At 38.6% G+C, this 72089-nt stretch overlaps 2 protein-coding genes, 1 long non-coding RNA gene and 1 pseudogene across 9 annotated transcripts; 2 read left to right on the top strand and 2 right to left on the bottom strand.

The window, feature by feature from the left end:
- Positions 1 to 4751: 4751 nt before the first annotated feature.
- LOC112203647 lies at positions 4752 to 5874 on the bottom strand (annotated as a pseudogene).
- Positions 5875 to 18153: 12279 nt separating this feature from the next.
- Positions 18154 to 19033, top strand: LOC112166463. Its single transcript, XM_024303311.2, has one exon. It carries the CDS (start codon positions 18196 to 18198, stop codon positions 18847 to 18849), a length of 654 nt encoding a protein of 217 aa, XP_024159079.1. The 5' UTR covers positions 18154 to 18195; the 3' UTR covers positions 18850 to 19033.
- Positions 19034 to 19275: 242 nt separating this feature from the next.
- Positions 19276 to 35976, bottom strand: LOC112203646 (pentatricopeptide repeat-containing protein At4g21880, mitochondrial). The gene is made up of 16 exons (XM_024344577.2): positions 35847 to 35976; positions 35577 to 35624; positions 34761 to 35378; positions 33781 to 33960; positions 33530 to 33594; positions 31765 to 31872; positions 31478 to 31591; positions 29312 to 29407; positions 29100 to 29198; positions 22613 to 22732; positions 22357 to 22461; positions 21119 to 21283; positions 20914 to 21044; positions 20538 to 20616; positions 19617 to 19834; positions 19276 to 19517 (listed from the first exon to the last, which is right to left on the bottom strand). Exons 1-16 carry the CDS (start codon positions 35974 to 35976, stop codon positions 19355 to 19357), a joined length of 2439 nt encoding a protein of 812 aa, XP_024200345.1. The 3' UTR covers positions 19276 to 19354.
- Positions 35977 to 58182: 22206 nt separating this feature from the next.
- LOC112167887 lies at positions 58183 to 62135 on the top strand. 7 transcript variants are annotated; one of them, XR_005799275.1, is made up of 7 exons: positions 58183 to 58487; positions 58826 to 58886; positions 59743 to 59819; positions 60409 to 60649; positions 60764 to 60901; positions 61589 to 61645; positions 61928 to 62135. It is a non-coding gene; the product is annotated as an uncharacterized LOC112167887 (long non-coding RNA). The 7 variants fall into 7 exon arrangements; XR_005799274.1 differs by having other exon boundaries at positions 58184 to 58487; positions 61613 to 61645; XR_005799273.1 differs by having other exon boundaries at positions 58184 to 58487; positions 61592 to 61645.
- Positions 62136 to 72089: the final 9954 nt, after the last annotated feature.

The raw sequence follows: 72089 nt of genomic DNA, 5'->3' as shown, positions 1-72089 counted from the left end.
CTGGACTCTGACTCATTGTTCTTTGATCCTTGACCCTTGTTCTTTGTACTTGGATTTGTTCCTTGTCCTTTGATCCTTTCATCACCGTTGCCTTCTTATATTTCCAAGTACTTTGTTGTTTTTCCTTCCGCTGTGTATTCACCATGGTGAAAGATCAAGACGTTTCTCCCAAGTTCTCCTCAAATCTGACTTGTAACTACTGCAAGAATCCAGGCCACATCAAAGTAAATTGTTACAGGTTGGTTGGTTTTCCAGCATGCTACTTTGATAGGCCCCGACCTCAGGACAACAAACCCAAGGGAAAGGTTGTTGTTCATCTTGTTCAAGACCAAGATTACTATGCAGTGACAAAACCATATCACACCAACTTTGCTGGTAAGGATACCGCATCCGTAAGTTGCGGTGGTAATGGTAAGGTTGGAGTTGCTTTAAAAATTTCTAGATTTACTGGTGGCAATACTTGGATAATTGATTCTGGAGCATCTGACCATATGACCTATGATCGTAGTCTCTTTCTTTTTCTCAATCCACCCTCTATTTCCTCTGTTGTCAATGTCAATGGTGATTCTTTTCCTATTTTAGGAATAAGGTCTGTTTGTCTCACCCCTTCTTTGACACTACATGATGTTCTTTATGTCCCTGATCTCTCTCATCATCTTATATCTGTGCTTCAGCTTAATACTCAATCTCTGTGTTCTGTAACATTTTTTCCGTTGTATGTGATTTTTCAAGACCTCCTCACTAGGGAAATAATCGGCAGGGGTTATCTGAGGGGTCCAAGCAGACTATTTCATCTGGATTGCATGTTAGCCGGATTGAAGCCGGAGAAGGCAGTCCAAGCAGCTTTGATTTCGACTGGGGTTACTAATCAAGTTGAAGAATTATGGCTATGGCATCGGAGATTGGGGCATCCTTCCTTTAGTGTCATGAAGAAATCTATGCCATCCTTGTTTCTGAGCATTGATGAGTCTAAGTTGCATTGTGAGTCATGTGTCTTAGCTAAAAGTCATCGTACTAGTTATCCTTTGAGTGCTACTAGGAGTTCTTTTCCTTTTGAGGTTATTCATTCTGATATATGGGGACCTTCCCGTGAGTCAACCTTGTCTGGCAAACATTGGTTTGTTTTGTTTATTGATGATTATACCCGTCTTACTTCGGTCACTTTATTGAAACACAAATATGAAGTATTCTCTGCTTTCCAAGATTTTTTTCTCTTGTTCAAAATCAATTTGGAGCCAATATTAAAGTCTTTCATTCTAATTAATGGGGGGGGGGGGGGGAGAGGAGTTTGTCAATTCTCAGTTTGACCAATTCTTTCATTCTCATGGGATCATTCATCAAACTACTTGCCCTCAAACCCCTGAACAAAATGGGATGTCAGAAAGAAAGAATCGTCATGTTCTTGACATAGCCCGGTCTCTTCTATTTAGTGCTCATATGCCTAAGTATCTTTGGGGAGATGCAATTCTCACTGCTTGTCATCTCATCAATAGGCTACCTTCCTCTGTTCTCAATGGTCAAACCCCCTATGCTGCCTTTTCAAATCATGTGTCTGTCCCTTCGTTTTCTAATCTCCCTGCTCGTGTCTTTGGGTGTGTTGTGTTCGTCCATGTTCCTAAGAATCAAATGTCCAAACTCGATGCCAGGGCATTAAAGTGTGTTTTTGTGGGCTATGGTGTTAATCAAAAGGGCTACAAGTGTTTTCATCCTCCTACACAAAAAGTTTTGGTTACCATGGACGTCACCTTTTATGAGGATGCATGTTATTTTTCTCCCATCAATCCTTCACTTCAGGGGGAGAAACACACTTTTTTGGAAGAGAAGTCTTGTGGGATTAAAATTCAGCCCATTGAAGCCAATGACACTCCTGCAGAAACAGAAAAAGCAATTGCCGAACAGAGCATTGCGAGTTCCGAAACAGAAAATGCAATTGCTGAATGGTTTACCCTTCGCCATGCAACTGCCGAACAGAGCATTGCGAGTTCCGAAACAGAAGAGACAATTACCGAATCGTCTACCCTCCAAGAAGGCCAAGCTCCTCCACCCCTCTTAGATACAGATAACCCTTGTTAACCAATCCCTGAGGAGCATCCCAATCTTGAGGTTAGTGGTGTTTCTTCTAACTCTGATATTGGTGATAGTGTGTATGTTTTGCCTCCTACATCCACCCGTGGTAAACCACCTCGTCAATATGAACCAAGTTTAGATGTTAAGTCTAAGTATGTTATAGCTAACTTTGTATCCACCCACCGATTATCCAAATCCCATGCTTCTTTTGTGAATCAAATATCCTCTGTATGTGTACCCAGTAAAGTGCAGGATGCTCTCAAGGATCTCAAATGGTCTCAAGTGATGAATGAATAGATGGAGGCATTGGAGAAGAATAGTACTTGGGAGTTGGTGCCACCTCCACAAGGAAAGAGAGTTGTTGGATGTAGATGGGTGTACACTATCAAGCACAATGTAGATGGTTCAGTAAACAGGTATAAAGCAAGACTTTTTGCAAAGGGATATACTCAAACATATGGCGTGGATTATGAGGAGACCTTTGCTCCAGTAGCAAAGATTAATACTGTTCGAGTGTTGATATCTCTAGCAGCTAATCTAGATTGGCCTTTGCAACAGTTTGATGTGAAGAATGCCTTTTTACATGGAGAGCTATTTGAAGAAGTCTATATGGATCTACCACCAGGATATGAGGCAAGCACAAGAGGTAGATTTGTGTGTAAGTTAAATAAGTCCTTGTATGGACTCAAACAATCACCACGAACTTGGTTTGGAAGATTCTCTCAATTTATGCGTCGTTTTGGGTACAAGCAGAGCAACTCTGACCATACATTGTTTCTGAAACGCTGTGAAGGTAAATTAACTGCCTTGATTATTTATGTTGATGATATGATAATTACTGGTGATAATTCAGAGGAGATTGAAAGATTAAAAGATCTGCTTGCATTAGAGTTTGAGATGAAAGATCTTGGTTCTCTTAAATATTTTTGGGGATTGAGGCCGCCAGGGGGAGTTCAGGAATTTTCTTGTGCCAGAGAAAATATGTGCTTGATTTGTTGACAGAGACAGGGATGCTAGGATGTAGACCTGCTGATACTCCTATTGAGCAGAATCATAAACTGGCTAAGTACCCTAATCAAACTCCTACAGAGAAGGCTCGTTATCAGAGGTTAGTTGGCAGATTAATCTATCTCTCACATACTCGGCCAGACATTGCATATGCAGTTAGTGTTGTCAATTCATGCATAATCCAAGTGAAGCTCATATGGAAGCTGTGATCCGTATTCTGAGGTATTTAAAGTCTGCACCTGGAAAAGGCTTGATGTTTTCAAAGCATAATCATCTGCATATTAGTGGTTATACAGATGCAGACTGGGCAGGTTGTGTTACGGATAGAAAATCTACTTCTGGTTACTTCACTTTTGTAGGTGGTAATCTTGTTACTTGGAGAAGTAAGAAACAAAAGGTTGTGGCTAGGTCAAGTGCTGAAGCAAAGTATAGAGGTATGGCTCATGGAGTTTGTGAATTACTTTGGTTGAGAAATTTACTTCGTGATTTGGGATTTAAACCCAAACGAGCCATGGATTTGTATTGTGATAATAAGGCAGCGATGGATATTGCTCACAATCCAGTTCAACATGACAGAATTAAGCACGTTGAGGTTGACAGACATTTCATTAAAAAGAAGCTCGATGCTAAGCTTATCTCTTTTCCTTTTGTCCACTCAGAAGAACAGTTAGCTGATGTTCTCACGAAGGCAGTATCGAGTAAGGCATTTCATGACTCACTTGACAAGTTGGGCATTCGAGATCTGTATGCGCCAACTTGAGGGGGAGTGTTGGCGTGAGTCATACTTACCTTATTTATGTAGATATTCTGTAATATTCCATTATCTGTAATATCTGTAGTATTATTAGGTTTACTACTTGCCTTAGGAGTAGTACTTTTCTTATTAGGCACAATTGTAATTTGTATATAATTCCTTCTTGTAAGGTGAATGAGATATCTGAGTTATTGAGTCAAAATTATCTCTTGTTTTTCTTTATATTTTACCCCAAAAAAATGTAATGTGAGTTCTCTTTGATTAAAGAGCATCAAAGAATTTCACTCCTACCCCCATGGTGACTCGAACCCATGACCTCCATCTTAGGTAGTGGGTGCTCTAACCAATAAAATGTAGGGGAAATGATCATTTATCCAATTTCAACAACAAAATTGTCCACTTGCTCCACTGACAGTTTTTTAACCCCATTTACCCAAAACACTCTAAGGGATTATTTCCCTACTACCCAATTAATTCTTTTTTTATTCTTTTTATTTATTTTTGGGACTTTTTTGCCCTCTCCTTCTTTCTCACTTAGAGAGAAAAGTCATCCTCCACCTTGCTGTGCTCCGGTGACCAATGGCCGGCCGCGGACTCCGGCGATTGGTGACCTGACTCCGGCGACCGGTGACCGGAATCCTGTGACCGTTCACAGGAATCCAACGACCATTCACTGGAATCCGGCTACAAGACTGGTGACCAGGATTCCGGCGTCTGAATTTATTGCCTCCTAATAATATCCAGTAACCATATTATTGCCCCCCAATACTCATATTATTGCCTCTCAATAATCATATTATTGCCGACCAGTGAATTGAATAAACTCCCAAAACCAAAATGAATACACTACAGGCACAATTGATCAATTTATAATCATATTATTGCCCCCCAATAATCATATTATTGCCTCCCAATAATCTTATTAACGAATCGTCTTTTCGAACTTTCGGTTCTTTCTCTTCTCTCTATACCTCAACACCCTAGCTTCCCGTTCCGCTGATGAAATCTGAACCGTCGGATGCGTTAACTGATCGACTTGGGGTAGGGATCTAACAACTCCGTCAGCATGTTGCCATCTGGCACGACGCTAACATCCATAGAGGATGATGATACCTGACAAAGAGAGACACTGTTAGATCATATCGATAATAAGTAGTAACCAATTCACAAAGATTGAGGAAGGTGGCTTAAACACTGGCCATGGTAGCCATAGATGAAAGGCTTGGCAGTTGGCAACTCCATTTCAAAGCTTTGAGGCTGGACAGTCTTGCTTTGCACAGGGACCACTTCGTCAGTACCGCTACTGTTCTGCTCCTCCTGAGCTGGAGCTTTCAGATCCACTGCCCCGTAATCCAGATCCAAATACGGATCCATGTCGGAGAACATGTACTGCCCCAAGTTCAGATCCGTAGGATCTGGGAGCAGCCATGAAGCAGCCTCAGCTTCCTCTTTGCTGACCTCAGTCGTCTCTCTGTCTCCGTCTGCGTCGGACAAGTAGCGGTCATCGAGGAAGTTGACCGCAGCATCAGATTTGACGGCGGTTGAGTCGTCCGAGTTCAGCGAGTCTAGAAAGGAGCCACCAGAACTCTCGTGTCGGCGGCTGAGGGGGGTTAGCAGAGTGGATTTCTTGGTCGCAGGTGACGTAGAGCATTGCATCGTCGACCTTGCACGTGACGTGGGCGGGATCTTGCTCGCACACCTCCCACCTTCGGTCGGAGGTAGGGAGAGAGAGAGAGAGGATTGACGGCGGCCGGAGGTGGAGAGAGAGAGAGAGAGACGCGCGGAGGGGGAGGGAGAGAGAGATCGGTCTGCAGAGAGAGAGTGAAGCTATAATTTTATAATTAATTGTTAATACTGAATTGGATAAATGGGGTTAAAAAACTCTTAGTGGAGTAAGTGGGCAATTTTGAAACTGAAATTGGGTAAGTGGTCAAGGCCCCTAAAATGTAATGTGAGTTTACTTTATATACTATCAATAAAAATAAGTAAGGATATTATATATCTTACATGCAATAAGTAATTTTGTAGAAACTAGTTTTCTTCATGAGGTTTCGAGGTTAGGGTCCATCTTTTTCTTTAGCAAAAATATTTATTTTAACAATGAAGTAAAATTACACATAATAATCTATCTTCTAGGGCACAAGAGAAAAAGCTACTAGCATAAATATTTCATATATTCTTTTTGGTTACCTCCCAATAAACAAAAAGTACATGGTTTCGAGCAGCTGGAAAATAAAATAAAAGGTGAACTCAGAGTTTGCTATGTGATGATTAAACTAATATGCATGCAAGGGCAGTACCTGAAGCCAATTTTGTTGCTGACAAATTGGCTTATTTTGATCTCCAGAATAGGTTCTTTGCTGTGTGGAAAAATTGCATTTCCCTTACTGCATCACATGCATTACATTTGAATCAGCTAGTTAGGGGAGTAGCTAGAGGCTTCTCTTTGTAGTTTTTATTTTCTTAATTTTTTTTTTTTGTTCATCAACAAAAAATAACTACCTCCTGCCCAGTACCATTTAGTCTAGTGGCATAAGTCTCTTCTTTATAAGTAAGAGGTCCTGAGTTCGACTAACAATAGACTAGTTGTTGTATATGAGTTGTTTATTTTGATCATAAAAAAAAAAAAAAATACCATTGTGACAAAATTTTCAGAAATTTCCCAAAATAGTAAAAACTTCCACATACCATAACTTCTCTATACAATCTCTGATTTAGGCGTGCTGCATATCCACGAACTCGAATAGACGTGCTCTACAAAACTTCCTTTAAAGAAAGTTTTCCTAAAATCGTAACGAATAAAAGGTCAGCCATTGAGCTCCTGAAAACAAAGCATTTTCAAGCATTTATTTGTCCCAAATAATTCTATTTCGATTTCTGTCTCCACCAAAATCCATCTCCTTTGCAAATAACAGGTACCAAAATCTGAAGGAGTGAGCACCTCCATTAGGCTAGGCCCACTCCCTTTGATTTGGAATGGGATTTGCTCGGCCCATTAGGGAAACTAAAGACACCCAATCCTTGAAGTGCAGACCTAACCAAGCATTACATGTGAAATGAAGCCTTGACCCAATGCCCAAATTTGGGCTAATGCGCTCTTCTCCTTGTTCATTGCTCTGTGCTTCACTGCGATCCAAATTCTCTAACACTGTCAGCAAGCACGACTGTCACAGCTCGGTGTTTTAATTTCCTCTATTCTGTTTGATTTGAATCGGTGTTGATTGCTCTGGTTTTGGTTATTTGTGTTTTCGCGTCTGTGGATCTGGAATTTGATTTGAAGGTGGACCGAGGACATTTTGGTCATACTTGCTCGGCTAAGGGAAAGAAGGGAGAGCTTAATGGGTCAGCCTGTGGTTTGGATTCTATTGTGTTTTCCAAGGTTGAATCAGTATGGGCTTACTAGGATATTGATATATGAGCTTGTAAGTATTTGAACTTAGCGTACCTCATGTTTCGGAGTTGAAGAAATTACACTAGAATATAATCAAATTTGGATTATATTTAGAAGTTGAAGGAGACTGAATTATAGAAGCTAGTTATCGAAGCAAGGGTGTACGGTAATGGTGGTGACTTGGTGATTTTGTTAATGCATTATCAAGTGAGAGAAAAGAATATAGGTGTTGTCAATATTAGGCATTCTTTGCAACTAAGTTTGCTGTACTCTTTCAAGTTAGGGCCATTAAGTTTTGTGGGAGTTTGTTTCTGTACTCTTTCAAGTTAGTACTTTACTATGGACGGAATTAAAGGGTTACTGGAGTTTATTTGTCAATGTGCTGTTATGTTGTTGTGGTAGCTTTTTCGGTTATGGATCACACACTACTGTTGTGTCCTTATTATTTCAATCTGTATTGCCTTATTATTCCATATGTAAGCGTTTATGTGTGCTGAAGAAAGGAGAGCTTCATATTATTTTTAGTTGTGAATTGATATATTTTTGTACTTTACAACAATGTTAGAGTAATTATATCGTGAAGTGTGGGTCAATAAAATTTTTATTTGGGGGCAATAAACCTCCTAAAGCTTTCAAAATCAAGAACATCTTTATTTCTTACTAATTATTGACCCTTAATAAAACTTTTATTGGGTGCAATAAACTTATATTGAGGAGTAATAACCTTTATTAAGGGGCAATAAAACTTTTATTGGAGGTGGCAAACTTTCCAGTGACATTTGAGATCTCCGATGACCTCTTTGAGGAGCTCCGGCGATGGTTTCAAAGAAGTCTGGGGGCAGGTGATGGGGTTCTGGCCAAGTCTCTCTCTAAGTGACAAAGAGAGGGAGGGCAAAATTGTCAAAAAAAAAAGTAAAAATAAAAAACAATAAAAAAAAAATCTTAATTTGGTACTAGGGCAAAAAAATATAATTCATTAGGTAAGTCAGCTCATTATAAATTCGCAGCTGCTGTTGCTAGTTTTTACTTTTTCAACGTTTTCTTTTTAAATAAATATTATACAAATGAGAAGACATGTGCCAAAACTGTATGCATGGGACAGAACAGGGATATCTCCTCCCATCTTGGACACCAGAACAGATTGAGTGTGCAACTATTGATGCATATGTCAATTACATAAGTGCTAAGGACTTGCAGTGTCTCTATTGAAGTTATAATTCACAAATCCAAGGAACCTTGAGTTGCCTAATAAATATCTAGTAAATTCAAAATTAGCTGGACTGAATAATCTATTTATCTATCTCTCATTATCAGTTACTATCTTTTGGATGGTATAGCTGTGTTGAACAAAATATCGGGTTTTTGAAGCTTTAAGCATTACAGATTGTCTATGTTTTTCTTCTTTCTTTTTCCATAAACATTGGGTTCACTTTTTCTGAATAGTATTTTGAAATATATATACTGTTAACCAAATAGCCACTCTCAAATATAAGACGTACAAGTTATAGTATAGGGATTTAAGAAAAGTTGTCGAACCCACGAGGATTTGATTCATTTCACTAGCTAGGGTGTGAACCTAAATAGAACTAGAATATACAAATGTACAATCACAAACCTAAATTCACAAGGAAATCTAGGCTTATGGTGAGTATGTGCAAGATGAAGTAGTGCTTTGATTTTGGTTTTTGAAGATAGTTTTGAATTGAAAACTAGATGCTTAAATGTAAACTAAATTACTCAAACTAAACTCGTGATCAAATGGATGAAAGTTAGGATTTAGATTGTCTACCACTAACCTCCCTTGCAAGTATTGATGCATTTCAATATGAATGATACTAAATAAATTAAACAATTTCTCTCCTTGTATCCCTCTCAGGTATAACAAGGGACATACTCCTTTTGTGATATCAAGCAGCCCTCTCAGGTACAGTACTTAACTACTTAAGTCATGCATTTCTCAATCCAGTTAAATATCTAGTGCATTACCCTAAGTGCATAAAGTTTGGAGATGAAGAAATAAGTGATTGTAATTCACAACCCCTACATGCACACCTAGTGTGCTTTCATGTTTTAACATTCAAAGGTTACCAAGCTCTGAACATTATATCATGACATAGCAACACACATACTCAAAGTGGTAAAGTCTAAGCATATGCATTCAACTCTCGAACTAGCATGTAGGCATATTAAAGAAAATTGCATCACATAATATTATAACATCAATCAATAAAATATTGGCTAGGGCTTTCAAGCCTAGCCCCAACAAAGTACTACTCACTCATAATTACATATATTAACTTCATAATCAAATTAGACACCAAATTAAAATATAATCTAGAATAAAAGGGATAGAGTTGGCTTAGTGGTGAGTTGGATGGTCCCCAAGCTCATGTCTTGGTGGTGATGGTGCTGGTGGTGATTCCCTTTCCTTCTTGCTCTTGAAGATTTGATGCTAAAAGATAATGAAGCTCGTATTATGTATTGTGTGAATAGATGGAGTAGATGGAGAAAATGATGATAGAAAAGAGAGTGGAGAAATGATGTAGTAGTGGACATGTTAATGGAGGTAGAGGATAAGAAATGGTGGGTGTGATGGATGAGATAGAGTAGTATGGATAATATAGGTTTGGATCTTAGAATGTGAAAATGAAGGTTTTGTGGTGGAGATAGAGAGAAAGAAGATGTAATGGGGTGGTATAATTGATTCTTCTCTTCCTTGTGAGAAGATGTGCTTAAATAGATGGAGAGAGAGGTGTGAAATTGTGATTAGAAGGCAAAGAAAACAACCAAGGGAAAAGAGTATGAGAGTGGTAATAGATCCTAAAATTAAGAGAAAATGTATGGGAGTGATGGTATAGGTTAGAATAGGTAATGATGGATGGTGATTACACCCTAAAACATGAAAGATTTTTGAGTGATGATGATGGTGGACTGTTGGATAATATGGAGAGTTGAGATGGTGTGGAAAAATGGATAGAGTTGATTTTGAACCAAAAGGTTTGGGATTTGGTTGTGATAGAATGATGATGAGTGAATGTAACGGAATAGATACAATGTTACTCCTCCTTGCTCCTCTATGAATATAGTAGGAAAATACATGGTACCATCATGAGTGGTGGTGGGCCGCCATTTGTGGTGGTTCACCGGAATTTGAAATTTAATATTTTACTCCACATTTGACCGTCATTCTTCCTAGCTCCAATTCTTCACTTCAAAGCCCAAAATTAATGTTTCCTTTACTCTTGCAATATTCCTAGATAAATAAGATAATGATTTAGTGAAAGCTAAAATAGACTAAAAAATAAGTTAAATTCAATATTTAGGGAAATGCATATCTATGTAAATTATGGTCTAACATATACGAATCAAACTAGTTACAACATCCCATGTTGCTGTGACTACTGTCTTTGTATTTTGAAGATAATAATATAGATCATTTTAATATAGGGAAAATTGTCCGTACCATACCTGATGTTTGGCTCATTCTACACTTTCGTGCCTCACGTTCAGAAAATATCATAACGGTATGATACTCCGACCAAAGATTGGTACCTAGAGCCGTAAACTCCGTTACGGAAGCTGACAGCTGAAGGACATTTTCGTCTTTTCATGTCTTAATCTCTTATTGTTTTTATCTAAACATTTTTTTCTTCTCTCTCTCTCGTCCCCTCACCTGGATTGTAGATTCATCAAAGGAACCTCAACAACAGAATGTACAAGGAAAGTAAAACAGTGAACCAGCAATGACCATAAAACCTCAAAATTTCAATTTCTGCAAATCTCCTCCAAACTGAAATTCAGGTATATAGCGAGGTAGAGCTCGATTAGGGAAACAAGTTTGATACCTGAGTCAAAACCAAATGTCGCCGGAAAAGATGAAAACTCGCTGGAAATCCCAGAATTCTTCTCCCCTTCGATTCTCTCTCTTGACTATTCATCTGAATTAACAAATACCATGAATAAGTCGGCCACATCTATAGGAAGCTTATGATATAGGTGTGAGACCACGACGTGGCCGGCATCGGAAAAACCTACCAAAGAAGCCACCACCTTCACTCATTTGATTCTTTGTCATCAAACGTCATTTGATGAAACCAAAAGCATAGGGATGACAGCGACACCAAGATGAAGAAAACTAGGTTGGTCCGACGTCGGGAAGTGGCCGAAAAACGGAGAAAAGGGCGGGTCACCATCGTGACTATTCGGGTCGGCACTAACCTGGTCTGGGTCTCGATCTAGAGGTTCCTTGAATGGTCAAGATCTTCTGCCATTTGAAATCAATGGTCCAGATGTAGCCGACTTGAAAAATTCTATTTTTAAATTATATTTCTGAATATTACTAACTTCCAAACATCATTAAAAATAGCTCGGGAGTCCGAAAAATCCTCCACAAATTCCTACGAACTCATAATGATGTCTAGTTCAATCCTACGAACTCAAAAATTTAAATAATTTTTTTAAACTAAAAAAAGTTTAAAACTAATAGAATTTTTAGCCAATTATAAAAGAGGTCATTTTGAAGTGCCTTATTATAATCCAGGTAACACAAATGTCCCTATGATAATCAAGGTCACCTCTTAATAACCTGCCACTAAAGTTAAGCTTAATTACTAAAGTTGCCAGTGCGCTCACCCCCCCCCCCCTCACATCGTCGCTTTTACCTCTTAAAATCTTAGCTCAGGGCTCCGACCTCTCAAACCCTAATCGAAGCTCGTCTCGACATCTGCAATACTGCCTCGTCATCAAACCTAAGCTTCGATCTCGCTGGAACAACACTGATGGAGAACCGGAGGTGATGCAGAGGCGTTTGAGGAGAGAAGCGGAGAGCCTAACTAGAGCATAGTCGTCTTGAGAAGCCAATTTCGGATTCCGACCAATGGAGAATTGGATAATTCTCGACAGCAACAGCTGCAAACTAGTGGACTCGTCATCGGCTGCGGGGGCTGAGAGTGGGTGATCGTCGTCGGAAGTGAGTCCTCCCGAGTGGCGAAGTCAGTACAGATTTGATGAGAGTTTTGTTGAAAGTGAGTATCAGAGGCTTCCTCCTCCCCACAATTAGAAATAGTTGAGCTCTCTCTCTCTCTCTCTCTCTCTCTCTCTCAAGTTGGCTTCAACATCCTCTTTGACCATCTCAAAGTAAATTTCATCACTTTCTGGAATTTAGTATTTGATTAACTGATTCAATCTAAGTATGTATTTGAGCTCTGGTAGGTATTAATGGAGTATTGACAATTCAGATACTTGAATTAGAGGAGCCAATTGCACATATGAAGATCATTCACAGTATTGATCATTCTTGTTGCGCATATATGATTAACAATTTAAGATAGACATATATATATATATATATATATATCAACACACAAACATATATACATACACTATGACTTGCACATGGCCAAATGAGAGCATCTTTGAGAATACCATAGCTAAAGGGGGTTCATTTTTGTGTTTTCGATTGATCTTGATTGTTTATGATCTGCATGTGATTGCTGATCACATGAAAATTAAAATGTTTTTTTTTTGGAACAATTTGTGAATTTTGTTTATGTATATATATTTTGCCGGACGCTAAGTGGAGCATTGGAAAAGCTATGATCTTTGCTATTGTTTTTGTTTATTTATTATGCTTATTCAATTAGTCCACTTGATCTATTTATTGTGATAGGTTGTATTGTAAGTAAGTCTGTACAAAAGTGTCTGCTATAGTCCCATCTTTTCTAATCAAGAAGTTGTCTTTCGATTTTGTGCTCTTTGATCTCTCTCTCTCTCTCTCTCTCTCTCTCTCTCTCTCTCTCTCTCTCTCTCTCTCTACCATTGAATTTGTCTAATAACGTTGGTTTGGATTGTTAGTTCATGAGATGTTTATCATGTAAATGTACACTGCAACCCAAATTATCCTTTTTTGATCAATTGTTTGGTGGACTAAATAGACTCTGATGTGATTATTAGCATTTTGGAACATGTTTCTCAAAGGTATGTACCGATATGTTAAATGCATAACTAACTCTTCATAAAGTGGTCTACCATGGCATGAAGCTTACTATTATAAATGCTTGTGTGCATCACCAGTGTCCAATTTGCTTGCAAAATTTAGAACCAATTAGCTATTGTAATTGCTCTTTGTTTGTTATGGTGCAATTTAGTATTTGCCAACTCAATTTAGTATTTGCCAACTCAACTAAACTCGGTCTCCAATGGTAATTTCCGAACTTATTCTCTAATTACGATGCCATTTTTGAATCTGATATTGGTTTTGGGTGTTAAATGATTTGAATTATTTAATAGTTACATGTCACTGACAATGTCACTAATTAAGTCATTGATCAAGTCACTGGTCATGTCACTGGCCAGTGAAGTCATTGGCCAGGCCAAATCCCTAGTTAGTGAGATCACTGACCAGATCAGTGTTAACCTCAAGTCACTGGCCATGTCACTAGTTATGTCACAGTCATGAACATGTCATTGATGATATTCTCATTTTCAAAATTTTGTACAGGATACACAAACAGGACACATGAGCAGGGGTAAAAGAAAACAGAGGGGAAAAAAGTAAAGAAGAAGCAAAAGTTCTAGCTAAGAAGAAAAAGAAGAGTAGCAAGGACAAAAGAAATTTTAGAAATTTGTTTATGGCTTAGGATGCAAGTCACTGACTTGGCCAATTGTAAACTCTAGCTTACCAAATCAAATAACTTTTTCATTTTTTTTATGGTGTCATTGGTATGTTTAGTTTTTCTTAATGAAACATTATTTTTATACATTTCATAGCAGTTCAACTTGTCAAGTCACTATTATATCCGTGTCACTGGCCAAGTTACATTACATGTCATTGATCAAGCTACTGGTCAACATTGCATGTCACTAATCAAGCTACTGGTTAAGTCACATTGCATATCACTGTAATACACGTCATTGACCAAGTCACTGTTATATTTATGTGACTGGCTAGGTCATATTGCATGTCACCGTAACACACGTCACTGGCCAGGCCAGGTCCTTAGTTTGTGAGGTTGTTAAGTCACTGGCTTTGTCATTAGCCAAGTTACAGTATGAATATGTCACTGTCAATTCCTGATCAAGTTACTGTTAAGCTCAAGTCACAGGCAACGTCACTAACCATGTCACTAGTTATGTCATTGGCTAAGTTACTGGCCAGGTTACAATTATGAACATATCACTGTCAATCCATGATCAAGTCACTGTTAAGCTCAAGTCATAGGCAAAGTCCATAACCATGTCATTGTCAATCTCTAGCTAAGTTACTGTTAACCTCAAGTCATGGACAAAGTCAATGGTCAGGCCACTATTAACCTTGACTCACTAGCTATATCACAAAACAAGTTACTGGCCATGTCACAGTTACGAATACAATGGCGGAACTAGGAATTTTACTTTGGAGGGTCCAAGTCTAACAATAGAGGACTAGATTTATAATTTAATTATTTATTTTAGTTAACTATACATTAAATGTATCATTTTTGTAGATTATATTTCAACATGATACTCATAAACAAAGAATTGAATACTTTAGAGGGCTAAATCTACAAAATCTTATAAAACCATATCTGTTTAATCAAGAATGAATTTCTGAAAATTGAGTTCCACACCATTGTAGTCGCAGACTCGAAATAAAAGTAGAGGCACAAAATTAACAGAAAACTTCTCATTCAAAACCATTAATGAATACAAAATATAGACAATGAATTGAAAAACCAAAGTGGGGGTAATGAATGAGTAGTAGATAGTACCAATTGTGCAAGTTTGAGCTTTTAGAGGATGGTAGTTTTACCAGCAGCATCAAGACCCACCATTAGTGTTCTCATTTCTTTCCTTGCAAACAGCATCTTCACTGTCCTAGATATTTCCATACCTATTTTCTCAACTGCTTCAACCACAGAAAATAGCACAACATGAGAGACTAGAAAAATATGTACACAAAACCATTACATATTGCTAAAGGAAGATTTGTAATACCAGGATCAAAAATTAGGTGAATCAATGAGATTAAGGTGATGTCTTTAGGGGTTGAGAAGCATAAGGATTTTCAAGAAATACATTGGCCTGCATTATATAACAAATGAAAATCTTAGAATGTGGCAGCAAAAGAGAATACAGGAAAGAGAATTGGATTTTGATCATGAAGAATAAAGAAAAATAGCTTTAGCTTGGTTTTACTTTCGGCGGAACAGTGGTCATATGCTTGCTCCTTCGATAGGAATTTTTGTGCTACAACTATGTTGGGATTCAGATGGGAATGACTGTGATATAGACATTGTACGACTGATCAACCATCCTTGAGATGGCAAGGTCATTAGAAAATTAAGGTCCTTAATTTGCTTTTTTAATTTATAAATCGAAACTATACTCCTAATTTCTGTAAAATGCTATGACAACATTTTGCAATTCGATCAGAGGATAAGCATCTAAAAATCTCGTGCATATATGTATTGTATTAAACAGGGGGAATGTTTATAAATTCTTGCTCTGACATTGGCCGAGACATGGCCTTCACCTAATTCTCCACGGATAGACAATAAGGTCAGGAAAGTTTTACCATCTTCATTTTCTATGTGATTACTGAGATAGACAAAGCTTAGTGATCTCTCTTTTTGAAGTTTGATCAGTGAAACTTTATACAGAGAGAGACAGTACAATGTAATTGATCAAGATAATTAAGACACACACACACACACACGGAGGAAATAAGGATGTAGATCATTTACCTTTGCAGCCGTCAGATATACTGAAGGATCCAGCTTTTACTCTGTCACACCATCACCTGCAAACAAAAATGGAAGGAAATAGTGAACTCAAGTGTGAACCAGGTATGTAAATGGAAGATCTACACGAAGTCATGGATTAAACTATAAGTGTGTAGTTTTATTTTGGAGACGTATTCTTATGAAGTGTGAATAACGAAGCTTATAGTTTAAATTTCTAGCATACTTGAACCCCTACTCATTGATGTCAAAGCCTTTAACAGATTTTTAAATACCAACTCTCAACATCGCTCAATCCACGCTGAACAGTATTAAGCGAACTATGTTAATATTCCAGAAAGAATTACCTATTGCAACCATTAATAGAAACTTTACCCTGTCCTAGTAAAGAAGGCTAAAGGAATCATGATCGAGTTCCCAACCATTAATAGTCATGCTGCAAGAATTAAACCCAATTATCAAATACGGTAGAGGAAAGACTGCAGAAGTTTTAGATAGACTTATACTTAGAAATTAATCACATACCAAACTGATAAGGCATCCACAGCAACAGTTGCATCACTCAAGTACCCAGTCATCAATGTTAGGACTCTGTAATACCAATACCCCAAACAGATCGAGTTGCAATTCTGGAAAAAAATAAAAAATAAAAAATTTGTGTTGTGCAATCAAAACGAAACCTTAAGAGCTTCCTGTCCCCCTCTTCCTTCTTTCCCTCTATGTTGAGCAAACAACCTGACAGTGTCATCCAGGCAAAAGACAGCTAATCCAGAATTGCCTCTGAGGAAAACACGTGAGAAACCGAGAATGACGTGTCAGCTTGAGATCAACAGGTGGCAGGGGCAATAGAGTAAAATGTCTGACAGAAGGAGGGGCAAAATGGGAACGACACTATTTATAAGGAAGTTGGAGTTTTTTTTTTTTTTTTTTTTTTTAAAGAAAGGCGGTGTAGCTCCCCTTAATCCTTGATTAATGAAATAGAAGGATACATGGGGGACGCGGTGCCTTAACCCCAACTTACAATTTGCGTTAAGAGAATGTCAATAATATATAGCAGGAACTTCTAAAAAAATAATGCATCCTAACATGCACCTAATAGCAATGATTACACCTTTGGAAACTGCATTTGCTTTATGGTGACAGACTGGCAAGATCACTCTCACAAAGAGAATCATTAGTTGACAAATAAAAACAGTTGTCTTACTATGTTGCCAATCAGAAACAAGACCAACGGCACTCTGTTTCATTCTGTCACTAGAACGTTGCGCCCAGTCAACAACGACACGCCTCTCACCAGAACAGACAAGGCACACCTAACGTGCAAGTTGGGACAAAGCCCACCTAATTCTACCGGAGAATGGCATAAATTTATTTGAAAAACAAACCTATAAGGACTGAAAATAGCAACAATACTTATAATACCTAATAAAAGAGCACAAGCCCACCAGGAAAAGCCCATGAACAGAGCAAAGGCCCACAACCCAACTTCCCTTTCATTCTTCCACACGTGCTGTCAGACGCATACCACCATCACCGTCAAAAGACTCTGTCGGCGATCCATGGTTCGCACCAGTAGCCGGACCACGCAAGCATTGGAACCGTCCGCTGCCAAACCACAGAAACGTCGAGCCAAGTCCGGCAAAACAAGCCACCGTGGGTAGAAGCCCGACAATAGTGGCCGGATCATCGTCACCCTAAAAATTCCAGTCAGATCCGGATTGCAACCTGAGTCGCCCTTGCCCTCGACGAGGCTTCCACGACATCGGCCACAGGAGGATCCAATCGTCTAAAGCCCAATTCGGTGGTTGTAGCTTGCTCCGCATAAAACCAGAAGTCTGCCATCGTTCCTCACCATCCCAGCCTTTACCCTACCTCAGACCGTCATCGGTGGACTCAGAATCCAGGACTACCCGTCCGACGACGACATCTCGAAGACGTGCTGCCGGATAGAACAGTTTACTTTCTTCGAAAACGATACTAAGGAAGTTGGAGCTTTTGATAAGAGAGAATATTTTTTTTTCCAATAAGAGAGAATTTCTTCTTCTTTTTTTTGAAAAAGAGAGAATTTCAATCCAAAACAAAACAAATTTTTATCACATCACTAATTAATTAATTATATAAACTTGAATGAAGTTGGAGGGCTTAATGGGGCGTGAATTGAAGTGACGTATTATTATTGGCTGTGACTGTAGGACATATATATAGGCTTATCTTCATTCCCTCAGGAGTTTGGTTCCCACTTCTCTGGTTCAGGCATGGCTTCATTATTCCCACAATTCCTCTCCCATCCTAACCCTCACCTACGAAACAATCTCCTCTCCTCCCAAACCACCAAAAACCCATCACAGCATTACATCCGTATACCACCCAGAAAACACTACTTGTTCATCACCAAATGCACTGCACCAAACTCTACTCAACCTGATTTCCCAAGTCCAAACTCTGAAACCACCACCAGTGCAGAGAAATTCCCAATCGAAAAGCGAAGAAAATCGGAAATCACCCGAGACAGGAAGTCCTCAACTGGCCTGGAAAAGCCCGAGCCACCCAACTTTGAGATTGGCTGGAAGAGAACCAAAGAGATTCCACTGGAGAAGCCAGTAGGGTATGTCATAGCTGACTTCCTGGAGAAGTTGGAAGGCTTAATGGGGCGAGAATTCGGGTCCAGAGAGTTGCTGGTGAAGGCTGCAGAGATTGTGGCTGAGAGAGCAAGAGAGGAAGCAGAAGTGTTGAGAGATGATGGTAAGGTGGAAGATAGAATGGTGACCGAATTGTTCAGGGTGCTGAAGCTGATGGAGATGGACATGGTTATGGTAAAGGCTGCAGTGAAGGACGAGACTTTGAGTGAGAGGCTTGAGCAGGCTAAAGCAAGGTGCAGGCAAGCTATACCTGTTGCTTTATCGTTTTGAAGCCTAAATTAGCAACAGCCCGGTTCATAATTTTTGTTCGGTTCAATGATAAAAAGAGAGAAAGGCTTCGAATTGTACATTACATTTTGGCAAATGGGTCCTCCGACTTCGTAAAATTTTGCAAATGAGAAATATATTCACTCACTTGGAGTTGGGTAACTTCAACTGTTGAGTAAAGTGAAATGAGATGGTTAAGTTTACAGGAAAAGGTTGCAGCTTCAAATCTTCTGTCTTAAAAGTAAAAACTAATCTGCATTGTTCATGTTAGTGAAACAGACAGCCATAGGAAGTATTCTTATAGAATAAGAAGAGGTGAAGTAAACAACTTGCTCTGAGACAATGGGCACTGATAATATAGATAATAGAACCAGCATTCGTACAATTAAGTTAGATGTGTGGGACTTTTCCCACATGAAGGGGTCCTCATCTGACTTATTTCTCGAGGTTTGATACAAAAACTTGCATCTCTAATCCTAATCATTGTGTTGATTTAAATATTCCTAAATCATTTCTTTTTCTTTTTCTTTTTCTTTTCTTCCTTCTTCTCTAAATAAGTCAGTGTACATGATTCAATGATAGACCGAACATGAGGATCATCTTTAGGAATTTTACGTCCCAAAACTTTTGCAGCCTTTCGGTCCCCTGCAGCCAAAAGGGCTTGATACATCCTGCAACATTCCAAGATTGAAACCGAAAGGTAAATGAAATTATATTTCCTCCATGGAACAAAATTCTCAAGCCAGAGTGAAAGCAAAACTGGAAATTACCTTAAAAAGCTTAAGGTATTGTAAGGCAAGCCAGCGGCTTGATATTCTTGCCATATAAATAGGGAACTTTGCAGATCTTTGGCAGTGACACAAGCATGGAGAAGAAAATCGAGACATTTTCGTGAAGGGGTGAGGCCAAGCTCACTCTTCATAGCATGAAGCAAATCTAGGCCAAACTCTAAAGATGTAGACTCCGATTCTGCTATGAAGGAAAACACCTACAAATTGGTCACAGCAAACCCCACGTATGGTCTTGTCAGTTTGAAACATACAGACTTTCATAAAATGGACATGTGAATGTACAAATATGATAACATACAGTTAGTATCAATATGGAAAAAGAAAAGCCTCGAAGGTCTGTAGAGCTAGTAATTTCCACAAAGAAAAAGATGGGGAAGTTCAATATGAACCTTCAAATTTGGTATTTAGACCTCATTTAAACTTCACAAATAATTTTCAATTTGCTACTGAAAATAATGCAAAAGTTGGACTCAGTGACTACCGCCAAATCCTGATCATCATCATTGAAAATTAACAACTACACTCTAATGGCATCATAATGCCTGTTGACGGCTGGTGATGCTGACCAAGGTGGTTGGCCACAATGCGTAGCTGAGGTTGGAATTGGACGACCATGGATGGACTGTGATAAATCTTGGGCTTTTGGGGTAAAGGTAAACTAAGAACATTTTTTTCAAATAAAAGATAATAAGAAGAAAAAATTGGAGGTCTAAATACCAAATTGGAAGGTTCAAATAGAATTCATAGATCAGAAAGCAAAACAGATTCTCAAAGAGTTGGCCAAAATTTAAAACTCTGATCACCCAAAGGTAGAGAATGATTTAACCAAATCATGGTGGATTACTGCTTCCAAAATAAGATGTTCATTCACACATCATGTCTGAGAGAATAGAAACAAACCTTATCAAAAATTACTTCTAGAGCTAATTCGTCAGTACAGACCTGATCCCTGAGTTGCTCAAGCAAATTGACGGCAGGTCTAAATCAAATAACAGAGAGAAAGACAGAGGCATTAAAACTATGTGAAGCCAAAAACAATCAAATGAATGGAAGATACTGAACTTGGAGTATCCAACACAAAACCAACTGGTAATGGGTGGAGGCCCATGATTTCAGATATTGAAAGAAAATATCTATTCCAACTTTTCCTCAGCTTTTCTTCCCAAATTACATGGCACATGAAAAGGCCCATCACTTAGGAAAAAAAGTTGAGAAAATAGAAAGTTAATACCCGATGTGAAATGTTATATTCTCAACAACTGCTGTATGAACTGACCTTAAATGCTTGTAACGAACACAATATAAGATAGTTCTCAAGCAACCATCAAGCCAATAGTTTGGATCAGTTAGTGTCTCAAGTAGGAGGAGTAATCTGCTTAATGCTTCTTCATCAGATTGAAGGTGCTCCTAAGAGATAATTGACAAATAATTAAAATTGCTTTCACACAACAAAAATCTCAAGCATTAGTATAAGAACTTACGATAAGACTTATAACAGCTTTCGGTTCCAAACTGCATCCAGCTTGCTTGATCTCTTCATATGTATTAAATGCATCAGACAATTGCCCATGTGATGCAAGGGCTTGGACAAGCACACTTTTAATCTCATTGAAGCTCTTTACTGGAATTCCCTTGTCTAAGAGTACCTACATACGAAAGAATCAGTAACAATATGTATTTTGTACAGACATAATAATCTCGTTAGCTATAGTTGAAAATTTATACACAATTAATTAGTAAGGACTGAGGAGAACACTAAAACCTAGAATCCAGGCAAATATAAAATCATATGATTACCCAACTAAGAACAATGCACTGATAACACAATATACAGGTAACAATGCCAAAGCACATGAATTAAAGAATTATTAACAAAAAGGAAAAGAGACTAGATAGTGAAGAAAATTCTCAAATAATATTCTTTACTCTCCTGCCCTCTTTATGAAAAGCTCCTTTTTGAATGTTATGGAGAAGAAATCAATTTACTTCACTGGAAAAAAAATTAAAAAGAAGTAAAGTAAGGAGGCAGACTATTTTATCTTGTTATACTCTGGCAGGAAATGAGAATTATCTCAAATTATAGAAGTTTTGATTAATCGCTGCAGGCTGCAAAAAGAAAAAGAAAACAAAAGGGTTCAAGGCATTTATACAACAAGAAAAAAAGAAAAAGAAAACAAAAGAACAAATGGAGAGCCTGCTGGTTTAAACAGTAATCACATAGTAGACAGGCAGACAACACTGTTTGGGATTGCTTCTCTAGAAGTGCTTTTGTTACGAAGCTTCCACTCAAAGCGGTGTTGTTAGAAGCACATAGAGGTTTTCTATACAAATTTCAAGTCTTTCATGTAGAAGCACTTTTAGTGCTTTTTCTACAAAGCACACACCAACTGCTTCATAAAAATCCACCAAAAAGCGCTTCTCTATCACCAAAAGCACTTCCAGTTTCTAGTTTTTTTTTTTTTTTTCCAACCACTGTCAGAAACGCTTTTGATAGTCCAAAAGCACTTTTACCCATTTGAGAAGCAATCCAAAATGAAGCCAGCAAAAAACATGAACACGAACTAATCTAGAAGTCAATATTCAATGATAAGCTAGAACATAATCCGCAGGCATATGCTGTTACTGATCAAAGGTCCACCCTTAATTACACTTACATAGAGTTACCTGCTCTTGGATAATACAGAAGTTAGTACAACAAAGTTGCCAGAAGCAGAGATACCTGTTTTGCCTTTTCAAACTGTCCACAAGCTGCATATGCATTTACAAGTGCCATGAAAACTTGCTTTGTAACTTGAATTCCAGATCGCTTCATTTCTTCATAATACTACAATCAGATGAGTAAATTCTCTTATCACACTCATAAAGTGAATTGGACCAATCACTTGTGTCAACCGCAATATTCTAGGTTGAACCTTGTATGATACAACAGCAAGTCCAGATATGGAACTTTTGCCTGAATAAAAATTTCAGATTACCATGTTTATGTCCTCTTCAGAGTTGCAGTTGGTTATTAGATGGCTGAAAGTGTGGGAATCTGGTTTTACATCTGCTTCTTTCATTTGTTTGAGAACCTTTAACCCACCGGACAAGTTCTTCTGCAGAGTATATAGGAAAAAAGTAAAGAAAAAAGGAAGTGTCAAACACAAAAATCATGGAAACTAGAAACAGCATAATAAAACATGTTAAATAATAACTAAATTGTTGAAGGATATCGACATAATGTGTGCCTCTACAAACTAGGGGTTAGAGTTGTAATAGGAATGTGTTCTAGGTATTCAATTGTAATCAGATTCTATTACCTTTTTGGGTACCATATAACTCCCTATTTAAAGGACTCCTATTATCAATGATAACAGACAATTCTATTCTTCTACAACACGTTATCAGCACGAGTTCTAACCCTAGCTTCAGAAAAAGAAAAAAAAATACCCCTAAAAACCCTAAACATCAAAATCTGCCGCAGCCTCCCTGCCTCAGCTTTCCTGCCGAGCTTTCCTGCCAACCCTCCCCTGCAGCCTCCTGCTGCTCCCTGCACACCTGCGCATCAGTCCAAGCACGCACTCGCTAGCCGAGCCCCTGCTGCCGCACCTTTTGCCTCGCAGTCCATCAGCCTCGCAGACCTGCAGCCGAGCAGCACCGCAAGCCTCGCACACTCGCAGCCCAGCAGCCGCCTGCAGCACCGACCCAACCTCGACCCAGATTGCCTGCAGCACCGCCCGATCTCGACCCGCCTGTAGCAGCCCACTTCAGCAACCTACACTTCCGCGCCCCCCGTCTGCCAGCGCCCCGCGACCACATCTGCAAACCTCCCATCGCTGCAGACCAGAAGAAGAAGACGCAACAGATAACAGAGGAAAGGAAGTAAGAAAGAAGAAGAAGACCGAAAAAAAAGGAAAGAAAGAAGAAAAAAGAGAAGAGCTGGGCCCGGGAAAAAAAAAAAAAAAAAAAGAGAAAAAAAAGAGAAGAGCTGGGCCCGAAAAAAAAAAGGGAGAAAGAAGAAAAAAAAAGAAGAAAAAAGGGAAGGGAGAAGGGCAGCCCACCAACTGCCAATTTCCGATCAGATTCCAGCAATCTTAATTTAGCTACACGCCTGCATCAACACGCGTGTGTCTTCAAGCCAAGAACAATCACGTAAATTTTTATAATTAATGTTGCTGCTTTCTTGTATTTAAATTCCTTTTATTTTCTGCAAATATTAGAATATATGTTGCCAAATGAGTTTGATATTTAACAAAGCGGAATTGTGGGGATTCACGCTTAACGAACTAAGAGTGTTCGTATGAACTAAGAGTGTTCATAATTAAACGAACTAAGAGTGTTCGTGTGAACTAAGAGCGTTCACAATACTTGGACTAAGAGCGTCCGTAAGCATCAAATTGTGACCATATTAAAACATCATTGTTTGGTCTAATCCAAAAGAGATTCTTGGAAATTGATTTCTTGGTAGCATAGCTCGGAAATCTTATTGTTTTAGTTTTCGTGGAAGTTTAACTCCGAAACTAATATATCTTCTCCTCTTATTTTCAGGATGTCGAATGAACCTAGACTCGACTTTCCCATGCTTGACTCAACAGGCTCGGATTACCACAGTTGGGTAACCGACGTTGAGAACCATCTCACTTCAAAGGGAATATTACCCATAATCCAGGCACCTAACCCGGATCTTCTGTTCATACGAACACCTACAAAGCATGCTCAAGCAGTTATCTTGATGCGACGCCATATGGACAAGGCACTCAGATTGGAGTATATGTCGATCAAGGATGCAAGAGAGCTATGGGTAGCGCTAGAAGAGCGTTTTGGCAATGTCCAAGATTCTCTCCTCCTTGACTTGAAGGTTCAATGGAACAATCTGCGCTTTGCTGACTTCAAGTCTATTGCTGAATATAATTCAGAGGCTCTTCGCTTACAATCCATGTTGAGATTCTGTGGACAACCTGTCACAGAGCAAGAGCTAATTGAGAAAACTCTCTCCACCTTCCCCGTTTCAGCCATTGTGGTATCAAAGCAATACCGTACTGAAATCAATGCTGGACGGATCACGAGATTTCATCAGCTTATCAATATCATATCTGTAGCTGAGAAACATGATAACATACTCGTGAGGAATTATAATTCAAGACCCATTGGAACTAAGAGCGTTCATGAGGCAAATTATAATGCACCCAAAGGAGGGCGCAAGGAGCGGTACCCTAAGAATGGGGGACATGAGGGACGTATGGGCCCATATAACCGCCCTAACCAGGAAGGAAACCGCAAGTTTGGTGCGGATACACGTGGTGGTAATGCCACACGTGGGAGAGGGGGTCGTGGTATCCCTAACCGTAATGGTGGCTCAATGGGTCGTGGTGGTAGCACCAACCCTCCTAGGGAACACCCGCAATGTGCACAACGTGCACCTCAATTAAAGGGAGGCAACCGCAATGATGAGTGTCATCGATGTGGATCAATTGAGCATTGGTTCAAGCAATGCAAGGCAAGTGAGGAACTAGCTGCAAGATACAGGGCATATAGGGACCTGAGAGAGCAAGAAGTGTACCTTGCAGAAGAAGAAGAAGATGGTGGAGATGTCAATCTCACCATAGAGGACTTCAAAGCTGAAGATGAAGTGCACATGGATGCAGCAGACTTTGATTAGATTAGTCCTTTTTATTTTCCAAGAACTTTTGTAATGGCAATTTGCCTTAGTCAATAAATGACAATTGTATTAACTCTTTCTTATGTGGCGGACCCAATAAAATGTGATGTCTAGGAAAGTCATTGAGATTATTGGTACTTAAGAGAGCATTGCTCCACCAACATCTCTCTCTACTTTCCTGGTCATATTTGATTGGAGTTACCAAACGGATAGAGTGACTACAATGTGTCTTACTTTGATTTTATTTTGGATTAGATTTTGGAAACTTTGATGTAATCATTGGCTATTAATAAAGTGTCAATTCTTTTACTTAATGTCTTGGACATACCTTAATTCGAACTTTATTATATAAGAGCCAATGGTTTTCATGTGGAAACACATTATGAGAATGGACAGAGTTCCTTTGCATCACCTCTAATGACTATGGACATAAACGAGTATTAGAGAAACTTATGTGTCGCTCTAGTGGGTTGTATGCAACCACTATTTGAGTTATTGAATCCAACCATGTCATGAGAGACGACTTATGGGATTCTGACACATATAGGCTTTGACATGATGATCCGTGTATTAAAGACTTTACACAGACATCCATTTTCAGAACGAAGAAAAGTAAGAACCAAGAATTGGTTCGAGGAGCTGCACATGCGCCTCATGGCGCCATGATTGTGCAAAGACAGGCCATACATGGCTGGCGCCGCCTACCCCATGCGGCAAATACATGGCATTGACGCTATAAACTCCTCTCTCTACTCCTAAAGTCTATTGTGACATTATGGCCTAACCAAAACCTTCATTGGTTGATTATAAAGCCCATGTTTCGTTCTGTAAAGCCTGTTATTTAGGATTGAGACCATCCTATGCAAAGGAGATTGAGGAAATAATTCCATTCTTACAAAGAATCTAAGGGAATTCTATGGATTTGATCAACCAACTTGCGGACAGTATAGATGTTTTATGGTGTTGGTTGATACGCAAACACACTGGTCACGTGTTGTGCCATTATCCACTCGTAATGCTGCTTATACTACACTCCTAGTACATAACATATGGCTATGGGCTCACTACCCAGATCATCCCATTCAGTCAATTTGACTTGATAATACTAGAGAGTTTACATCGCCAATTTTCGATGACTATTGCATATCATTGGGTATTGATATTAAGTATCATATCCCCATGTACACACCCAATTGGTCTCGCGGAAAAGCCACCATTAAACTACTACGATGGTAGCCCGGACATTGGTAATGCGCACCAATATTTCCGCTTGGGTTATGTAATATCGCATGCAGCTATGCTAATTCGTCTACGACTCATAGCAGCCACTCAACTTTTATTTGCGTTACAGCTAGTGACTGGGTTCGAGTATAAATATCTCGTATTTATGCATATTTGAGTGTGCGGTTCATGTGCCAATTGCGCCGCCACAGCGCATCAACATGAGTCATTGCAACGAAAGCATATATATATATATATTTGTTGGACATGAGTCTCCAACTATAAGTCCGCTATGTAGAATCCTTACCAGGCGATCTCTATTTCGCTAGATTTGCGAATTGTCACTTTGATGAGACAGTCTTCCCGTCGTTAGGGGGAGATTAGAACGTCAATGTTCAACAGGAATGACAGGAATTGTCGTGGTCTGTCCCCACTATGTCTCATCTTGATCCCCTAAAGTGACGAGATCACATATACCTGTTGCAAACATGCCTGCAAGGATTGATGTCCCCACAAGAGGACATGGTGCCACCCAGAGAAGATGGGTACTGCACCATTACCATGGATGGTAGTATGGTGACGCCACAAAGGTGGCATAATGGCGTCATAGGCCATGGATTCCGCTAGAGAGAGTAGGAGACCCATAGGTTCGATGGATTCTCACCCTAAGAAGAGAGCGAGTTTGGCACAACTTGATCCATTGATCATTGATACTCAAAATCCGTCTCATGAGAATATTTTGGATTGTGGTTATGTCCAAGAGACATCGTTGGGGGACGCCTTAATGTTAGAACCAATTCCTAAGAATATAGAGATCTCTACGAACTACACTAGTGTACATGAGGACGTGGAATTATTGAGACCAATGACATCGAACCTTACTCCGTTGAAGAATGCCAACGTAGAGAAAATTGGCCTAAATGGAAAGATGTGATCCAGGTTAAATTGGATTCACTAACGAAGAGGAATGAGTTCGGGCCTGAGATGCCAACACCTCCTAAACATAAAACCTATTGACATTAATAGGTCTTCGTTAGATAGCGTGATGAGAAAAAGAGATGGCAATCTCACCTTATGGCGCAAGGTTTCTCACAACGCCCTGGAATCGACTACGAGAAGACATATTCTCTCGTAATGGATGTCATTGCACTCCACTACCTTGTCAGTTTGGTAGTTTCCAAATAACTGAATATGCAGCTTACGAATGTGGTCACTACGTATCTTTATGGGGATCTAGATACGGAATATAATGAAGGTTCTTGTGGACTTTATTTACCCAAGTCAAGTGGCTCTAGACCACGGAGCGCATTTGCAACGAGGTTGAAATGCTCACTAAAATGACTACTTGAATGGGAAGGGATATGATGAACTATGCCCACGCGTTTGCATGACAAGTTCCGGATTTGCAATGGTCGCGGTTTATGTTGACAAACATAATTGGAACCCTTGAGAGTTAAGGGAAACCGTTGAACACCTGAAATCCGAGTTTGAGAGGAATGACCTTGGGAGAACACGGTTTTGTCTAAATTCAGAATTTGTATACCGTGTCAAGAGACATTTTTGATAAAGTCAAAGATGCACCATGGTCGTCCGTAGTCTTGGCCCTAAAAGGGATCCGTTTCATCCCAAGGATGATGACGAAGACGTGTTAATAGCAGAAGTGCTTACTTATGTACAATAGGCGCATTATTGTACTTAGCACAATACAAGACCGGACACCTCAATTATTATGAACTTGTTGGCTAGACATAGCCCCGCGCCAACGCAACGCCATTAGATTGGTATAAAGACAATCTTTCGATATTTGAGAGGTACGATTGATATGGGCTTGTTCTATCCCTACAGAGAAAAGAGACAACGGAAGTGTGGGATCAGACCCCACAAGGCAGAATGCCACCTTCCGTGCTCCTCCTCCCCTCCATCAAAATGACAACAAGCACTTCTAAATACTGAAGTGAACCAAATCCGATAAGAGGATAATGTAGCGGATTTATTTACTAAGTCATTACCAAAATCCACCTTCGAGAAACATGTGAAGAGCATCGGATTGAAAAAGTTATCCGAACTCCCATGATTGTAACAATCAGGGGGAGATATTGACATCAGGAGGAGGCATGATGTCTACATGTTCGATCTCGAAGAGTGAAGGACGTGTTGTGCTCTTTTTGTCCTTCGACCAGGGTTATTTTTGTCCGACAGGGTTTTTGTTACCTGGCAAGGTTTTTAACGAGGCAACAATCAAAGCGTCATCACCAAGTTTGAGCGGCACAAGGGGGAGTGTTGAAGGATATCGACATAATGTGTGCCTCTACAAACTAGGGGTTAGAGTTGTAATAGGAATGTGTTCTAGGTATTCAATTGTAATCAGATTCTATTACCTTTTTGGGTACCATATAACTCCCTATTTAAAGGACTCCTATTATCAATGATAACAGACAATTCTATTCTTCTACAACATAAATCATGTTAAATATGCCCATCTTGTTTGAGAATTTAAAAAAAGCAAGAGTATATATAAAGCTGGAGAAAAGAGAGAACATGAAAAGCATGTGAACCAAAGGAACAAGTACAGGATGGATCTCATAAGACCAAGAACTAGTTACCTCTCGGAAATATCCAGCCATTATAGCATTGTACATGGCAGCTGTGGGCGTCAAATTCATTTTCTTCAAATCACTCAGCATGCTATAGGCACCCTCATACTGCAGTGAAAAGGAAATATGACAAGTTGCGGTATGGTACTGTTCAACTTCCATATTACAAGATTGTCAAGACATATATATTTGGCAAACGGCAACAAGGAAGAAAGACTTACATCCTTCATTTTCACACAAAGATTTATCATACTCCTGAAAGTTTCGCTATTGGGCTTCAAATTGCCTCGGCTAATCACTGAATAAATTTGGTGAACCTGAAAATAAGGTGGGCAAGAGAGACATCACAACAATGGAACAAAATCAATAACATAAAGAAAGATCACTTAAACATCAGGCACGACTCCGACCATCAAAAGATATCGAACTACCAAAGACAGCCAGTAACAGGTAATGGAATAAACCTTAATGATTACTAAACTAATATTATGCACAAAAATGCAGAAGAAGTCACTAAGATTTCCAGGTCTCAGACCTGGATACTACAGCAAGATAGCCCAGCTACCAATAACAGCCAAAAGCAGGTAATGGGATAAAAAATAAATAAATAAAATATTTTCTTTGGCCAAAAAATAAAAGGAACTTTAATGTTGTTTGTAAATAGATATGATATTCCATGCTTTCTTTGTTAATATTGTAATTATAACTTGGAAATTATCTATACCATGAGTTAAGCCTATGTCCGTATAATCACTTTAAAAAATCTCTCAGTCAGCCAAAGTCAAAATGCTTCAAAAGGCACCTGGCCAGCCAGAAAACTTTCCTGCATTTTTGGCTCCAGAGAAACACTCTTCATGGTAATCAAAAGAGAAAGCGCATTTTTTATGCTTTTTTTTTTCACAGAAGAAATAATATTATTAACATATAAAGAATGCACATAGCAAGGGTAAGGAATCCACTAAACTTAGAGAGCTCCAACTAAAAGAGGCATCAAGAACGAAGACAACAACAGCCACAACAATAAACCATATTTCTAAATCACTGACCGACAGCTGGCTCAATTATGTCTCAAGTATTATCCTTTAAGAGTCGATCCACATTTAGAAGTCATCTCAAAATAGTCTGAGAGTAATTAAGCAGAAGTTTCTTCCAATATACAGGAACTTTTAAGCATCATACATCACATGGTCCAAATCATATCACTAGGCGCACAACATTAATACTCTTACGGTCTTGCCCTATTTTCCTTCAAACTTTTAAATGCTGAAAATGTTATCATGAGGTTTATCATCTCAACCTTCAAGGCTGTTTTAACCAACAACAATAGTAAAATCTTGCAGAGTTCAATTTCAATCAAACACTGAATTCATTTGATTAACCCAAGTTAATATGATGGAGGATACATTACTGTGTTAAAACACCACCGCCATCCATCAGTAACACTTATTCCAGCCTCATCAAATTAACCTCCAATGGAGTAGAAAAGCTCTATCTAAGATGATCAAAAAAAATTTTGGAGCTAGAGAACAATCAACAATTTTTATTGTGGGCCAGAAAATAAATATTTTAAAATGCCCACCCCCACCTTCAGGGTTGGACAGAGGAGAAGAGTTTACAGTCTGGTGAAACTTTGAAGTTTGAACATGAGTAATAAAAAGGTCTGTAATTAATGAATTTGGAGAGTTATTTTGCTCTGTATGGGAAGTGGATGTCTGAGTTGGGAGATTAATCTGTGCCCACCACATGCTCAGACCCAACCCACCAATCAAATTTATCCACATTATTTCCCCGTCTTCCCACCACACCACCACACAAGTACCCAACTCTGTGTAATCAATTATTATTATGATGTAATAGTTAATACTAACAAGTTGGATCGAATAAGGCAGATTATGAAGGGTAAGACAACCCAACTCTTAAACTGACACCCTGCAGTATACCAGCCAAAAAGACTTCTCACCATGTTGTTTTACACACTGTAAAAGTATAAACCGGCCACAGAAGACGTAGGTTCTGTGTTATTTTTAGTTGAGAACTTATATGTGACATGGGACAATGAAGCTGAAGTTGGAGAAGATAATCCAGTATGGTGAGAATTCCTTCTCTGTTTATGAATAAAGCAAGGGTCTTGGACTCTTGGCTTTGTCTGTGAGCCTTATAACTACTAAAGGTATTTGATCTAAGGGTCTTTCAACTATTAAAATTTCTAGCTTCTGGTTATATGGATAGCAGCCACCTTGTGTGGCTTTTTTTTTTTTTTTTTTGAGAATCATGTTTTATTACATTGGTAGATAAGAGAAACAGCAAAAGTCATACTACTTTTTTAAAATGGCAAAAGTCATACTTTATTCATGGACAATATATATATGTAGAATATTGCAACTTACCAGATTAAAGTCACAACTCTCACTACTAGCTTGTAAAATGGAGTGTAATGCCTCCATCGAAAATGTCAAACCCTGTTCAGACATCTCATCCACCAGCTCAAGAGCCACATGCACCTAGGTTAAATGAATGAGGAAAAAGAAAAAAGAAGGAAAAATAAAACGTTAAAGCAATCTTCAAACCAGGAAATGGTTTGAAAATATACAGGATAGCCAATTAAGTGAGCCAGAAAGCAAAGAGATTCCTATAAGTACTGTTCAATCTTTTTAGTCAAAAGATAAATCTTTACCTTAAGTGAATCACAACAGTAGATGATAAGCTTCTCATATGACACAGATGAAGGTGTCACCTCAAGTTTTGTGTGCAAGTTTTTAAATTTTGAAATGACATCCTCAACCTGAAACACCCATGATTAGTATAAACCCAACTCTTGTGAGATACATCATACACGTAAAACACCATTTCTGAATTAACATTCAAAATTCAAGGCATCTACTCACTTAATAATTTTTAATTACAGACTTACTGTTGAATTTTCTTATGCAGATATTCACAGAACATGTAGAAACTTATGCCAACAAGAATATGTATCATTCCAAAATAAGAAATGCCAACAAGGCTAGATCTTCAAGATCCACAACTTCAATGATGACATTTAGATTCAGAACAAGTGGTTTCTTTGTCATTGTGAGTCAACCACATTTTCTAATTTTCTATCGAGAAGAAATCAACATAATCAAGACAAACTCAGAAAAAGTACATGCTGACAACAATAAGTCCACACATGAAAAAAGAACTACACAGCAAGTCAACAACACTTCTGCGGATTCATCTTTTCCTCAACTAAAGCACAAAGTCTCTTATTCAATTAAGATACACATGAAGTTTGAATTGCGTGACTCAATCTTTGATGAAGGGTACAAGCAGAATTGAGTTAATAAAATTGAAAGCTTTTGCTTCTCTCCGGGTTTGTGTGATGCAACCTAATCTTAGGTGTGATGCCTAAAACCTCTGCGTGTGATGCCTAGAAACCCTACTGGCGTGATGCTTGTAGCCTTATCCCTTTCTTAAATTTCCCTTACTCAAAATCCCTTTTCTTTCTACAATTGAGACTGCTGCAAACAAACCCTAGTTCTACAGTTCTTTTGCTACTTGTCCTGCATCAATCTTGGCACACAAAACATCTTTTTTCATTATCTAAGTGCAACCAAAGAAAGAAAAAAAAATCATATTCTTAACTACCACTAGAACAGTCTACAAACTACTGAGTTCTCCCACAAATTATGATTAGGTTTTCTACCATCCTACGTTTAGTTTTAATTTTCTCTGTCAATTCTCTAAGGAATGCAAAGCCAGAATAAAATCTATGTAACCTGAAGGGCAGTCGTTTATTCAGCAACTCCTACCTCTAGTGGAAAAAACCAGTCCTTAATCACATCCCCTTTTCCTACCAAATGCCCGTAAAGTTAAATTCATGACCCTCAAACCGCGGGGAGAGTTTTAAATACGTAAACTTGGAAAGATCCAGTACAGACATTCAGTCCTTTCAATAGCGTTCAGAGGTGCACCTCACAGCGAAGTGGCAGAAAATGGTCTCCTTTCACATGTTTAAAGAGATGTACACCTCAGTTAAGAGGCGCTCAGGGTCTCTCTGCTGCACAAAGTTCCCAAAAGGATTTTGTATGCCTCATTCATGGAAGCCTCGTTCAAGAAGTGTCCACCTATTTTCTGAAGGGTATGACTCTTGCACATTAACATAGTAAGTGTACATCTCGTGGGTAAGGTTTTCAAAAGCCGCAAGGTCAAAACACTGATGTCTGGCCATGGCTTTATTAGTGTTATAGCAAAAAAAAAGGTAATAATAATGATGATGATGGTGATGAATTATCATCATGATCATACATTCATACTACTACTACCACTACTGATAGCAGTTCCCATAGGACAATTGTGCACAACTTTTACAAAGAAGCAAACTGCATGAAAAGCAGAAGTGCCTCCTGTAATTGTGGACTTCAGAAAATTACCAGCAGCATTCATGAGAAGGTCCTCACCGCTAAATTCGGAATGCCAACAACATAACTATAGATCAAGTTTGAAGTATTCCCTGCTGCACAATCTGCATCAAGGAAAATATGATGTTGCTATAAGCACTTTCAGGTCATAAATGTTAAATACTAAGGAATCAATGTAACACTCATCGATTTCTATTTTGCTAAAGTAAAATCAGTTATAAAATGTATTTTCAATTACTGAATCTTATAATGCAACGCAAAAAAGGAAAATATAATAATCATGAACATACCACTGGCTTTAAATTCCAGAAGGACCTTCTCTGCAAAAGACTCCAATAGGAGCCTTCCCAGGCATTTAAAGATACGTGCCACAAAATCCGGTGATGAGAACTTTGTGATGTCCATACTTTCTAACAGCTTCAAAATCTCCTTCGTCCGGTCACTTTCACAAAGTGCTAACAAATAATTCTCTGCAACACAAGTTAAATCCAGTTAACTTTTCATTGATGTCACACAGTTTTTGTGATAAAAACTTATTAAGGTTTAGAAAAGACCAGTATCCATTTTTCAAATCCAGATTATCAGATGCACTAGGTATCAATGGTGGACACATTTGATAAGCTAAATGCTTGACACATCACTCAAGAATTACAGTACATTGCAACCATGTCATCCATAGAGTTGTTAATCTGAATATTCAGTTAATATTAATATTGGCATATAGTTTTTTTTTATATACCAAAACTGATGGCGTCAGTCACTCCATTTAAAATCTGAAACTATTTACTTTGAATTTTAAAGAATGAACATCCAAGATTTTGAATTCACTTTCCATTCTCTCTAATCAGTGAGCAATCCAGCATTCTAGAATTTGTCATAAATAAGTGAACCAAAATAATAAGATATATATTTCTGCTCTTCAGGCGTCATTGCATCTCAAACACATAAAAAAGCCGCTCATCCAAGAAGGTTGTTTGAAAAGAGAGACCAACTCACTTAGATGTGACAACAAAGAGAATGAAAAGGTGAATTCTGCATTCCATTTTTATCTTCTTTTTCTTAGTTAAGAGTATACATCTTCATTATCAGAAGAAAAAAAAAAACCACACACACACACACACTAAATGGCAAGGAATGTCAAAGCGAACTGCAATTAATAACTAGAAAAGTAATAGTTATTATGTCTGAGCAAACAATCTTTCTAGGCAATAAAAGTTTAATTTGAACTGGGCTAACAATAATAGATAGCCTGGAAAGTGTACGCATTTACCTTGTAAAATTGACTTGTTTACTCCATCGTAACTCTCAATGTCATTACAGAGCTCTTGAATCTTTTTTTCATCATTGACTCTGATCCACAACATCATCTCATAGTATCCTAATCTTGAAACTGACAAAGGGTTGTCATCTTTGATAACTCGGCAGAAAAAGCAAAACTCTTTTGTCATACCCATGTCAATAAGATATTCAAGAAACGGACCATATGTTTCCTCTTCAAGCGGGAAACCCTGTTCCTTCATTGACTTAAAAATTTCGAAAGCCAACTGCATATGCTTTTCTCCAACTACTTCATCAGGAGCAATCCTAGCCCCCTCTATGCATCTCTTTATCAATGCATTACATTCTTTCACACCCGTTTCTCTTCCCAATTTGTCAAACACTTGAATAGTGGTTTCAGTCCCTAGCCTGTTGGCACACATGTCGACTAACTTATCAAAACGGATACCCTGAGTGTTGCCGAAAGCAAACCTCTGCTTCCTTTCGCGACTAACTTCTTTGCGGCGCAATGGCATCGCACTATGGGATAAATCTGGAAACCATGGTAAGTCCAATTCCCTCTCCAAAGATTCTGCATCATCGATTTCCTGGATATCAGGGTAAGTACCACCTGAAACAAAACACATATATTATAATGCACATTTCGGCATCAGATACATTAAAATGGTCAAGCTTTTTTACGTAAACGACTGGGTATATGGTGATCAATGCCGATGATGTCGATACTCCTATGCTTTCTTAGCAACCAAGAGGAACATGTAATGATTATTCTCTTTTCATTTTCAAGTAAAATTAACAAAACACTTACCGCACAGTATTGAATAAATGTCCCCAGGGAGCTGCCTAGTCGAATCTTCTGCATTCAAACACGAAATCCATATTTCAAAATCAACAAACGCTACTGAAACCAGCCTCAGTGAGAAAGCAAAGTAAAGAATTGAAGCCTAACACCATTTCAGCTCAATTTTGGAAGATTTTTTCATTCCTAACAAGCTTAAACCAGTATTTAGGGTTTCTAATTCTCCATTTTGGTTACAAACAGTGACGGAAACAAAGGAAGAGTTAGATTGACGATTACCGGAAGCAGAAACGAATTTGAGAGTGGCGTCCTCGGCGGGTGAGGGTAGCGATTTGGCGGAGGAAGAGGAGGAGGAGGGTTTGTATTTGATGGCAGAGCGAAAGAGAGAGCTTAGCTTCTTGGCTTTCATCTCATTCTGGGCTTTACTGCGCTTTCCCTCTTTGCCTTTTGCCGTTTAACTACTCTCACCTCTCTACAAGTGAAAATGAAAATCAAACTAGTGTTAATCTTTTTTTTTTTTTTTGTATGAAATTATGAATTAGGTATAACCGTGTAACTAAATGAGGTTAAGCTACTTTTTAGTTTCTTGGGTTGAATTTCACAATTTTTTGATTTGATCAATTAACAAAGTTGGGGATATGATTGATTACACAAAGGATTTTTTTTTTTTCCTAAGAATTAAAGGATTAAGCAATATTAGCTCTTCGAAGACGGACACTGTAAGTCATAAGGCACACCCTCAAGCCCCAAGGTGAAAGGTCCGCCACCCTACAGCAGTCTACCGCCTGTTTCTTTAATCCAATTTATTGAAAGAAAGAAAAATACAAGAAGTTGGGTGGCATCAAACCAAAACCCAACTATAAACATGACCAGAAGAGACAGACCTCTTAACTGGTAAGCGCAAGTAACTAAAACATAAATATAAAGACGCCAAAAGAAACCAAAACAAAAGTAAGAAAAAACAATACACCCCCTACCCATATCTATAAGTGGGGAATGGAGCCAGATCTGTCCCATAAGTTTTAGCAAGGAAGGAATGCCTTGGTATTCCACCGGTGTAACCAACATGAGCAGCACCAAAATTTGCATGCTTGTCAGCAAGACAATTACCCTCCCTATAAATATGGGAAACATGAAAAAATTAATATTACGAACAATATGCTCCATGCTACCCAAAGTCCCCAAGAAACTAATTTCGGGTTTTTGAAATAATGCACCACCAATATTGAATCTGTTTCATGGCATATGTAAGTCCAGTTATGAGTCCAAGCAACCTTTAAGGCTGTGTTTGTTACCTGGGACTGTTATCCCATAGTCTAGGACTCTTCTAGCCTGGGATATGATATGTTAATACATGATCCATGTTTGGTACTGCTTATGACTAAAAAGCAGAATAGTCAAAATAGTCTTATCCCATATTTGTTGGTGTATTGGACTAAAAGTTGGTAATTTGCAACAAAGTTCACATTCAGCAAAATAATCATAGATTGAGAAGAGCAACCACAATTTGCATACTTTGTAATTAGTTTTTACACATCGACAAGTCTACATATTAATACAACATAGTGATACACTGATTTAACATTCCACATGCTAATAATGTTCCATCTAGCAATTACAAAAATGAATGTTAATCTAGCAAAAGAAGGAGCTTGTCCATAATGTGCTCAGGCAGCAACTGTTGCAGTTTTCCAAACAAAAAAATGAACATATCTTGCAACAGCAGCTAGGTAGATCCTCTAGCAGTGCCCGTAAGCAAGTTCTTGACATACACTTTTCTCACTTCATCATCTAAGGACATGAACACAGAGATATTTTGGGGCTTATCCAAAATGATTTTCAATGCCTCAATTTGGTCTAGAACAGAAAGTCCCATTTTCTTAAGTTCCTTAGCAATATCAGATCAATCTTCATTACCTTTCACTATGGCATCAGTCACTGCTTGCATTCTTTTTCCAGATTCTTCAAACAATTTATCCAATGCAAGCATAATTTTATCTTCATCATTTCTCTTCCTCTTTTTCTGACTAACCTGAGATTGTCCTGTGTTATCTTTGCTGATTGACATGGGGCTTGTGTCATTCTCAACTTCAATGCCATCTTCATTGTTGCTCTGCTCCTCCATCATATCAGCAGGGACCTCAGCTCCATTTCCAGTCGCACGGTCACTCCCAAATATGGTAGCTAGTCTATCAAATAATGGATATTTTGTTTCTCTATCCCTTTGCCATTTTGTTGTGCTATGACAGAAACAGAAACTGGTTAGGATCAAAGTGCAGCAATGAAATCAGTTAGATTAAAAATGAAACTCAATGAAACTTCCTCATTACCTGCAAATACGTGTCCCATACTTCATTACTATCAACTTCAATGCACTTTTTGATATCATTCCATGCAAATCCACTCTTGTTCATCATGTCATAGATTATGCGATAATCTCTCTTCAGCTTCTTCAACTTTGACTCAATATGTGGACTTGCCTTCAGATTGGAATTGGGATTTAAAACATTCTCGATTTTGAGTAAAGTACCAGATTTGAAACTTCCAGTGTCGCAGCGTTGTCCTCCAGCAATAATTCTGTCAAGAACATTCAACAAAGATTCTTCTTCAAAACTAGTCCATACACGCCTTGACTTCCCTTGCTCTGTATTTTCATCACCACTTTCCATTTTATGAAGAAAAAAAATTCAACATCTCATGGTTAAAGAAGCATAATAATGATCAACAAACCAAATGCAATTTTCTGGTTCAACCATTAGTTTCCACTCACTATCAACTTTTCTTCTATCTAAAACTAATCCTACTCTGCAATGTTCCTAGTTTAACAAACTGCCGCCAATAATTGATCAATTTTAAATACATGCTATGTGACTATGTCCATGTTCAGTGTGAGCTTTCAACTGCAACAATAATTTGCAATGCAATGCCAAAGCAAACAGAAGAAACAATGCAAATAAACTAATAAACTACCCACAAAAGTAAAAATTTCTCAAGTGATCGAAGTGAATCGAGTAATGCAAGACATATATATTGCTGGTTCCAGTTTAGTTGTTGGTTATGTTTCAAGTTTGTTTCTCATGATTCTAGGTATTCTTTGCATTCATCAGAATTAGTCAAACCTGTTGAACTAGTATACTTCTCTTGCTCTTAGATATTGTTTGAATTGCCTAGTTCATAGCCACATAAATCAGTGGTATTTATATGTTAAGATATATATATATATATATATATATATATATCCTTATAGAATAGTACAGCGATAATATAAAGTTTAACTTCCTTGGTCATCCACCTTCGATGAATGGCGTTTTGTCTCTCAAAGAGTACAGCCTTGAGCTTCTGACCTTCCTAAAGATACTTGTAACTTTAAACAAATCAACATATATATTGTAAGGAAGCTCTAAATAAAATATTGCCAACAATAAATTGTGAAATGAATTACAGCAATACCAAAACCAACCATTTTTCACCAGGCTAAATGCAACCAAAACTTAAAGTAACCAAATCCAAGAGAAAACTTGTAAACTAATCATCCAATGCAAGAAAACTAAACTCAAAAACCCACACTTTCTCACCCTCCAACTTGATTCTCATAACAAAAGAACACAAATTCACAAATCATGAAACCATAAAATCAATAAATTATATCCTAAATGCCAACAAACTGGTCAGTCACATCTATGTTAACCAAAGTCACACGAAAAGCGGAACGCTGAGGTACGGGTATGCGGTACGCTAGTCTTCATGGTATGCGGTACGCTAGGATATATTAGCTAATTTTAATTAAAATAAATTACTTATGATAAATAAAATTATAAAAAATAATAAAGAGATAACCATACCATAAATAAAAATCTCAAGAAAAATTATAAAATAAAAATAAATTGTCACTACTACTAAAAATTAATTGAGTTTTTCAATCCAACAAAGAAAAATAATGCTTAAATTTTTTTTTTTTTCCGAACGCCATTGTTGAACTGAGCTAAAATAATAAAGTTTTGTTTTATGCTTTGTAGTTGTACGTACTTCTATGAATTGCAGCTTGTATAGAGTTTATCAATCAATAAAATCTTTGAAAATTAGGATTCCTAGTCTTAATCTGAAAGGACTTTTATTTTACCTAAATACCCCTTATTAACATACTATGACAACTACATTACTTATGGAGGATAAATAAGTAAATTAACAAATAACAGAAAAATAAATAATAAAGAAAGCTGCCTTTAATTTTTAATTTTTTTTTAGATAATCATCATCACCTTTTTTTTTTTTTTTTTTAAGAGGATCAAAGGGTTTCACTCCTGCCCCCATGGTGACTCGAACCCATGACTTCGTACATAGGTAGTGGGTGCTCTACCACTGAGCTAACACCACTTTGTCATCATCACCTTAATTATCTATGCTTTTGACTAACAAAAAAGAAAAACTCAATTCCTGTCGTGAACAACCACCACCACGCATTCTTCTCTAATGTGCTAAGAAAGCCGTCGCCAAAATCTCAGAGATTCATAGGAGATTTTGTAATCTTCCCAGAAAATCGAAGATCTCCTTTTCGCATCCATTGATTCTCTTCATCTCTTTAGAAATCCCAGATTCAAGAACATGGCTGAGGTTCAAGAACATCAACCTTCTTCGGCCGCCGCCGCCGCCAAGAAAAAGTGGTCGCGAGAACGCGATTGGCGTTGATTGATACTGGGCTTTGACGTTGATTGAACGCAGGCTGGGATCGCTATGTTTGCCGATCCGGATCGCGAACGCCCCGCGAATGGGTTCGTGCGATCCGGAACGCGGGTCGCCGGCATATACAATGTTTCCGGTGACTCTAGTGTTAACCCAAGGAAGGCTGAAGTGGAAACTGTCATTAACCTTGTCACCCAACAGCCGCGAAGAATTGAAGCAATGCAATAACTTAAGAGTAGTCTCGCTAAACTAAAACTTAGCACTAGAGCATTTGACTAAATTCTATTAAACCAATTTCAATTTCTAAGGGCAGAAGGAAGAGAAAAACCTGCAAGAAGAGCACTAAACCACTTCAGCCAGAAAAAATAATAAGCACTAAACCAATTCAGCCTGAATTCAAACCTGCAAGAACAGCAGAACAAAGCAAGTTAGATTAAAGGTACCACCAAACACAGTCCCACAACTTTCCCTATTTTTCTCTCAGCTTGTGTTTTTCTTTCTGGGTTATTAACAAAACTAATAACCCAAACTAAAAATAATAAACCAATTACATCAACACAAGTAAAACACAAAAACTAATGAGAATAAGGAAAACAATTTCATATTAAGCAATAACTGTACTAAGCAATAGCTCCTAACAATGCAAGTAACTGATGTACAGAATCTGTTACCTAGTGTCTCATCTAGTGTTCACAACAAATCAAAAGCTACATAAATTATGATCCTTAGTATTAAAAGGCCTATAAAACATAAACTACATCATTTATTCTCTTGAAGCTCTTGCATCCCTTGCAGCTCTTCCGTCCCTTGCAGCTCTTGCAGCAGCACCTGAAAGCCCTGTATCTCCGGCAGCCCTTACAGAGCCCTTCTTCCCGTCCATTCATTTGTAAAGCTAATTCATTCTTCCAATTAAGTAGTCCATTGATTAGACGCTTCAACCGTGCCAACTACATCAAATTCTTCCCCATTTTGTGCATCTAATTCACATACTACATACTCCATCGGATGAATGGACATCTCTCTCCTAATAAAATTATGTAAAAGACAACAAACCGTAATTATGCGGCATTGTATCTTTATTGGATAAAATGATGGACTCCTTAGTATTCATCACCTTCCTTTTAGCATTCCAAAACACCGTTCTATGACATTTCTTGCCTTCGAATGCTTCATGTCAAAATATTCCACATGATCCCTAGGCATATTTCTTTCATCCCATTCTGACAAATGATACCTTGTTCCTCTATATGGTGCAAGAAATCCCTCACCATTTGTGTAACCACCATCTACAAGGTAATAATAACCTAATAGCCAAAATAAAAATTCCTATTAGTGTGTGAAATGCACATAAACTACATTAATTTAATCTACACAACTAATCCAATAGTCTTACCAGTGGAAACTCTTAATCCATTCGGCCTAGTCACTGCATCTTGAAGAACTCTAGAATCCGATGCCGATCCCTCCCAACCCGGTAAGACAAATATGAACTGCATATCACGAGAACAAGCAGCTAACACATTTGCAGCAACTTCACCCTTTCTTGTGCGGTATCTTGGCTTGTCAATTGCAGGTACAAGCACTCTAATGTAAGTTCCATTTAGTGCCCCCAAGCAATTCTATAAAATATATATATATATATATATATATTCATGAAGTCTATAAATTGCACATATAGATGAACCTTTTAACAATCAGAAAAGGCATAACTACAGTCCCTACAATAAACTAATCTTAAAGCACTTCCATCTACGATCTATGCAGTCAGCAAGTATCGGATCAGGTACCCTCAACAAACTACCTTGCAATCGTAAAATACCTTGTAGTATAGAATGGAAATACCTACTAATTGTCTCTCCGGATCGAAAAAATCTACCTCTAATAGTACGATTCTTCACATGATGTGAAAGTATATGTAAAAACATACATACTTGCTCTTCCACAGGCACCAAACCATCACTCTTTATCTTTCCATCTGTGCGAAGCAGTTCACACAAAAGGCCAAAAGTCCTTCTATCCATTCTTAATTCGTGTACACATTCGATGTCACTATTGCGAATAATACTATCTAGATAACTCAAACGAGCCTCACGTCTAACGAATGAACGATTATTTAGAGCATGTCTTTTAGCACGTCTTCATCTCAAATTAAACATCAGTAGCACAAGCATAGTACAAGCACACATTGTCTCTAGGTGCCACAATCCACCAATAAGAGCAACATAATTTGCCTTCGATCCATATCTAAGATTTCACAGTAACATCCACAATCAATGAAAACAACCAACTAAAAAAGAAAATAAAAACACAGACGTTGTTAAAAGAAAAAAGAAACCCATAATTGATCAACATCCAAAATCAATGAAAACAACCAACCAAAGAAGAAGATAAAAACACAGACGTTGTTAAAAGAAAAAAAAAACTCATAATTGATTAACATCCAAAATCAATGAAAACAACCAACCAAAGAAGAAGATAAAAACACAGACGTTGTTAAAAGAAAAAAAAACTCATAATTGATTAACAAAACACCTCACTACCTATGTACGAAGTCATGGGTTCGAGTCACCATGGGGGCAGGAGTGAAACCCTTTGATCCTCTTTTAAAAAAAAGGAAGATAAAAAAAAAAAAAAAAAAAAAGAAGATAAAAACACAGACGTTAAAAGAAAAAAAAACCTAGTCTTGAAATTGATCAATTCTTAGCAAATCAAGCTACCCAGACACCAATTGTTACAACCCATAAGCAATTGTTAATAGAAAATCAATCCATAGTCTTTAATTTAACAAATCACAGTAGATACACGAGAAGAAGAAGCTAGACGGGGTCGAAGGGAAGAGGGAATCATAATCAAAGCAAAAGGAGCATGAGAGAGAAAAGAAATTGAACCTGGAAGTTCAAGGAGGATGAAGCGCGATCGAGAGTGGAGAGACGAGGCTGAAGCGCGCGAAAGGGATGGAAAGACTAATCAGCGTTGTTGAAGCCCTTGCTTCCACAGTCCGGTGAGATTTGAGGGTTCTATGTACGAAGGTCGGGAGCTAATGCGGGGACTCTCTTATCTCATTTAATTGAGTCCTCATGGGGTGCCAAACGTGGGATAAGTCTAATTTTATTACATAAGCTACTCCAATCCAGTCCAGTCCCACAAAACATGCAAACACAGCCTTAAGGCCTCAATTACTGCTAGTACGTCTGCATCAATTGCATTAGGCACCCATAAAAACTCCCTCATGATTACGGAAAACCCCACCAAAGCCTGTCATGCTTGGTATATGGAATGAACCATCTGTATTGATTTCAATCCAAGCAAACAGCGAGGGTTGCCACCATACCAACTTAAAACTAGAAGCATGTACCCTCAGTGACGAGAGTTCTAGGATGTCAAAAATGGGCAGTGGGTTAACAAAATTAGAGCTAGGCTTGAAGTCAAGTGAAGCAAGGTCTTTAAGTGAAAGCAAGAAAGAATGCTTAAACCCCTAGGGTCAGTAGATATTAAATTTGGGTGGTAAGTTTTGCTTGGATTTTGCGGTAAAGTAAGTAACTTTTTGATACAATGACATTTTCATTGAATACAAAGGTCGTGATGTATGTCTACCGAATTAAACTTTTTGTGGTATGTGACGTTGAATTGCCGGACAAAATTTTAATTCACTTACAGTTCATTGAGATTTTATTTTGACAATGATACACAATACTGGCCTGACCCGATTTTAGGTCACAAAAATCCAGTATTGATTCAGGACTAGGATCGTGATATTCTTCTAAATAGTTGGCACCAATTTTGTTCCCATAACTAGGGCTGTCAATTCTGACACGACACGATAACAAGATTTGAAACTTGCACAATTAAAAAGCGGGTCGACCCGCCATGACCCATTTAATAAACGGGTTGGCCGTGGGTCAACCTGCCAACACAAAATGAACCAGTATGACCCGATTATGCTACACTTCTTCTTGAAATTTTGGACGTTGCGAGTATTTGATCCTAGGATTGGACAATTTAAAATATTTTGCTTCATCATTATTGGATTTAATTATATATGAATTATATAGAATTATTTATACTCTTCGTCTTGTGGAGTTTTTAATGAATTTAATCAATGTGCATTTTTTTTAGTTAAATGGGTCGCAGTGTTAACCCTTAAATGAGTTATTTTGTCCAACATGACATGTCATATTTATTCAATGGATTAAGCGGGTTGGAAACGAGTAACCCGTTTAATAAATAGGTTGATTTTGAGTTTAAATTTTCAATACGATTATTAAATGGGTTGGGTTTTGGTTGTCTCTTGTGACACGACAAATACCTTGACCCGACAAGACCCATTGACAACCCTACTATAACTTATTTTGAACTTTTGAGATTTCGAATTGAGAAAGTTGAAGTGAAGTAGAGAACCAGAGATGATAAAAGATCGAGAGATTGAAGAAGAATTAGTGAGGAAGTTGTTGATGGATTTTTGAAATCATTGGAAACAAAGCAAATAGATGAATTTAATCAAGTCTGTTTGGAGTTAGGGTTTGAAGAAATGAAGAGAGAATTCAAAATTGGAGACCTTTATTTTTTAAGTCACAAATGAAAATTGAGGATGGCCGGGTTAATAAAAGAAGGAATTGTTTATGGCCAAGCATATAGATCAAAGTGATCTAACAAATATAAGATATATATATATATATATATATATATATCGGGCGGGTTCTAGAGAGGACGTCCACACTTTCGCTAAAGTGCGGACGGCGATGCTGCAGCATCTTTCAGGCGGCGACGGGGCGGCGGGGCTTGCTAGACGGAGGCCAGAGGTCGGACGGACCAGTCTGCAGTCGGTGGAGTCGCCGGCGACGTGGTTGCAGTGCTGCCCAGAAACTTGCAGTTGTAGGTGAGGTCGTTGCCCAGAAACCTGCAACCTCGACCTCCTCCGACTTCGATTGCTGCCCAGAAGCGTTCTGGGATACCTCTGGCCTCTGTCCGGCAAGTCACGCCGCCCCGTCGCCGCCTGAAAGCTGCTGCAGCAGCACCGTCCGCACTTTAGCGAAAGTGCGGAAGTCCTCTCTAGAACCCGCCCGATATATATATATATATATATATATATATTTATCTTACGTGTGAAAATTATTCAGTCCACCTACTGGTAAACATACATTATTGATCATTTATTGCAAAAAAGGGTGAATGATGGCTTACGATTAAAGCCTGCAAATGAGAACTACCTTGTCAAATCGAAATTTACCATGCCATAGCCATGACGATCATTATCTAGAGATGATTGCCTACGAGAATCATGATTCAACGCTGAACCATGTTTTCTAGACTATTCAAAGTCGAAGTCCCTACTGAGATATAATGCTATCTAATTGTCGCCATCTTCATTGGCCTTCAATTTCCCAAGTAAAACCAACATAGTTGTCCGAGTCCGAGCCACGCACGGACAAATATCATGTTTGCTAATTTACAGATCATCCCCACCGCCGGAGTCGCAACTGACGAACAGCTACGCGACTTCAATTCTCGGTTTCCCAAACTTTTAACTCTTGTCCATTCTTTTCGTGACAAATCAAATTGGTAAATATGGTAGAAAAATTCATCACCATCGAGCTCCTTATAACGAACTGCCAGTAGGAGCCCTTCAATAGTGTTCTAAAACTCGGCCGCCTAGGCGCTGGGCGGCGGGCTCTCCGCCTCGAGGAATGCCAAATCGGCTGGGTTGGGCGGGCTGGGGTTAGACGGCCGCCTAGGCGGCCTAGGAGGGCTACTAGGCCCTGAGCGTGCGGTTGGGCGTTAGTCGGGCTGTACGTCCACGCCGCTTGCAAAGAATGCTGAACATCCAAACTCATCTCTAAGATCCAAAACTCATCTCTAAGATTCCAGCCATTCATTTTATGATCCAAATTCCCAATATAAACTCAATTCATCGTCCCAAACCTGAGAAATCCGAATTCACAGATCAAACAAGGTCTGATCGCGAAACTAAGGTCGCAGTGGAGAAAGATATAGCTTTTCAGGCTTGACAAAATATGTGAAAAGGGAAAGGAGAGAGGATTGGAGCTCACCTTGGATAAATTCTTCGATGTTTGTATGCGATGGTCGACCGGAGCGAGAAAACAATAGAACGAGAGAGAAGCTGGGTTTGGCCTCGAGTTTGACGATTACTTTAGTTCTCCAGATCTTTTACTTTTGCTAGTGTCTAATTAATATAGTTTGTTGGGTGTTTGTGTTGAATAGGGAACCCATCAGGAAGGTTATGTGTTTGACTACCATTGAAATATGAGAATAAAAATAATTCGTATTATTCTTATCTATAATACGTTTATATATCTTTTAAGCCTATATATAGTTTCTTCTCAAAAAATAAAAGTCAATATATAAATAGGATTAATTTCAGTTTACCCCCCTGAGGTTTGGGGGTGAAATTTCACCCCCTCAACTTTCAATTTTGAATTTTTACCCCCTAAACTTTTCAATTTCAATCAGCCGTGTCCAATTTTTACTTTTCCGTCCAAATTGGACGTTAAGTTTGACTTTTGAGGGTTAAAATGGTCATTTCAACATAAAAAAATAAAAAATAAAAAATAAAAAAATTCTGTTTTTTTATTTTATTTTATTTTTATTTTGTCTCCAACCTATATACCACAAGTTATAATAGGTTTATAAAAACAAAAAAAATACTCTAGGTAGTTGAAAGCCGCTCGCTGGTCTACGATATTTGTGACATATCTCCGATAAAGTGAAGAATTTAGGATATATCCCAAATAAAGTGAAGAAATATTTGTAAAAAATAATTTTACACTTTATCTGTAAATAAATATCTGTATATTCCCAATAAAGTGAAGAAATATCTGTGTAAAATCATTTTTGGTCTGCGATATTTGTGATATATATCCAATATTTATTTGTAAATAAATATCTGTAAAAAATGATTTTACACAGATATTTCTTCACTTTATTGGGGATATACAGATATTTACAGATAAAGTGTAAAATCATTTTTTACAGATATTTCTTCACTTTATTGGGGATATATCCTAAAATTCTTCAATTTATTGGACATATATCACAAATATCGTAAACCAAAAATGACTTTACACATATATTTTTTCACTTTATTGGGAATATACAGATATTTATTTACAGATAAAGTGTAAAATTATTTTTTACAAATATTTCTTCACTTTATTTGGGATATATCCTAAATTCTTCACTTTATCGGAGATATGTCATAAATATCGTAGACCAGCGAGCGGCTTTCAACTACCTAGAGTATTTTTTTGTTTTTATAAACCTATTATAACTTGTGGTATATAGGTTGGAGACAAAATTTTAAAAAAAAAAAAAAACTAAAAAGCAGAAGAAAAAAAAAAAAATTTATTTTTATATTTTTTTATGTTGAAATGACCATTTTAACCCTCAAAAGCAATTTGGACGGAACAGTAAAAATTGGACACGGCTGATTGAAATTGAAAAGTTTAGGGGGTAAAAATTCAAAATTGAAAGTTGAGGGGGTGAAATCATTTCACCCCCAAACCTCAGGGGGGTAAACTGAAATTAATCCATATAAATATATACTCTTATTTATATTTTTATATGAATAAAAATAAATTAAAATTAAAAAAAAAAACTAAAACCGCCCTAGCCACCGCCCAACTAGCGCCTAGCGATTTTTCGAACCTTATTTCAAATTTAACCAAGTTCATCTGTCCTGGACGAGATGGTAGTCTCAAGGATCTGAAAATACAAGGACAGAATATGAATTTTTGGAAAATGGGGATTGCAGTGCACTGATCAATCCCTACTGGGCAGAAACTAAAAATAATCAACAGAAACCAGATTTTTGGTTACGCAGTGAAAATCTCAACTTCTGAGATTAAAAACACTGCGGGGCTCTTACTCTTGAGAACCCAAAATAAGAATTAACTTATGATGAAGGATATGTTCTTTACAAACTTGAATAGCACTAGCTCGGCTACAATGATCAGACAAAATCTAATACGAAGTTTGTCTTCCGTCTTGAACTCCTTCTTCACTTGAATGATCACCAAATATCGCTCTCCTTTCTTCACAACTCCTCTATTGATCTCAAGAGAAGTTAAGCATATGAAACAATGATCAAGAACACTTCAACATGGATCAAGTGTTTTGACTCATATGTAGACTCAATTATCAAACATGCAAGAGGCCACCAACTCTTCTTGTCTTCCAAGTTCTCTCTATTGCCGTATGTTTTTCACCCACATGAATAGCTGCAGTCAAACAAACCAGCCAACACAGCTATATACCCTAATCCCCTTCTACAAGGAAAAAACCAATCTTTTTGTGTTAAAGAAAATATAAACAATTAAGGACACAAAATCTTAAAATACTTAGGAAATCAATAAAACAATTTGGCACAAAGAAAAATATCTTTAAATGAATAAAAAATATTAAACCCTTTAAACCCCAAAGATACTTTCCCGTTTTGTATGGAATGCCAACACACCAAAACTTGTACCTACAATCTCCCCCTTTGGCATTCCTATACAAAACATAAATTAGGACAAACTCTCCACCTCAACAAATACAGGAGGAACATCACAACTCTTCATCCATTCATTCCTGAAATAGTTCTCACACATTGGTTAAAATGCATAAGATAGAATAACGTTATCACAGTTAAGAATCTGCTTTCTCCCCCTTTTTGAATAGGAATGACAAAGATAACTTACGTAGTGGAAGCAATGGAGAAGAAGGAAGATAGTCCAAGTATTAATACTCCCCCTAAGTGTGATCATGTTATGAAAGATGCAAGAATGAAATGCAAACACACAATGAGGGGGTTGGTATTCAAATGCTAAGAACAGATTTAATTCACATAGTTTTTCCAACAAGAGCAATACCACTTAACCATAAACAAGAGTGCAACAAAATAAGTTCACACGAGTGAATTTATTCCGACAATCACAAGGTAAGATAGAGGGTGATCGAGTATTCTATACCTCATGTTGTGAAGAGTGAACATATCTCAAGATGAGGTGTGTAATATTTGTGGAAACCTAAAAAGCAAGGCTCACATACGAAACACATTTAAGCACATAAACTTTATTCCCCTTTATAACACTGTGTGGGCATGATTTTGAATTTTTCTTTTGGCCTTTCACACAAAGTAACATTTTTGCTCAAGAAAACTATGACCCTTGTAATGAGTATTATGCTAGCAGCTCCCAAGTCAGATGACTTTAGGGTACTAGATGCAACAAGGACATCCCAAAGAGCACATCTACTCGAATCAATAGTTTCACAATCCACCAGGGTGACCAAACCATTCCCGTTTCTTCCCAATCCTCATATCGTTCGTCACGACCAAGGCATGTTTACTTTGAGAATAGCCTGGCCATGCTCCATTAACCAACTACATTTTTTTTTAATTTTTTTTATTTTTCTATCAAGGAGCAACCAACAAGAGTAATTTCGTACATGAGCAATGAGAACAAGCCAACCATCAATTAAGACTTACCACCACTTAGAGTATGTGTGCGTGTGAGGTTTCAACATTGTAGAGAATATGTTGTTCAAGCTCACAATTACAGAGTGACGTAAGTATAAGTTCAAAACGTGCTAGGCACCTTATTGCACACAGATTTAAAGAAAAGAGTATGGCCCTTGTCAATCTAAGTTCAAAATAATCTGTCAGACACTCGGGGATACAAACCACTATTTTTCAATCCTAAATTTCCACAAACTGAACCTAACAATGTAGAAACATAAAGAAAATGCACCTATACTATCATGAAGACATACACCATGAATGCATGCAAAATTGATCAAGCGGAGTGAGAGTATCAATACTTAGAGCATCCACCAACGGTGCTTCTAAGTGATTCAAATTGAGTTATGTCTAAAGGCCTAGTAAACGAATTAGCCAATTTGTGATCTGTAGGAACAAAAGCACGCTCAAGCATATTATCAAGATTATCCGTATGAGTAGAAAAATGATTATTTGAACCTTTTTTAATCCAGATTTGCTTCTGCTTCTTTTTTGTTTCCAGATCCACAGGGATTGAAGCCAGCTTTGCAATCCTGCCGATCAGATTTAGACCCTCTTTCAACTCAGCTTGCAACGAGGCAGGTGAGTTAATTCTCAACGTTTTCCTCTGATTTTGAGTAGCCCTGCGAAGCATATTGCACCTAGGACGAATGTGTCCTAATTTTCCACAACAATGACAAGTAGGAACTAAGTTTTCGGAGTTGTGAATATACCTGGGCTGACGCACAGAAGTGTGCATGTCAGAACTTACCGAAAAGCCTTTCTGATGTGATTGAATGGTTTTATGAGGTTCTGGTCTTACATTCAATTCAGTGGCAGACTTGAGGAATTCTCACCTCCCACACTTTTTACAAACACCAAGGGTTTGCAGGACTCACCATTATAACCTAATCCTTCTTTATTACCATGAGCTTTGCCAATTCCCATCATCTTAGAGACTTTTTTAGACCTTATAGAGAATTTGCTAAAGCTTTTCTTGACCATCAATAATTCTTCCTGCAATTTTTCATTTTCAAGGGTTAGGGAATCATTTAAATTAGATTGAGCTTTTATTTCAACCTGCAAAACTTTGATTTTGTTAGTAAGCTCATCATGTTCCTTGTTCCAATCTTGAGACCTGTCATTACCCTGCAAAACTTTGATCTTATCAATAAAGTTAGTACGCTCTTCTTCCCAATCTCTTAAAGAAACTTCAAATTTCTGCTCAATTTTTATCTTTTCCACTCCTAAGGATTCGATTTCTTTTTCAAGTTTATTATTTTTTCGAAGAACAATCCTAGAGGCATTATACAATTTCTTGCATTTTTCATTTGTTTCTTCATCAAAAGTGTCATCTTCTAAATCAGAAACATCAGATAACTCAGAATTAAAAGAGGAAGTAAGAACAAGATTTACCTCTTCATCACTATCACTCCATGTGGTATTTAAAGCCTTGTTATCACGTGAATTATACTTCTTGTTGCCACAATTGGCAGCAAGATGTCCAATTTCACCACACTCAAAGTATTTAGGTTTGTTAGGAAATTTTTTTGAAGAGTTTCCAAAGGAGTTTTTGTTTTTCAGAAAATTTTTGAACTCTTTTGTCAACAACGATAAATCCACATAATCATCATCAACATCATCTTTCTTTTTAACAGAAGAGAAAGCAATATTTTTTATCCTTTTCTCTGGCTTGATCCTCATTTCAAAGGTTTTGAGATTACCTATCAGTTCGTCAAGAGAATAGGTGTCCAGGTCTTGAGTCTCCTCTATGGCAATTTGCTTGGCTTGAAATTTTGAAGGAAGAGCCCTGAGAAATTTCTTGACTATTCAGTGCTCCTCAAATGGATCATCAAGGCTACGGCATTGGTTTGTCACATTGAGAAGTCGAGAGTGAAAATCATCAATTGATTCATTTCCCCCATGGTCATGTTCTCAAATTCCAATATGAGTCTTTGAACCTTTTGACCTCTAACCTTCTTGTTTCCCTCATAAGTAACCTGAAGTAGATCCCAAGCTTGTTTGGCTGTGTCACAGTGGCTAATTCTCATCCTCGATCTCCTTCTTGGACAAAGCTGTGAATAGTGAATTTTTTGCCTTAAAGTCACAAGTTCTATCACGAACTTCCTTTTCTGTCTATTCCTTCCTAGGTTTGAGAACCCTTGCAGAGGACCCTTCTACTTTCTTTGATTCTTCTGCCTTGGTTGGGTGTTCCCATCCATTCTCAACTATATTCCACATGTTTTCATCTTGAGAGTAGAGAAAAGCCCTCATTATGATCTTCCATTGTGAGTAATCTTCACCATCAAACAAAGGAGGGAAATTTATCGAACTGGAGGCTCTGTTATATTCACATTCCATCGTTGACCACGGATCAACTAAAAAGCTTTAGAACCTGCTCTGATGCCAAGTGAAAATACAAGGACAAAATATGAATTTCTGGAAAATGGGGATTGCAGTGCACTGATCAATCCCTATTGGGCAGAAACTAAAAATAATCAACAGAAACCAGATTTTTGGTTACGCAGTGAAAATCTCAACTTCTGAGATTAAAAACATTGCGGGGCTCTTACTCTTGAGAACCTAAAATAAGAATTAACTTATGATGAAGGATATGTTCTTTACAAACTTGAATAGCACTAGCTCGGCTACAATGATCAGACAAAATCTAATACAAAGTTTGTCTTCTGTCTTGAACTCCTTCTTCACTTGAATGATCACCAAATATCGCTCTCCTTTCTTCACAGCTCCTCTATTGATCTCAAGAGAAGTTAAGCATATGAAACAATGATCAAGAACACTTCAACATGGATCAAGTGTTTTGACTCATATGTAGACTCAATTATCAAACATGCAAGAGGCCACCAACTCTTCTTGTCTTCCAAGTTCTCTCTATTGCCGTATGTTTTTCACCCACATGAATAGCTGCAGTCAAACAAACCAGCCAACACAGCTATATACCCTAATCCCCTTCTACAAGGAAAAAACCAATCTTTTTGTGTTAAAGAAAATATGAACAATTAAGGACACAAAATCTTAAAATACTTAGGAAATCAATAATACAATTTGGCACAAAGAAAAATATCTTTAAGGGGGGTGTATTATATATGGAATTAGTGGAACTTTTAAAGAAATCTATGGAATTTAAAAGTCTAGGTGTATTCAATATAGACTTTTAACAGTCCATGAAAGTCTTGAGGTATTCAATTAGGATTTTTAAAGACTTCATGAATTCCACCAAAATCTAGGGGTATTCAATTAGGACTTTTAAAAATGAATAAAAGTACAGAGGTATTCAAAATATCATTCATACTTATGGAATTAGAAAATCATGGATAATCATGGACTTTGTAGTGTTAACTATACATACCAAACTCCAATAATTTTCCAGCCTCCAGACCAAAGATTTCAAAAAGTACGTCTATCAAAGTTTCCTCTTCAAAAAAAAAAATGTCTATCAAAGTTCTTCTCTCTACGCACGAAGAAGTTTGTCCTTCATCATCTCTCTTTCTTAATTTTTTGTCTTTTCTGTAATCTTTTATGATATCAACCTTTTTTGATACCCAACATGTTCATTGTAGTTATTGAATGTGATTTTTTTTTTTTTTTTCAATTGTGATACTTCGAACCCTAATAGCAATAAAAATGATTTATGAAACCCTAAAACTCAAACCTTGAACCATACTAAATTTTATCTTATTAATTAATTATTCTCATTAATTTGAATTTATATTATGGTTCAAAAAAAGGTTGAACAATTGAATTTCAATTGTTTGATTATAAATCAAGACATTGACCAATATTGCTACAATATATGATTGATGAGAATAACTAACCATAAAAATCAAGTGATCTATATTGTATATTTATGTTGTTGGGAGATTAGGAATGAGAACAAACTCGCTAGACAGACTAACAATCATTTATTTGAGTCAATTTCTATTAGAAGATACTGGAGCATTGACGAGACAACAAGTTATTATTTTGTTTTGTGTTTGGACTGTATTTGTTTTATTTTATTTTTTGTTTATTTATTTTATATTTTGTACTTCTTAGGAAATCTGTAGAAGTCATTCATAATAAAATATATAGATTTTCATGAATCAATAAAAGTCTGTTGCTAAAATCAATGGTTTTAAGAAATCCATAACAGTTTATCAACTTTTTAAAGAGTCTGTGGACTTTTCAAAAAATCTGTCATTTAAAAAAAGTCTGCACAAATCCAAATACAATACACCCCCCTAAATGAATAAAAGATATTAAACCCTTTAAACCCCAAAGATACTTTCCCGTTTTGTATGGAATGCCAACACACCAAAACTTGTACCTACCGTTTCAAAAAAAAAAAAAACTTGTACCTACAGGATCTCTTCATCTTCATAACCCACTCTTGAACTGCTACATTGAAGGTACCCAATACAACCTTTGAATTCCTATCCACAGCACAATAGAAACTTCCATCCACGTAAGCCACGTCCTTGATAAATTTCCACTCCTTATTTTTGGGATTGCGAAGAGCTAGGAAGTTCATGCACACTCTTAACTTCTATACTTTTGGTTTCGATGTTTTCTGTTGTATGTGTTTATGAAGAGCTCATCCCCCATTCCTCGTAACTAGGAGAAGAATCATAACCATTGCATTTACGAAATTTCCACAGGAGAAAGAAAACACAATCCAGAGAAGTTGGAGTGGTTAAGAAGCCTGCTACCTCTACCTCTCTGTATGCGTAGTACCCCGGATCTAATAGAGGCAGATGCAATTCCACAGTCTAGTTGCGAAAAGGATTATGAACAAAGAATGTGGAATTTATGTCTTTAAAGTAATCTGACGGATGTGATTTTAACAACAGCAACCAACCGGAGTATGAACAACAAAAGCTGGATAAACGAGGTCCTCTTTTTGCACTTGTTCTTCTTCTTGTACCACGTTTCTGATAGGGAAGACTTGTAATGGGGACAGCAAATCAAAGAAGCGTGTGCTGTACAAACGGTTTGGGTTATGGTATAGTGGAAGTAATGAGAATTGTCGACCCGTATCAAAGGAAATACTGCACGTCGCTGAAAGGTCATTGTCGCCGAAAAAAGCTCGCTGCCAGTTTTTGCATATGGCGCGAAAGTGAAGAAAATCAAGATATATGAGATGTTCAGCCACTGATCTTGACAGGTCAACTTGAAGATCAGACCAACAACAATAGTTTGAACGGATTGGAGTGGTAGGATCTGCTCGAGTTTGATCACACGAGTTCTTTCTGTTAGAATTTTTCTTCATGATCGATAATTCGAGATGAGTGATAGGATCAGCTCGAGTTTGTGTGATTCGCCAGGGAAAAGAAAAGAAATCTACTGGCCGACTATGTGGCTTTAGCAGGCATATATGTATTTATAGGTTCTAATTAGGGTTTATTGGCCACCAAAAAGAGAAAAACCTAATTACAGGTCCATTTAGACTTTAGTAACATAAAAATTTCAAGCTCAATCCAATAATTCTGTGGATAATTGGTAGTCAAATCCAAATCCATACTCTTCTAAAAAATGTAAGTTCATATTTTGTGGGTTAACAGATATCCAGTTCGCTAATTCAATTTGTTAGTATATTAAGTCTTATATATGTCAGAGAGATGCCGTCTGTGTTGGATTGAAAAGATGGGAATAGGAAATCTGGAAATGTAAAGTATTTATTGAGACAAAGGAATTTTGGTTTATGAGTTGCTACTGCAGAGCTCTTGAACTGCTATTGATTTTTTTATGAAAAGCATTACACCAGCAAGGCTTAATTTATATATAGCAGCTTAGGACTCTAGACATTTCTATCTAGAAGACAAAAGAGACTCATTGGGACTCTAATACAACATTAACTTTGGCTGTTACAACAACCAGCAGCTACTTCATAAAGTTAAATCAAGAGCTAAAGAGAAAGCTCTAGCTAGATATTTGAAGGAGAAAGTACATTAATTCCAACACTCCCCCTTAATGTGCTTTCTACACCACACTAATGAGCTCCCTGAGATGACAGAATTTTTCCTTTGAAAGTGCTTTGGTGAGGATGTCAGCCAACTGCTCCTCTGACATGCAATATTGCAGCTGAACTATATCTTTCTCAATTGCTTCTCTGATGAAGTGATACTTGATTGCAATGTGTTTTGTCCGTTCATGATTGACTGGATTTTTTCCAATGGCTATGGCTGATTTGTTGTCACAGTACAAGGTGGTTCCTTTCTCTTGCTTCTCTCCAATGTCTTCAAGAATTCTTCAAAGCCATATCGCTTGAGATGTTGCTTTTGTTGCTGCAATATATTCTGCTTCAGTAGAGGATTGAGCAACCACACTTTGTTTCTTTGAAGCCTATGAACATGCTCCTGAACCAAGAGAGAAAACATAAGCTGAAGTGCTCTTCATGTCGTCAAGGCAACCAGCCCAATCACTGTCAGTGTACCCAACAAGAGTTGATTTTTCTGCTGCTTTGTATAGAATTCCATAATCAAGAGTGCCCTGCAAGTATCTTAACACTCTTTTTGTAGCTCCATAATGAATTTGACTTGGCTCTTGCATATATCTGGAGAGAAGACTTGCAGCGAACATGATGTCAGGCCTAGTAGCCGTTAGATACAAAAGGCCACCAATTAAACTTCTGTACTTTGGAGCATCTGCCTTCTTCGCACCATCCTCCTTCTTCAACTTTTCATTTGCTATCAAAGGAGTAGCCACAGAATTGCACCCAAGCAGATTAAACTTCTTGAGAATGTTCTCTGCATATTTCTTTTGAGAAATAAAAATCTCATCTTTTGATTGAGATACTTCAATCCCCAAAAAATAATGTAGAAGGCCCATATCATTCATCTCATAAGTACTCATCATATCTTTCTTGAACCGCTGAATCACATTCTCATCGTTGCCGGTAAAAATCAGATCATCAACATAAAGAGAAACAATGAGAATAGAACCTGCTTTCTTGAACACATAAAGTGTAGGCTCATTTGGACTCTTCTGAAAACCTCTCTTGACAAAGTATTTGTCAATTTCAACATACCATGTCTGAGGAGCTTGCTTAAGCCCATAAAGAGCCTTTTTTAACCTGTAAACTTTGTCTTCTCCCCCTTTAACTAGAAACCCTGAAACCCTTGAGGTTGCTATACATAAACTTCATCTTTCAATACTCCGTTTAAAAAGGCCGACTTCACATCAAGTTGAAATATCAGCCAATCCTTTTGAGTAGCAAGAGCAATCAAGGTTCTTATAGTTTCAAGTCTTGCAACAGGAGCAAAAGTTTCAGAATAATCAATACCTGGCTGTTGAGTAAATCCTCGAGCCACAAGCCTTGCTTTATGTTTATGGATGCTTCCGTCTTGATTGAACTTTGTCTTGAAGATCCATTTTACCCCAATAACTTCTCTGTCTTTTGGAAGATCAACAAGCTCCCAAGTCTGATTTTTTTCTATCATTCTTATCTCCTCCTCCATTGCTTTCACCCAAACTCCTTCGTTTTAGGCTTCTTCAAAGCTTTCTGGTTCTATTCCAGAAAAGTTGCATGACTCATATAGGTCGCTGAGTCTTCTGGTCCTTAAAATAGGACTCTTTGGTGATGAGTGCTTTGGAGTAGAAGGACTTGCATTTGAATTGTTTGCTGGAGCAGTTGGTGACTGAGGAATGACATCGTCTTCATGCTGCTCCAATGGAATATTTTCTTCTTGTTGAACGGTAGCAAATGGCAACTCCTACACTTTATTTTCATTCCAATCCCAGCTAGTTTTTTCATTAAAAATCACATCTCTGCTCACAATCAACTTCTTAGTTTCAACATTGAAAAGTCAATATCCTTTTGAGCTGGTACTATACCTAACAAAGATGCATTTTTGACTTTTTTCATCAAACTTCTCTTTTCAGCAGGGATATGAGCATAACAAATGCAGCCAAAGATTTTAAAATGACTTAGAGATGGTTTGAATCCGCTCTAGGCTTCAAATGGAGTCATATTCTTCACCGCCTTCAAATGGAGTCATATTCTTCACCACCTTGGTTGGACATCTGTTGAGAATGTAAACAGCCGTATGCATAGCTTCTGCCCAAAAGTCTTTCGGTAAACTCTTCTCATTCATCATTGAAGTTGCCATCTCCACAATTGTGCAATTTTTCCTCTCTGCGATCCCATTTTGTTGGGGGCTGTAGCCTACTGTCAACTGCTTCTAACACTACTAAAAAAAACCTCAATTGCTTTGCCTTTTTACTTCGGTATCAATTGCCGTAGCAATTGAGGCCCTATTGCTATGGAGAATGTTCTGTTGCGATTAACAATTATTATTTGCGACGGAAAATTTTTGCCGTAATAATTTTGTAATCAATTGCGACTCTTTTTCCTTCTGCCGTCACAAAACTTATTCATATATGTATATTAAAAAAAAAAAAAATTCTTACCACGGAAAAAAGCCGTCGGAAAAACTAATAACATCTTGGCGCCTATCCTAGTTTTTTTTTCCCTCTGTTTTTTATTTTGGTTTTTGTGCCAAATTTCCATTCCCACTAACTGAAGCCCTAATTCTTTTTCCCTCTACAGCCACAATTCGCTCTCTCTCTCTCTCTCTCTCTCTCTGTCTCTCCCTCACCCAAGCTTCGAGTCATATCTGCCATTCTGCTGTCTCGACTACCGCTGATGTCAACAGAGACCCAGATATAGCCAAGCACGCCCAGAAGGGTCAAATTGCCACAATTGGAGTTCTCTCGGAGCTTCATATCATTGCCGGTAGCTTTTACAGGTGAATTGGTTTCTGGGTTTTCGTTATTGAGCTTCCGTTTTAGAGTGTTGTAGTGTTTGAGTGAGGTTTTGGTATTGCACACCATGTGTTTGTGAAAATTCCTAAATGAAAATGATGTGCTTCAAATGAGAGTTGATAGTTGTTTTCATTAATGGTGGAAACTTTATGACTCTTTGTGGTTGAACTGCTGGATTCTATGCTTACATATTGAAAATGTTTGTGGTGTGAAGATCGACAGATTGTTATAATATGGGAGTAATCCCTGTAGTTCCTTTTCCTTATTGGATGACTATTTGGGTTGTGCTATGTTTGATTCTTTCTGGTATTTTCAACTACAGATTTACGAGGATGATATTTGCCTCTGTATATTGGATACACATCCGCTGAGTCGTGGGTAAGGTATCATTACTAACATACAATTATTCTTTTCCTTATTGCCAGCTCTTCGCTTTCTTCCTGTTGGAGTTTTATGGTGATTTGGTAGGCTCAATTTCCACCACATGTACAAACAAGTATCTCAATTTCTTTAATCCAGATTGTGGCATTGCTTAAGCTAATTCCTTAGAGTGGCTAGGATTTTGTATACTAGAATTCTTCTTTAATCACCAATCACCAGAAATGATATTACATAAGAAATGGGAATAGTTTTTGGCATCTGCCCTGTTACCAAATTTAGGCCTTACTGAGATTGATTCTGACATTAGAGAAAGACACAAAGGTGGGTACTTGATTGGCTATTGATTTTTAATTTTTTTTTTTTTTTTGAGATGGTGTGTCAATGTGCTACGATTTCTCTTAAGAAATCATGTTTATGCAACTTATGTGTCTTGCTGCCAATCTTATTTAGTGGCCAGTATTGCTTTTTGGCACCTGTTTATTTTGTTTACTAAATTTGAGGATGCTTCAAATTGCATCATAACTCTGGTATCAGAAATTTTGGTGTTTCTTTCATTATACTGAGTATGAGGTTGTGCTGATATGTTCAAGGTCCTTCACATAGTTCATTATCCTTCTTGTAATTTGTGTGAACTGTGAAGTCACTCAGAAGTTTGCAGATAATAGAAAAGAACTAAGCCTAAGATCAAGCGAGTCAGTATTTTTTTTTACCGTCCTCTCTAAGAGTCTATTGTATGCCTATCTTGAAATCTTGGTGTGTTTAAGTAATTTGTTATTGAGTTTTGGTAGACTGACTACCAAAATTAGTCCTAGTGATGTTGATGACTTTCTTATATAATTCTTTTTTTTTGTTTGGTAGACACAAGGTCACAAGATTCAGCGTCTAACAGTTCTACTGCTGTGGGTTTTGATGAGAGAATGTTGCTACATTCAGAAGTATGGTGTTTCTGCAATACATGTCTTCCTTCCAAGTCAAGATATGTGAAATTTTACTAGAAATTACGTGTGAATACTTATATGAACATCCAAACTGCAATAACTTTTGATGCGCCATAAAGCTTTATTTATTTTTTTTGGGCTAGTATTGCATATATTCTTATTCTCTGACACTAATGTGGCAAGTTAGAAACTCTTCATTTCTGTTTATGTAAGACTAACATTATTTCTGGATATCATGACATAAGACATATGTTATGATATTCAGATATTAATAAGGTGAACTTCTTGATATGAATATGGCGAAATAGAGTACGTATATGTGCACTTGTAAAAGGTAGAAGGGTGTTCTGAATCATTGGGAAGCACACAGTTGATGAACACCTTGACTACCTTAATGATAGTTGTGCTAGGATTTTCTTGGCATATCTCCCATAAAATAACAATCTGTCAATCTTCACACCACAAATGTTTTTTTGCACTCAGATTCATGTGATCATGTTATAGACTAAGTTTGAAACATATGTCATTTTGTTTCTTGACTCGGCTTGGTTGAGTCACAAGTAACAAATCTTTTTCATCTTGTCAGATTATCAGCAGTGAAGAATCTAGAGTTAATATTGGCAATTTAGAGTCCAGTGCTTGATATTAGCTGGTTAGTATATTTCTCTTCATCCCCATATTTTCTATATTTGTTGTTGCACATAGATGATCTCGTACAAAAAATCACTAAACAAGTGCGTCAAGAGTTTCAAGTGCAGCTTCAGCAACTACATGCTCGAATTGAATTTCTGCAGAATAAGGACACTAGCACAGAGTCTCTTAGACAGGTTGAGTACAAACTTAATCTGCATGGTTTATAAATTGGACTTTTGTCAATTGTATTACTAGTTGCACTAACTTAAGTTTATTATGTGTATATATATGTATTATATATTTTTTAGGTTGCTGATGCAATTAATGGGCATGAAATTTTGAAGGCGTCTATAAGAGATGAAGTAACTCCAAATGCAAATAGTGACCATACATTATTGGAGTAGAATTCTCCAGTAACATCCCCTTCACAAAATGGCTCTGAAAGGGTAATTCTCCTATAAATTTAGGCAATTGCAACAATCTTTTTATGTTAATTGTTTATATTGCTCTTACATATTGTATTTCTAGTTGATGCTTGACATTTTCATAACCATGAGTTATAATTGGCTTGCTTGCAAATGGTTGTGTTTTTTCAGGCTAGTTACTGAGGTCTATACTTACGATTTTTATGTCATTTCACATGGAAATGGGTTTTGTTTATGTTGCAAATGTTTGGTTATGTTTTTGTTTGTGACTTTGAGCTCTGTAGCTTGTTGTGGTTTTCACCGAAGGATATTGATGAATTTGTTTTTGCTGTAAGGTTGCTGTGTATGATTAGATCTGTGGTTTTTCTGAAGATTGTTAGTTCGTTCAAGTTGATTTACTGCTAGGTCAGCTTGATTTTGCCTTTTTGAAATTTACAGTTTGAGTAAAGAAAAATGTTTCCTGATGAGGAAAGTTATAAAGCTATATGTGGATGATGCAGAAAGATATGTTTTGAGCTGTGTTTTTGAAATTGTTTTATGGTTTGGTTTTCAAGATTTAGATGGACTTTTTGGATTGTGCTTCATTATCTGGTTTGTGGATTTGATTAGTTCCATGTGACTATTTCCCTTGAAGCCATATTAATAGGTGCTGCTTTGTTGATATATTTACCTCAAGTGGTTTTGTTGTCTATTTGGGTAATGATGAAGCAGCTATATTTTCTGTGATTCCAGCTATCGTGTAACTAACCTCAGCCATATTAATAGGTATTGCTTTTCTTTTCCATTCATGAAAGGCTTTTCATTGTTTTGGTTATGATAGATTATTGTTAACAGCCCCTAGTTTGAGTTATACTGCTTGCTAAAGATGACATTGAGTTGAGATGATCTTTGAATATATGAGGGTTAGTTGTTTTGACCATCTGTTATGCCTTAATGTTTTTGGTTTTGTTTGTACAGACACTATCATGAAAGAATATGTGCAATTTGTTGTCTATCTTGCCCATTGGACATTAAGCTAAAATTGGTTTTTATATGTTGATGTTACAGGTTCTCATGGCAAAAAGAGCGAAGCAAATGAAAGAAAGTGCAAAGCTCACAAAATGACAAAGTAAAATGATGTACTTGTGATTGTTGTTTTATTTTAAGAGTGTGCTTATATTGTTCACTACTTGGAAATTACATTATTTTCATTTCAGTATTTGTATTTGAATATGGTACAATGAATCAATGGATATATTTAAGTACATTTTTCATGAATTAATGTTAATTTCTAATTTGAATTTTTCATGAATTAACGCTAATTTCCTATTTGATTTAATAGATTCAGATATTTAATGGCTTAACTATTATTACTATTGATTTGTTTAATTTTGTGGAAATAGGCTAAATAATAATAAATAAAAAATTGGCGTTTGCGATGGCGATTTTAGCGTCGCAATCGGTATAAAAATATATAGTTTTATCTATTTAATAAAAAAATATAAATATGTTTGCAACGGCAAACTTACTGCAGCAACAAATTTGGCGGCAAGATTTTGGCGGTTATTTTAAAAATGTACACATTGTGACGGCACCATAGCGGTTGCAAATACCTCCCCATGGACTACTCTAATGCGGACTTTGCGACGGAACCTTGCGTAGCAAATCGCCGTCACAAAACAATAACTAGTGCGACGGCAACAGTTTTCCGTTACAAATACTTTTTGCAATGGAAGTTTACCGTTGCAAATGGATCTTGTGACGCCACTTATTGCAACACTAACATTTCCATCGCAAATGCTCAATCTATCGTCGCGAAAAGTATTTACTACGGCAAAATTACAATTTACCCTCTCAAACTGCTGTAGCAATTGAAGTTTTTTTTAGTAGTGCAAATGCCTTCGTCTTTGCAAAACTCTTCAAATTCATGAAAGGTATATTCACATCCTTTGTCACTTCGAATGACTTTAATTGTGTAGCCACCTTGATTCTCTACAAATGCTTTGAATCTTTTGAAAACCAGAGAAGTTTTTGATTTCTCCTTCAAAAAATAAACCCAGGTCATCCTTGAAAAATCATCGATAAATGTGAGAATAAAACCTAAATTGATTGAAGCAGGGAGTTCGCATTTTGCCACATATATCAGTATGCACAAGCTCCAGCGGTGCCTTTGCTCTCCACGAACTTTGTTTTGGAAATGGAAATCGATGTTGCTTGCCCATGATACATCCTTCACATGAATCCGATGTTGCTTCAATTTTCGGCAGCCCATTCACCATGCTATTCTGTTAAAGAAGCTTCAGACCTTGGAGATTTAGATGACAAAATCTCTTGTGCCACAGCCAAGTGTCTTCAACAACATCTGCCTTGAATGCCATCATGCCATCATAATGAAATATAAGTGGGAAATTTCTGTTCGTCTCCATTTTGACATGTGCAATCACCATCTTTGCCTTCTTATCATAAATAGTGCAGTGGTCATCATAAAAAATAAGACGATAACCATTCTCCTGCAGCTGTCCAACACCAAGTAAGTTTTGACTTAGGTTTGGAACAAACAAGACATCATGAATCTGCTTTACTCCCTTCTTAGTTTTGACTGCAATGCTTCCTTTCCCTTGTAATTTCACAATAGCACCATTGCCGATCGAGCTTTATCTTCGGAGTGACTGAGGTATCCAGATCAACAAATATTTTTTCATACCTTGACATGTGATTACTACAACCACTGTCAAGATACCAGGTCCTTTCTTTTTCTTCATGGGATGCTTGATATGCATAGAATAAATTCCCAACTTCTTCATCTTCATGCTTTCTCTCAGAGAAATTTGCTTGATTGGTTTCTTTAAATCTGAAGTTCTTTTCAGTATGCCCAAATAAACTACAATACGTGCATTTAGGCTTTCCACGAAACCAACACTTTGTTGAATCATGATTAGCTTTATTGCAAATCATGCAAGAAGGCTTAGTTTCAACATAAATCATACCTTTGTCATTGTTTCTGTTGCTGGACTCCACTTTCTTCCATTTTTTGTCTCCCATCCGATGATCATCCCTTGGATTAACTCTGCCTTTCTTGATAAACTTCGGTGATTTGAAGGTGAGTTTTGATTGGAAAGCACTTTCAACAGCTTCCTCATTGCGTCCTAGCCTTCTTTGTTCATGAGACTTCAAGGAACCCATCAACTGCTCAATGGATAAGGTGGTGATGTCCTTGGACTCTTCAATTGCAACAACAATAGGATCATATTTCTCCGGCAAGCTGATTAAGATCTTCTCCACGACCTTTTGATCTGACAAGTCTTCATATCACCAAGGGTTCTCATTTGGTTGACAACCTCAGTTACTCTAGAAGAGTAATCTCGGATGCATTCAGATTCTCTCATCTTCAGATTATGAAATTCCCTGTGTAAAGACTGAAGCTTGATGGTCCTTGCCTTGTTATCACCTTGAAACTCCCTTTCCAAAATCTCCCAAGCTTCCTTTGCTGTGATGGCTCTTGTTATTCTTGGAAAAATTTCGTTGGTGACTGCATTTTGAATTTTTGAGAGAGCCTTGGCATCTGTATGTCATTGCATCTGCTTCTCTCTCTGTGCAGCTGAAAGTCGACTCTCATCTTCTGGTTCAATGAAGCCATTCTCAACGATCTTCCAAAGCCCTTCTGACCGAAGCAAAGTTGTCATTTTCACTTTCCAGAAATCATAGTTTTCTCCACCAAAGATGGGAAGACAAGAATATGAAACTGGAGTGGTTTCTTTAGGAGACATCTTGGTAGGTTGATATAGGGGACGCCAAATATGAACGAACCCGCTCTGATACCAACTTGTTGGATTGAAAAAAATGGGAATAAGAAATCTAGAAATGCGGAGTGTTTATTGAGACAAAGGAATTTTGGTTTATGAGTTGCTACTGCAGAGCTCTTAATCTGCTATTGATTTTTTATGAAAAGCATTACACCAACAAGGCTTAATTTATAGCAGCTGAGGACTCTAGACATTTCTATCTAGAAGACAAAAGAGACTCATTGAGACTCTAATACTGTTTGAGCCCAAAAGTAATTTTGGCAAGATCCTGGATTTAGCATAGCAGGCCAATACCTACGGCCCAAAAATAAGTCTACTTGGAATTGGGTTACAGCTTCGCCCATTCCGAAACCCATAAGGAAAACGAGCCCTTATTGGAGTCAGGTAGCGGAGATTGAATAGGAAACTTCAATCAATAATCTTTCTATGGCAAGGAATAGTCGAAACCCTAGGTATAAATACTAGGTTTCAAGGACAAATCAGGACGACTCTCAAATCAATCGATCCCTTGGAGTATCAAGCCTCCCTGGAGCAAACCTTCAACCCAGTCGAAACCCAGCGATCGTACTTCCAGTCCTAGTCTCTCCAAGAGCCGATTGTTAGTACTACTGCCACCGATACTACCAGCGAAGCAAGGGTAACGCCCTCGCAACCCCCGCGAAGCTAAAGTCACGCTTTAGCAAAACCCTGTGCTTTCTCCAAACTTCCCAGTGATTGCTCTGCTTAGTCTACAACACTAAGTATCGATTTGGTAAATGCAAGAGACCACAAACAAAGCCCTTACCGGTAAGGCAAGAAGTCATTTTCCGGAAGGCAGAGAAAAGAACCTTGTGACGAGGTTGGTGCTCTCCTCGTCTACATCATTTGAGAAGAAGTTAGGTCAAAGGACGCCCCGACGACTGCACCCCACGGTGCTGGCACGCTCGTGCATTCAAAAGAAACAGTTTGTACCATACTGGATTTTCGTGTCAAACATTTTGGCACGCCCAGTGGGACCAGTAAATTTTCATGAACGTAACCATTGGGAAGTCAAGCGAAAACCCTTATAAAAAAGTTTACGCTAATTGCTTAAAGCATAAGACCTCTAGTTACAGACCGCACTTTCGCGCGGACTGTCGTGGTCTTTCTGAAGAACAAGTGACTCAAAGGTTTTCTCGTTACCCCCAATCAACCAACATGTCAACTGGATAGGGAGAGAATCACTCGACCGCTACTGAGGGTTAAAGTGTCACTACTAACCAGGCAAGTGAGCCTGTCAACATTACCGTTGTTTCTGATGCCGCGGAAAGTGAAGAAAGAGAGGCTTTCGTTCCGAAGCCTATTCCAGAGGAAGCGACCTTCGAGGAAAAACTCGCGATCATCATGGAGAATATTGAGAACCATCGTACGAAGGTAGCTGCTGACTTTGACAGGGAAACCGCGAAAACAGACAAGCTTATACGCGAACTAGACCAGCACATTGCTTAACGTGCTGAGGATACTAAGCAACAAATCGCACAATCGGAGAATGCAGTAAGGGCCCATGCCAGAGGTATCACTGATGAGCAGAGTCAACATTAAAAAGAAATTATGAAAGCTATCGCGAGCCAAACCAAGCAAACTGCGTCAAATTTGGCAGGTCTTCGCAAGGATGGTTCTAATCTTGCAACAGAGGTCGCCATGCAGAGAGCCGAATTGAACCAGGCTAAAGAAGTATTGAACAAAGCTCTAGGCGATCCATCCTCAGCTCACGTGGTCAGCCCTCTGGTTCTGGTAAGCATATACCACCAAACGCTCTCGAGAAGGCTAGCAGCAGTACGACCACACCTCCTGCAACGGCTACTGCCGCATCAACCAAAAATAAGGAAAGAGCTTTGGTGATTAGTGGTAACAAGGCTGCTCCATCAGCCTCACAAAAGGATAAGATCCAGAAGACCGGTGATGGTACTCCAGCTGATCCTGTAGTGTTTACTCAGTACGACAGCGACGGGGCGGAGAATGTCTACCATGAACTCCCAGACAATTACTACGGCATTGACCAGACAGGCAACCCCGTCAAGATAACAGCGTTGGTCAAGGATGCGCCTGTACCAGAGGTAACTCTTCAGCAGTCTGCTAATCGCCAGACTATTCGCCTAAGGGAATGAACAACGACTGCTAGCCAAACCGTACCCTTGCAGGTTGCTCGCCAGACTGTGGCGATCCTCCTCATCCTCCTCCTAGTCCAGAGTATGTGAGACGTGAAGAGGTAGAGGAGATGATCAGGCTGGCTAACCCTAGGGCCCAAATGGATGGGGTCTATGAGGGACCTTTCCTGCCACATATAATGCTTGCGCCCTTTCCAAGAGGTTATAAGAATATCATATTTTCTACTTTTTCAGGGGAGGACACTGAGAACGCGGCAACTCGTCTGGCCAGGTTCAAGGTGCAATGCGGTCAATACCAGAATGATGACGTCCTCAAGTGCAGGATCTTTGGAAATTCTCTTTCTGGAGCCACCTTTAGATGGTTTTCCAAACTCCGAACAGGAACAGTGGCAGATTGGCCCGCAATGGAAAAGCCCTTCCGAGAAACTTTTGGAGCCATTGAGCTCGAGGTCGATTTGGCCTCTCTTACTCAGATGTCCCAACAACCCATCGAGTCTGCCGTTGCCTGTCTTCAATGCTTTCAGATCCAGAAAGCCAAACTGAGTGTGATCATTCCTGAAAAAGAATAGGTCAAGCTAGTGATCAAGGGTTTGGAACCGCGCCAACGAAAGAAGCAACATGGCAGCATGATCCAGTCAATGGGAGAACTGATCACAGAGGTGGGTAGCTTTGAGCATCTCCTCAGAGAGAATGATGCTAGGAAAAATGCGTCCAAAGGAACATATGTGCCAGGGAAACATCGCACAGTGGCAGCTCTTGGATACCTACAGCCAACCTATGATCCTTACTATCACCATCAAGGGGAAGAGGTTTTCCAGGTTGAAGATGAAGCTGAAGAAGAGGAGAACGACGTCTCCGCGCTAGAGTTGACAGGTAGGAAGAATTCAACCCTCAAGTAGTTAAAGATATCTAAGGAGCCTGTCAAGCTCAAGTATGTGGCTTTCACCAAACCTGAGTTCACGACATATACATATAATGCCAATAAGGCACATGAGATTCTGGATGAGATGATTGCCGCGAAGATGGTGAAAACAGACTTTGGCCCTTTCCCTCGACCGGATCAGCTGAAAGGGAAGAAGTACTGCAAATTCCACAACTTGTGGAACCATAACACAGCTGATTGTGTGAAGCTAAAGGACCAAATTCAGGTATGGCTCAATAACGGCAGTTTTCAGGTAGAAGCTTTGGCGGCCGCGGCAGTACTAGTAGACTTGAACCCTATTCCGGATACCAGAGTCAGTATGGTTGATGTGAACTGGCCCAAGAAGAACCAGCGGAAACCAACCCTGGATTTGACTACAAAGGGGAAAGAAGAGAAGGATGAAGGGGAGGAAATCCCTGTAAAGAAGAAAGCTAAGCCCATCAACGAAGCCTCACCAGTAGTCCTTTGCTCGCAATGCAAAGAAGAATGCAGCATCCAAGTGTCGCATGCAGAAGTCGAGCAAACATTTCATTTTGGTTCCCTCCCGCCAATCAAATGGGCTTCACCATCATGAAACTACCAGCCTTCTAGCCCAAAGGCGAGAGATGAGGTAAAGTCACCACCATCCCCAAAGGATTCCAACTTGTTCAAGAAATTGAAAGCGGCCGCGACCGATCAGAAACAAGAAGGAAGGGCTTGGAATGAGCACAAAGATGTCGTGACCAAACCTTACATTCCTCCTGCTTCAACGTCCACCATCAAGGAAGGCAAATGGTATACCAGAGAGAAGGGGAAAGCAGTGGAGATCAGCCCTTCCAAGAAAAGGAAATTGCAGCGCAGGTTCGGAGAAGCCAAGCGCGCCTTAGAAGCTCTGGATCATGGCCTGATCAAGCCGTCGCAACTGGTAAAATCTCCTGAGCAATATCAGAAGGAGATGGAGGCATTAGCTGCTAAGCCATTGGTGGCTCCTCGTAGCTTTCAAAAACAGGCGCGCTCAGAATCAAGAGCCTCTAAGCCTAGTGTTTTCTGCAGGATCACGACAGAAAGGACACCTCCGCTATCTAGGAAAGACAACTCGCCAACTAGGCGGCCACATGTTAAGTGTAGGTTGTTTCGAGAGGAACCAGAAGACAAACCCTCAGTTTTTGAGAGATTTGGGGGCAAGGGCAGCACTGCAGAAGCTTTACAGTGGAGACCTAAAAAAGTCCAAAGTCTGGTGGTCGCGCCCCCAAAGGAGATACTTGCAGGGGAACAAAGATCAAACCCTCCATTGTTGATGGCTGAGCTGCAGGAACAAAAACAGTGTGAGGTAAAGGGCCTTACAGAAGAGTTATTGGTAGACCGGCTGGCGAAGCAGTTCAACACTGACATCCCGGTTGGAGAGCCGAAGCTCAACCTGGAGGACGACATAGACGAAACTGAGGCGGTTGGTACTTCTTGCAATATGGTCTATGTACTTCCCGCGAGATATGCTTTGCCAATCGCCGCGCAGGAGTGTGTGGAGAATGAAGAATTCATCTGGCATTTTTGTACATTTTCGTTCAATATCCTTGACAATATGTGTTAGGAATGTGTGTAAGGGCCTATACCAGAGGCCTTATTATATCATATTGTTTTTAGCAAATAAGAAAATTTCGAATCTTTCATTCATGAAGTGGCTTTGCGGCCAAAAGCAAGACAATGTGTTCGAGAAAATTACATTTACGATATACAAAGCCAGAAAGTGGCTAAAACAACTAATAAGGATTCATGTCTTCTATGAGCTTCCGGATCTTGCGGCAAGAAGGGTTGATGAGATATTCACTCTTACTCTTCCTCTCTTCACCCTCCTCTGATCTGAGTCACAGCTGCTATCATTTGTACTGGTAGAAGAGGGAAGGAAATAATCCATCGCAACCCTTCCAGTTGGTTATCCTCCGGGATGGAGACAGAATCAACGCTGGAGTGCGATCTAGTTGCCTCACCTACCTCCAGGGGGAAAATAGAAGTCGGCTCATCAGACCCCGGAGGTAGGTCGCGGAAGAAGAACGATAGGCCTCGAGTGGCCTTTCGCCCTTCTTCGCTTTGCTCCGCGTAGAGAAATCTGAGGAGAGGGACTCCCCATCATGTGGTGCCCTGCGTTAGGAGCTCCTCGTGTTCTTCAACCTACCCAAAACCTAGGATATTCCATCCAGGCTTTCATAGACCAAAGACACGAGGTTGCCTGAGATTAGGCCATAAGGCCTACCCAGGCAGTGAGATTAAGCCATAAAGCCTAAGATCTAGAGGCTAAGGGCGAGATCGTATGGAGAAGATTTGAGAAATAGAAGGAAGAGGGGAAAGGCTTGCAAGGTCATTTCTGGGTAAGCCATGTTTGCGTAAGTTTTCATCTTTCCAAAGTATTGATATTTATAGAGGCCTGCCTCAGTGGCCTTAACCCTTGGATATGGGCAGTTGAAGATGTTTCAACGCCATCAATGGGAATATCAATAGAATTCAATGCTGAGATCTCAGAAATAAACGGAATTGAATACGCATGGACGAGAGAGCGGTCTCCAAGGAGGTAACTGCTCCTTTTCGAGATTGTCTTTTTGAAACTGTTTTTGTGCAGTTAAAGCAAAAATTGAACAGAGCTATTGCCTACGAGATAAAAGAAATTTGGGCCAACAAAGTGGGCTAAATAATTAATTTATTGGTAGTAATATTGTTCATACAAATTAATGGGCCTAATATCAGAGGCCTAAAAGTCCCTGACCTACATGAGTTAAGTGGAGAAAAAGTTCATCCAGGCGAAAGCTAGCATCAGCGGCAGCTTGTGCGGCTTGTTGGGCTGCTACACGAGCTTGGGCCAGGTCATGGGTCAGCGTCTCGAAAGCGGCAAGGGGCTGCTCCAATTGAGGTTCCGCATGGGCAAGCCTAGCCGTCACATCAGTTAATTAGGCCTGAAGATCCTGGATCTGGGACCGCAGGTGGTTTCTCTCGAGAGTCAGATCCCTGATGAGATTAGCCCAGTCACCCAAGAAATCACGCGCAGTATCCGTCTATTGAGCAAGAGTCTGGTAGTGTGTTTCGGTCTGCCTGGCTTACGCGGTCGCGACCGCCCTCTCATTGAGCCCTTGGGGAAGATCCTGCAGCAGCTGGTGAACCTCTTGAAATTGGTCTTCAGTGACAGCCCCCTCGCGGAGAAGTACCTTCAGATACTCCAAAACTCTTGCGGACGCGCCAGAAATCAGAATATTAGGGCCCAAGAGACGACGAAGGCCTTCTCTGGCATCAACTACGACCCCAGGAGGGGTCACTTCGAGCACACGAGCTAGCCGTTCTAAAGTGGACGGAGGCGGTTGCTCAGCGACAGGAGGGGCCTCAAGAGGCTCAGCGACAGGTACTGCCTCGGGTAATGGCTCAGGGTTTTCCCCTACTCCCCCAGCTTCAATGGCTTGGGAGGCATGAGGGGTAGGCTCTTGACCAACCACATCGAGGACAGGTTCAGTAGGATTCTCGGCCACTATCTCTACGGCTATGACAGCCGCTTCCTCGTTTGGAATAGCATTTAGGTCCTAGAAGGAGGCATTGTCAAAATAACCAAGCTAGGGGTTAATGATAAAACATTTTGTTAAGAGAGGTACCTCTTCAACAGGTGGCTTGCGAAGAATTGCTGTTGGCACAGGTTCCTGGGCAATCTCACCAGACGCTGGAACTGAATCAAGTGTTGCCTGTTCCAGAAGGAAGGTTGCAGTTGGTTGCTCGTGGGAGGTGTCTGGGAGCGACATTCTTTCTTCAACCTCAGGCGAGCTGTCATCTATAACCTGTATTGGGACCAGAATCAACTGCATATTGTTTGCAGCATCAATTGGAGAGGGAGGATTATTAGAACTATTTGGCTCTTGGACTTGTGAACCAGACACACCTTCGCCAACAGTGGAGGATCCTTCCCCAACTTGCCTTGATGACCTAAGACGAACCTGCAGAGGAGGAGCGTTATAGAGTCATACATAACAAAACAAAACGTCATGGCTCATTTTAGATAAGTATTACCAGTCGATCAGCGACTGGTTCATCTTCTGCCCATGGATCAATTCGGGGATCAGTGCGACTGCGTTTGAGGGCTAAAGCAGCAGCAATTTGTCAGGATTAAAGTAAAGCCAAAATAAGCTTCGAAGAAGATATCAGAATTATGAGATTTTAAGACAAAATCCTTACAGTTTGTGGGTCGTCATCATCAGAGGAAGAGTCTTCGCCATCAGCTGGCTCTGTTACTTTTGCTTTTTGCTTAGTAGCCTGACCTGTGGCTGGAGAAGCGTCCACTGCGCGATTGCCCGGTGACGGTACACGTCCCTGCTGTAAACTTCAAGTTAGGAAAAAAGAGTCGGAGATGAAAGTGATTAAGAACAAAGAACATT

The sequence above is a fragment of the Rosa chinensis genome, chromosome 5 (genome assembly GCF_002994745.2).
Source record: "Rosa chinensis cultivar Old Blush chromosome 5, RchiOBHm-V2, whole genome shotgun sequence".
In the NCBI taxonomy this organism is placed as follows: domain Eukaryota; kingdom Viridiplantae; phylum Streptophyta; class Magnoliopsida; order Rosales; family Rosaceae; genus Rosa; species Rosa chinensis.
This window is presented reverse-complemented; position numbering and strand designations above follow the sequence as displayed.

What these genes read in the sequence shown, in the direction of transcription:
- LOC112203646 (XM_024344577.2), bottom strand. Translation starts at nt 35,976, where the DNA reads ATGAAAGCCAAGAAGCTAAGCTCTCTCTTTCGCTCTGCCATCAAATAC. An exon ending in TCTGGAATTTAAAGCCAGTG is followed by an intron (nt 33,595 to 33,780) that starts GTATGTTCATGA and finishes TCCTTGATGCAG; the next exon opens with ATTGTGCAGCAGGGAATACT. An exon ending in AAGCTGTTATAAGTCTTATC is followed by an intron (nt 21,045 to 21,118) that starts GTAAGTTCTTAT and finishes ATTATCTCTTAG; the next exon opens with GAGCACCTTCAATCTGATGA.
- LOC112166463 (XM_024303311.2), top strand. Translation starts at nt 18,196, where the DNA reads ATGGCTTCATTATTCCCACAATTCCTCTCCCATCCTAACCCTCACCTA.